This window comes from Natator depressus, chromosome 23, assembly GCF_965152275.1.
Source record: "Natator depressus isolate rNatDep1 chromosome 23, rNatDep2.hap1, whole genome shotgun sequence".
NCBI lineage: Eukaryota > Metazoa > Chordata > Testudines > Cheloniidae > Natator > Natator depressus.
The window spans coordinates 5,144,403-5,212,807 of NC_134256.1; the positions used below are offsets into that span (position 1 = coordinate 5,144,403).

At 59.7% G+C, this 68,405-nt stretch overlaps 3 protein-coding genes across 3 annotated transcripts in view; 1 reads left to right on the forward strand and 2 right to left on the reverse strand.

Annotated features, from left to right (window-relative positions):
- Nucleotides 1-10,519: 10,519 nt before the first annotated feature.
- PTGIR (prostaglandin I2 receptor) lies at nucleotides 10,520-22,609 on the forward strand. The gene is made up of 2 exons (XM_074937469.1): nucleotides 10,520-11,371; nucleotides 22,154-22,609. Exons 1-2 carry the CDS (start codon nucleotides 10,520-10,522, stop codon nucleotides 22,382-22,384), a joined length of 1,083 nt encoding a protein of 360 aa, XP_074793570.1. The 3' UTR covers nucleotides 22,385-22,609.
- An 18,681-nt stretch (nucleotides 22,610-41,290) lies between these two features.
- CALM3 (calmodulin 3) lies at nucleotides 41,291-51,124 on the reverse strand. Its single transcript, XM_074937874.1, has 6 exons — nucleotides 50,996-51,124; nucleotides 45,253-45,283; nucleotides 43,427-43,570; nucleotides 42,875-42,981; nucleotides 42,590-42,725; nucleotides 41,291-41,891 (listed from the first exon to the last, which is right to left on the reverse strand). The coding sequence occupies exons 1-6, from the start codon at nucleotides 50,996-50,998 to the stop codon at nucleotides 41,863-41,865; spliced, it is 450 nt and encodes a 149-aa protein (XP_074793975.1). The 5' UTR covers nucleotides 50,999-51,124; the 3' UTR covers nucleotides 41,291-41,862.
- A 5,814-nt stretch (nucleotides 51,125-56,938) lies between these two features.
- LOC141976357 (protein jagged-2-like) overlaps nucleotides 56,939-68,405 on the reverse strand; it is a 17,827-nt gene continuing 6,360 nt past the window's right edge. Inside the window, exons 3-13 of the mRNA XM_074937307.1 lie at nucleotides 65,719-65,782; nucleotides 64,929-65,183; nucleotides 64,635-64,695; nucleotides 63,197-63,327; nucleotides 62,597-62,716; nucleotides 61,505-61,618; nucleotides 60,587-60,700; nucleotides 59,771-59,817; nucleotides 58,641-58,817; nucleotides 58,113-58,215; nucleotides 56,939-57,715 (exon numbers count right to left, since the gene is read on the reverse strand). Of these exons, the coding sequence (XP_074793408.1) occupies nucleotides 57,402-57,715; nucleotides 58,113-58,215; nucleotides 58,641-58,817; nucleotides 59,771-59,817; nucleotides 60,587-60,700; nucleotides 61,505-61,618; nucleotides 62,597-62,716; nucleotides 63,197-63,327; nucleotides 64,635-64,695; nucleotides 64,929-65,183; nucleotides 65,719-65,782 (1,500 nt within the window). The 3' untranslated portion in view covers nucleotides 56,939-57,401. The remainder of the gene's footprint in view (nucleotides 57,716-58,112; nucleotides 58,216-58,640; nucleotides 58,818-59,770; nucleotides 59,818-60,586; nucleotides 60,701-61,504; nucleotides 61,619-62,596; nucleotides 62,717-63,196; nucleotides 63,328-64,634; nucleotides 64,696-64,928; nucleotides 65,184-65,718; nucleotides 65,783-68,405) is intronic.

The following is a 68,405-nucleotide window of genomic DNA, read 5'->3' on the forward strand; positions in this document are numbered from 1 at the left end:
GCCCGTGTGCCAGCCTGTGTACATGACATGCAAACATGCAAAATGCCTACCAAAATGCAGGCAGGCATATAGGCAGCTCTGTGTAAACATATGCATGGATGTATGTGTTTGGAGAATGTGCGCATTCACACACATAGTTACATGCATACGTAGCACATGTAAACACATGTATGCGCACTAATATAAGCCCTTAGCATGCAGTGTCTTGGACTGGAGCATCCACCCATTCAGCCAAGCCAATACCTGCTGCTTCGATACAAGGCAGCATTTGAATCTCTAGCCTTCCTGCAGCAGGGAGTTCCACAGATTGCCCACATGCCAGTTTTGCATGTTCTGTCTTCCAGCTCCAGTAGCTCTCTCGTTGCAGGCAATGGTGCCGGTGAGACCCCGCCAGCCTCTTGGGAGAGCATCCAGGATGCTCACCAGCACCAGCGCAGCAGGGACAATGGCGGCCCAGCACAAGGGCTAGCAAAGGATGGTCTCCCCTCCCACCCCCATAGCCTGAAGCCATCTGTCTCCGTCCGGGTGCCTGCCTTCCCCAGACCTTGCCATTGGAATGCCAGGCCATGTGTGTTTGGAGTGGGCTCCATGGAGACCTGTCTAAGCATTGTAACGTGGAGGAAGTGCAGGGGCCCAGCCGTCACCTCCAGAGCAGGGAACGAGATGCCCGTCAGCCGCCCCGGGCAGCCGTTTCCTAATAAGTAGGGACCTACTAAATTCACCTCCATTTGGGTCAATTTCACGGCCACAGGAGTTTTAAAGTCGTAAATTTCATTATTTCAGCTGTTTCAATCTGAAATGTCAGGGTGCTGGAATTGTGGGGGCCCTGACCCACAAAGGAGTTGTGAGGGGGGGTGCGGTGCTGCTCCCCTTACTTCTGCGCTGCGGCTGGTGGCTCCCTGCCTTCAGAGCTGGGCACCTGGAGAGCGGCGGCTGCTGGCTGGGAGCGCCCAGCTCTGAAGGCAGAGCCCTCGCCAGCAGCAGTGCAGAGATAAGGGTGGCCTGGTCTGGTATTGCCACCCTTCCCTCTGGGCTTCCGCTGGTGGGGCGCTGCCTTCAGAGCTGGGCCTCTGGCCAACAGCCGCCGCTCTCCGGCCACTCAGCTCTGCAGGCAGCGCAGAAGGAAGGGTGGCAATACCATGACCCCCTCCCTAAAATAACCTTGAGAGCCCCCCTGCAACTCCCTTTTGGGTCAGGACCCTCAATTTGAGAAACACCCATGACATCTGTATCATATTCGGTGAAACCACACCCAAAAACAGATTTCATGGGGGGAGAACAGATTTCATGGTCCGTGATATGGTTTTCATGGCCATGAATTTGGTAGGCCCGTATAGATAGCCAGAGGGGGTGTATGGGGATAGATAGACAGACAGACAGACAGATAGATAGATAGATGGGGGGGGGTGTATGGGAATAGATAGATAGATAGAGGGGGTGTATGGGAATAGATAGATAGATAGATAGATAGATAGATCGGGGGGTGTATAGGGTTGGGCGATTGATGGAGGGATGGGTAACAGGGTACGTATGAGAATAGATAGAGGGGGCGTACGGGGATCGTCCCACTGAAGGGCAGATGACACGGGGCTAGCGGCTGGATGCTCAGCCCAGCTCTCCGGGAAGGCCCCCCCAGATCGAGCCAGGGCAGCTGGTTAATAACACGTGCCCATTTCCCAGCTGTGCTGAGACACTCCTGTGGGCGGCGGGAGCTAATACCTTTAAAGGGCAAGCGGTGCCAAGTACACTGCTGTTTAGCTCACGTCCTGAGGCCTCGGAAATGACTCCACTGCTGGCTGGGGCCGGGGGGGGGCCGGGGGGGGGGAGGGGAGGGAGAGGCTCCCTGCAGGGCAGGGCAGGATGGTGAGGCGGCAGAGCTGGGAGTGAAAGTACAATGGTGTGTGGAGCGGGTGCGTGTGCACGTACGTCTGTGTGTGCGCATGTCTGTGTGTGTACGTGTGCATGTGTGTGTCTGGACGTGTGCATGTATGGGTGTGTCTGTGCATGTGCGTACCTGTGGGTATGCATGTCTGTCTGTGCGTGCATCTGTAAGTGTGTGCGTGTGTGTCTGTGAGTGTGTGTCTGTGTGTGTGCATGTATCTGTAAGTGGGTGTGTCTGTGTCTGTGTCCGTGTCTGTGTGTGTGTCTGTAAGTGTGTGCGTGTGTCTGTGTGTGTGTGCGTGCATCTGTGTGTGTGCGTGTCTGTGTGTGTGTCTGTGTGTCTGTGTGTTTCTGTAAGTGTGTGCGTGTGTGTCTGTGAGTGTGTGTGCATGTATCTGTAAGTGGGTGTGTCTGTGTCTGTGTGTGTGTCTGTAAGTGTGTGAGTGTGTCTGTCTGTGTGTCTGTGCGTGCGTCTGTGTGTGTGTGTGTCTGTGTGTGTGCATGTATCTGTAAGTGGGTGTGTCTGTCTGTGTCTGTGTCCGTGTCTGTGTGTGTGTCTGTAAGTGTGTGCGTGTGTGTCTGTGTGTCTGTGCGTGCGTCTGTGTGTGTGCGTGTCTGCGTGTCTGTGTGTTTCTGTAAGTGTGTGCGTGTGTGTCTGTGAGTGTGTGTCTGTGTGTGTGCATGTATCTGTAAGTGGGTGTGTCTGTGTCTGTGTCCGTGTCTGTGTGTGTGTCTGTAAGTGTGTGCGTGTGTGTCTGTGTGTCTGTGCGTGCGTCTGTGTGTGTGTGTGTGTCTGCGTGTGTGCATGTATCTGTAAGTGTGTGCGTGTCTGTGTGTGCGTCTGTGTGTCTGTGCATGGAGGGCTGACCACGACTGGGCTGTCAGGGAAGTGGTGACAGTCACTAGCTAAGGAATACAAGGGACAGGCTCCCCATTGACTGTGGGAGGTGGGGGCTCAGAGCGGGCGGTGGAGGCATCTAGCAGTGGCGGCAGGGCCTGGGGGGCTCAGATCTAGAGCTCAGCCCTGGCATCCTCTGGCTGAGGTGCCCAGTGTGTGGGGGGAGAACCCAGCCCCACTGGGGGATGCGTCCGATGGCGGGACCCGGAGCGCGGATGGCCAGGGCCGGGTGGATCCGCAGAACTCCGGAACGGGTGGAATCCAGCCCCTCTGTTAACCGGGGCAGGGCAGCTCCGGGTTTATTCGCTCCCTGTCTCAGGCCTATTTGCCTTGTTATTCCATATGGACTCACCCGGCCCCAGCACCCTGGGTCAGAGCCCTGGCTACCGCTCTGGAGAAGCTAACGGCTTTGCTGCATCAGCAGCTTGCAGCCGGGAGCTGGCCTGGGTCATCAGCAACTGGAAACGGGGTGTCCCCCCACCCCCAAGGCCTCTGATCCAGGACCCCCTTTGTTCTCCAGGCTTGGGCCTCTCTGCTCCAGATCCCATCCCAGCCCCAAGCCTTCCCAGGCCACTTTCTCTGCTCCAGATGCCCCCCTCCCCGCATAGTTCTCCCTCCCCCCAAGATTCCCACTCGTTATCTCTAATTGCCATTTGGCTCTCTGCCCACACCTCCCACCCCACTATTGAGAGCCCTCCCCACAGAATCCCAGCTCTGCCCCTCATGCTCTGGCTGCTCTAAACCCAGCAGCGCCCTCCCCTGTCCTCCGGGAGCCTCGTTGTCTGCCCAATTCAGCACTTCTAAGCGATCCACAGGGACCTAGGGCTTCCTGCGATGCCGCTATGCCATGCACACTCAGGGGCTAAGATAAACCGCCACCTGATTCAAAGACCTGGCCCCCCGAGCTTGAGAAGAATCCCCATTAGCTGATGGCAGTATAGGGTCTCTGACCCAAGGATGAGTGTATCTGATCCCAGGTGGTAGAGGGCAGTGATGTGCTTGGGCCATGCGTGTTGGCTGAAGGCTGGCTCGCCCCGGGCTGTAGCCCGAAAGGAGTGCTGCCATGGGGTTGGGCTACTGGCCGAGCTTACTATTGTACCAGTGCAACGGAGGTGATCATTTTTAGGCAAATAAAGAGACATTAACACCAGTGGGGGCAGGAGACGGGGCGGGAGGAGGGAGGGTGCAGAAGGGGGAGGTGTCGGGATCTCATCGCTGGGCGGGTGTGGTGGGAAAGAAGTCAGGAGAGACAAGGGGGCTGTTTACATGGCCCTGAATGGCCCTATTCTGGTACATTGTGCAGCCTGCAGCAGGCAGATTCAACCACTGGAAGGATCCTGTGCCCGCCAGCTAATGTGGGGGGATGGGGGAGGGATGGAGGGTGCAGCTCTGCACCCTGGGGGATTGTCAGCTGCCGTGACAGCTCCAGGGTGTTGCATGTGGGAAGCCAGGAGGGGAAAAGAAAGGGGCTTTTTTTGCTCTTTGTTTTTTAAAACATTACAGATTCAGGCCTCGGCTGTTGCTCTGGGCAGATAAAGACCAGGTAGGAAATACCAGAGAAGTGAAATCAGAGCAGCAGGGGATTTTCCTCCCCACTGTTGAAATTGGTTCCTTTTTGTTAATGCTGATTTCACTCAAATGCTCAAAGAGCAATTGGGAGAAAAGCTCTCATTGTTAAAGATAGGTGGAGTTGCCATGAAGTCATGCCCGGTTTACACTGGGGCTGAGTTTCCATGAAGTGACTCCTTGTTGACACTGGGTTGAGTTTCAGTGGAGCTACTCCTGGTTTACACTGGGGTTGAGTTTCCATGAAGTGACTCCTAGTTGACACTGGGTTTGAGTTTCCATGAAGCTACTCCTGGTTCACACTGGGGTGAGTTTCCCCCCGCCCCCAGCAATTGGGCTATTGCCGTTAAACAGCTGCTGGGCTCCACCCCAGAGGAGCTGTAGCTCAGTAGTGAGCGAAGCTCTGTGGGGCTGCATTGGGGCCAGATCCCCAGCTGGATTAAATCGGCCATTGCTCCATTGGGGCTAAAGGGGTCGGATCCCCGGCTGGTGTGAAAGGGCATCCTTCCGTTGGACACACTGAGTATGAGCGGGCGACTGAGATCCAGGACTCCTGGGTTGTGCTCCCTGCTCTGGGAGGGGAGTGGTGTCTAGTGGTTAGAGCAGGGGGGCTGGGAGCCAGGACTCCTGGATTCTCTTCCCCCACGCTGGGAGAGGAGTGGGGTCTAGTGGTTAGAGCTGAAAGCCAGGACTCCCAGGTTCGCACCTCGGCTCTGCCATGAGATCATGGGCTAGCCTGTTTCTCCCACTGTAAATGAAATTATTGTTATATCTCGGGGGGGGGGAGGAACTTGCTGCTTAATTATTTAGTGCCCATAAACATCTCGCTTCAAGCCATATGACGTGGGGCCAGATTCCACCTCCCCCCCGCCCAGCCCCCGCGAGTGTAAATCGTGCTGCCCCACGGAGCTGGGTGGGTTTGCACCAGGGCGGGATTTGGCCCCCTCGCTGGCGGCGAGAGTGGCTGGGTGGCTGCAGTCCAGCTCGGCGGTTCTGGCTCCAGCGACTGGCTCCAGGAGATAGGCCCTGGGGGCTCGTGTGCCGGGCTCAGCCGCCCACGCCATGGGCAGAAGGAGGCTTTGGTTTTTATCCGGGCTTTTGCGGGGAGCGGGAGGGGAAGAGTGGTGTGCTGATGGCCCCCACCCGCTACAGGCAGAGGGAGTTTCTGCCCCCACACCACAGTACAGCCCCATCTGGGTCTGCTGCATCCAGGGCTTCCCCCTCTGCACCTCGGCACCGATCAGGTGCTGAGTGCCTGCTTGTCCCCCATCAGGTTAGGGAGGGGCTGGGAGGCAGGCTTTCTGGGATCTATCCCCAGCTCGGGGAGGGGTGTGGGGTCTAGTGGTTTGAGTGTAGAGTGACCTGACAGCAAGTGTGAAAAATCGGGACAGAGGGTGGGGGGTAATATGAGCCTATCTAAGAAAAAGACCCCAAAATCGGAACTGTCCCTATAAAATCGGGACATCTGATCACCCTATTCAAGTGGGTGGGGGAACTGGGAGTCAGGAGTCCTGGGATCTATATCCAGCCCTGGGAGGAGAGTGGGGTGCAGCGGTTAGAACACACCGACTGGGAGTCAGGACTCCTGGGTTCTTTTCCTGACTCTGCCAGTGACCTCTCGTGTGTCATTCCCCGAGTTGGGCCTCAGTGTCCCCAGGTGTATGGATGATCTTCGGCATACTCGTGGGGAGCAGGTCTTCAGCTGGTGTAGAGTTCACACTGGCTGAGGGTCTGGCTCTGGGGTGCTATATTCCAGTGCTGCGAGCAGGCACGCACTGGACCCATAAATCAGCTGGACAACCTGTATGTGGCGCTCCCTTTCTGCTGAGCTGGGTCAACGCACTTCTGCTTCACTACTGGGGTTGGCTCTGCTGAGCTGGTAGTTTCCACCCCACCCCTGCGGGCCCTGATCCCCCCTCTTGCCATCAGGATGTTTTTTCTGCTGCTCAGCCAGAACTTTCCCCGGGCTTCAGAGGGAATGACCAGAAGAGGGCAAATATCGAGTGATCCATCCCCTGTTGTCCAGTCCCAGCTTCTGGCAGTCAGAGGTTTAGGGACACCCAGAGCATGGGGTTGCATCCCTGACCATCTTGGCTAATAGCTGCTGATGGACCTGTCCTCCAGGAGCCTAGCTCATTCTTGTTTTGAGCCCAGTGATACTTCCTTCACAACATCCCCTGGCAAGGAGTTCCACAGGTTGACAGTGCTTTGGGTGAAGAAGCAGTTCCTTCTCTTTGTTTTAAATCTGCTGCCTATTATTTTGTGGGGGTGACCCCTTGTTTGTGTAATATGAAGAGGTAAATAACTCTTCCCACTTCATTTTCTCCACACCAGTCATAGTTTTACAGACCTTGCTCATATCCCCCGTCGATTGTCGCTTTTCCAAGCTAAACAGTTCCTGTTTTTTAATCTCTCCTCATATGGAAGTTGCTCCAGAGCCTTAAATCATTTTTGTTGCCCACCTCTGTACTTTTCTCTGTACTTTGCTGAGATGGGGGTGACCCGAATGGTACACAGTATCCCAGGTGTGGGTGCACCCTGAATAGCAAAGTGATGGATCCAGGACCTGATCACGCCCGAAGTCTCCAGACCAGGACAAAAGCGGTGTGTAGACCAGGCTCTGGCCCTGTAAAGGGGTTGTAAATTATGCTCAATTTAAGGCCTCTTCATGCAGCCCAGGAGTCCTGAGACTGAATGAGAATCAGACCCCAAATTCTTTTCATGTCTCCCCATCTGTCAATCCAGCCCTTGGAGCACTTTGACTGCCCATCGGCTCGCTCCCTTCTGGTCACAAAATGCCCCAGAGTACATGACAGCCGTCAACGCTGTAGAGTGAGGGACTCTGGGATCGAAGGGGCTCAGAGCTGGGCACCAGACCCCAACGGGAGGGTCTGCTCAACGCCAGATAGGGCAGGAGGGACGCTGCTCTCTGCTCCAGCCTGGGAGGGCTCTAGGCAGCTCCCAAAACGGCATCAATGTTTTCTGTCACTGTATCGCGTCCAAACGGCCGCCCACTCCCCGCACTGGGGCTTTTTCTGGGCAAGTGCTCCTGGGGGATGTCCCCTCCCACAGAGCAGGCTATGTCTAAGACTATTCTCCCTTTGACTGTAGTTTACTAAGAGGAAACTCATTAACGTTTCTTGAAATTTTTCATTCATCCAACCAAAGTTAGTGCCTCGGTTTTCCCAGTTGGCTGGCTCTGACACTGACCTTGGCAAGTCTGCCCTAACTCCGGGCCTGTTTACACTCCCACCCTTTGGCGATGTTGATTGTGAAATCTTTGGAGCTGTCTCACTATGTGTGTGCAGCACCTGGAGAAGTAGGGTCCCAGATCTGAGAGTGTGTACGCGTGTGTGTACACACCCGTGTGTGCAGCGCCCAGCACAACGGGCCCCCAATCTTGGTCATTGTGTGTCTGGGCAGCGCCCGGCCTGATGGGGTCCCGATCTCGGTCACGGTGTGTCTGGGCAGCGCCTGGCGTGACGGGTCCCCGATCTTGGTCATTGTGTGTCTGGGCAGCGCCCGGCCTGATGGGGTCCCGATCTCGGTCACGGTGTGTCTGGGCAGCGCCTGGCGTGACGGGTCCCCGATCTCGGTCACTGTGTCTGGGCAGCGCCCAGCACAACGGGTCCCCAATCTTGGTCATTGTGTGTCTGGGCAGCGCCCGGCGCGACGGGCCCCCAATCTCGGTCACTGTGTGTCTGGGCAGCGCCCGGCCCGACGGGGCCCTGATCTCGGTCACTGTGTGTCTGGGCAGCGCCCGGCCCGATGGGGCCCCGATCTCGGTCACTGTGTGTCTGGGCAGCGCCCGGCCCGACGGGGCCCCGATCTCGGTCACTGTGTATCTGGGCAGCACCCAGCAGGATGGTGCCCCAATCTTAGGTGGGGGCTTTCGGTGTTACCATAATCCACTTAATAAATAAGACTCGTATCTCTGGATCTCTCTGTGTTGCTGGATATGTCAGATGGCCCAAACAATCTGACTCTAAACATTGTCCAGAGCGCATGGAAGCTCTACCCCACAGCTGCTGGTGCTGCTGAGACTGGGAATCTGTCTCCAGACCAGGGCAGGTGTTTTCTGACTCACCCTCCTCTCCCGTGGCTGAGCGGGGAGATGCTCTCTGGGTCCCTGGGTCCCACAGAACCCCCCCTACCTGTGATTAGACACAGCTGAGCCTGGCACAAAGAGTGCTTGGTCTGGATGTCCAGGCACCTTCCTCCCCCCACCCCCCATCAAAGAGCGGGGTGCTGGGTGCCTGCTCTGTGACTTCGTAGGGCATGATGGAAAGTTGCCCGAGGTGGGCTCTGGAGAATGGGCCCTCTAGAGGGTGCTGGCTCTGATCCAGCCCCTGGGTGGTGGGGCGAGGGCTGTGAGGAGAGAACCGGCTGGCTCTGTTAGTTGTGGGGAAAGGGTGGAGAATTGGATCTGGCGCATTTGATGTTTCCTGTAATCTGCTGATAAAAACCAGGCTCTGGAATATTGGCAGGACGTGAGCGCAGAAGGGGGTCCTGGGCCAAATCCTCAGCTGGTGTAAATAGGGTTAGTCTATTCAAGGGACTGCAGAGGGGCTGGGGATCTGGCTCGTTGATTGCAACGGGGGTGCCACCCCTTTGCACCAGCTGGAGATCTGGCCCCACGGGTTCCAAGGGAGCCGGATTGATCTACGCCAGCTGGGGTTCGGCTGGGACGTACTCCAGGGTCGAATTACTATGACACCGACACAGAAAAGGGGGAGTCTGGAGGGCCGCGACCTCCCCTCGCCCGCAGTCGTCTGGAGTCAGAGGGGATCTGATGGTGAATGCCTCTCCCTTTCCACACTCTCCGCTCTCCATCCGCCCCTCTCCAGCGTTACCCACCTATCCTCCCTCTAGGGCGTTAGCGGGGCGTTCTAATCACTTGTCCTGCTTCTGCGTCAGGCTGCGAGAGCCACTCTGGGCCGCAGCTTCGGGCCCACGCTCCCTTCCAAGTCGCCCATGTCGCCTCCCCTCCGGCTGGCTGGTGGCGGCCCTGCGACCCTGCGGCACCCCGCTGCGGGAACGTGGCTGGGCTGCCGGAGACTGGCCTGCGGGGTGACCTCGGACAGGTCCCCGTGCCTCAGTTTCCCCATCTATCAAATGGGGACAATGATACCTCCTTTCTAAAGTGCTTTGAGGCCCAGTGAAAAGAGCCAGGGATTGTTATTAGCTATTTCTTCATCCACATACCTCCCCCACGTCTCTCCCTCCCCATATACACCCATCCATCTAGCTCTCCCCCCACACACCCCTCTGTCTCTCTCCCACATAAATCCCCTCCACCCTGGCACACACCCCTCTCTCCTCCCATACACCCCCTCTATCTGTCTCCCCCATACACCGCCTCTAGCCCCCCATACACCCCTCTCGATCCCTCTCTCCCCCCCATGCACCCCCTCCACCCCGCTCTGGGTGCCCCCTCCCTGGCTGCGCGGCAGTTCGAGCCCCCTGCGCCCGGCCCAGGACGGGCGGGGGGCCAAGGGCTGCTGTCCCGGGGCTGATGTTGGCAGCTGGTCCCCGCCCCCCAGTTCAAATAAAGGAAACAAGTGGGCGGTGGCTGCCCCGCCCTGGGCCGGCTCCTCCCCGCCTCGCAGCCGGGTGAGGAGCAGAAGCCGCTTCGCAGACGCTGCCGGAGAGTCGTGGGCTGAGCCGAGCCAGCGGCGTCTGCAGGACGCGGGTCTCCGGGGGTCCCACGCGGGCGCGTCTCGTCTCGTCTCGTCTCGTCTACAGGTGCCCTTGAGCCCGGGATAGAACCCAGGAGTCCTGGTTCCCAGCCCCCCACCCTGCTCAAACCACTAGACTCTGCTCCCTTCCCAGAGCAGGGGATAGAACCCAGGAGTCCTGGCTCCCAGCCCCCCACCCTGCTCAAACCACTAGACTCTGCTCCCTTCCCAGAGCAGGGGATAGAACCCAGGAGTCCTGGCTGCCAGCCCCCCACCCTGCTCAAACCACTGGACCCTGCTCCCTTCCCAAAGCCAGGGGTAGACCCCAGGAGTCCTGGCTCTCATTGCCCCCTGCTCTAACTACTCCATCCCACTCCCCTCCCACACTTGGGACAGAACCCAGGAGTCCTGAATCCCAGCACCCCCACCCCCTGCTCTCACCCATTAGACCCCACTCCCCTCCCTGAGCTAGGAACCGAACCCGGGAGTCCTGCCGATGCTCCTCCTGCAGAAGAGCGCGGGTCCCTTGGCGTCGCCCTCCCTGGGGCCCCTGTCCGACCTGTGCGCCAACACCACCCAGCTGCGGGAAGACGGCAGCCCGGTGCTGAGCTCCTTGATGTTCTCGGCCGGCGTGGCCGGCAACGTGGTGGCGCTGGCCATCCTGGGCGTGCACCGCAAGGAGCTGCGCACCAAGTCCTCGGCCTTCTGCATCCTGGTGACCGGCCTGGCCACCACCGACCTCCTGGGCACCTGCTTCCTCAGCCCCGTGGTCTTCGTCAGCTACGCCCACAATGCCTCCCTGCTGGGCCTGGCGGAGGGCGGCCGGAGCCTGTGCCAGCTCTTCGCCTTTGCCATGACCTTCTTCGGCCTGGCCTCCATGCTTATCCTCTGCGCCATGGCGGTGGAGCGGTGCCTGGCCATCAGCCACCCCTACTTCTACTCCCAGCACAACGGGCGCGGCTGGGCCAAGCTGGCCCTGCCGGCCGTCTACGCCTTCAGCGCCCTCTTCTGCTGCTTGCCCTTGCTGGGCGTGGGGCGGCACAAACAATACTGCCCCGGCACCTGGTGCTTCGTGGAGATGGCATCCGGCCAGCCGGGCAGCGCCGCCTTCTCGCTCACCTACGCCACCCTCATGGCCTTCCTCATCCTCGCCATCTTCCTCTGCAACGGCTCTGTCATCGTCAGCCTCTGCCAGATGTACCGCAAGCAGCGGGCCCGGCGCGGGTCCCTGGGGCCGGCCCAGCGCCGCGGGAAAAGCTGGCTCAGCCAAGGCGAGGAAGAGGTGGATCACCTGGTCCTGTTGGCCCTCATGACCATCATCTTCGTCATCTGCTCCCTGCCCCTCACGGTAAGTGCTTGCTCTGGGAGTGGTGAGAGCAGTGGTGGGGGGCTGGGAGCCAGGACTCCTGGGTTCTATCCCTGGCTCTGGGAAGGGAGTGGGGTCTAGTGGTTAGAGCAGGGTGGAAGGGGACCGTGAATCCTTGGGATCCTGGAGGGCACTGGGGAGTCCGACACCCTGGGTTGGGGAGGCTGTGTGTCATTAGGCTGAGAATGCCCCTAGGGGAGGTTGGGGAGTTGGGGAGAGCTCCTGGGCTGGGGTCCGGGGAGTGGGCTTGGGGAGGCCATGAGTGGCTGGCCAGCGACTCCTGGCCAGGGCAGAGGATCCTGGCTGGCTGTCCCAGTGTTTGCCGAGGCAGTCGCCGGGATCGGAGAAGCTGAGGCCCCTCATTGCACCAGCGCTGTTCAAGACTCGATCCCTTCCAGCCGGGCTGGCTGGGCCAGGCTCCAAGCTACTCTGGGCGCCCCACGGGAGCCGGGCTCAGGGATTGGACACAGGGCCAAGACAAACACAGCTGGGCCCAGTTCCCAGGCTCTGTTTGTCCATGGGCCCAAGGTGCTGCTCGCCCCATCTCTTCTCTGCCCTCCTCCTGGCTTTTTCACATCACACTCCCTAGATAGGAACACTACCCCCCACTCCACCCCCGGCTGACCTGGGTGGTGGGGGGGGGTGAGTCAGGGAGGCTCCTGCGGGGGTGGATCCATCGGGGAAGGGGGTTGTGAATCTTTTGAGGTATTCCGTAGGCTCCTGGGAGTGTGTGTGGATCCATTGGAGGGGGGGTGGGGGGCATTGTCAGGTTGTGTGTGTGTGTGTGTGCATGTGTGACAGGGATATCCTGTAGGCTCCTGGGCGGGAAGGGGGGTCTGTCAAGAGTGGGGTTGTCAGGAATTCGATAGGCGCCAGGAGGGGTAGGTCTGTCGGGGAGGGGTTGTCAGGGAAGTTCTAGATGCAGGGGGGAAGGGGTGTCTGTCTGTCAGGGGGTGTCAGGGAGGCTGTGGGCTCCCAGCTGCAGGGCCCCAGGGCTCTGGAGAGATGAATGAGGGGAACACCCTTGGGCTGACGGGAAAACTGAGCGGATGACCAGGGGAGTCCTCTCAAGCCCATGGCCATCCCTCCCCGCAGCGTCTCGGGGTGCTGATGAATTCTGAGGGGCTGGGAGCTGAGCCCAGACTCGGGCCCTAGAGAAGAAACAGCAGGTGCTGTAGACAGCAGGAAACTGGGGAGGGACCCTCATGGGCTCTTCATAAACCCAGGAATCCACCACCCCAGCACTGCAATGCAGCCACTTCTGGGGCGGGGCACGGTAGCTGATTAACACTGTCATCTGTCCTTCTGCACGCCCATCCATCCCTCTGTGTGTCACTACATTCATTTATCTAACTGCCTAGATATATCCTCCCCCATATACACCTCTCTGTCTGTCTGTCTCTTGCTAAGTGTATTTGTCCACAAAGGTACAAACAGAGGGGATATGATGGATGGTTGATTGATAATACTGTGGATGGATGGATGCCTTGAATTAAGATTTTTTTGCATGTGTCTGCAGTTGAGGAGCTGTGTGAGAAGGCAGACCCATAAATAGAGACAGCCCAGGTTGCTTGAAGCAGGGAGCGTCAGACCCATTGGAGTGTCCTCATTAGACTCCAGGGTTAACACCCAGTGAGCAAATTGATACTAGAGATGTTCACCCCTCTTGGAGCCAGCGGCTCAGGCTGCCTGCAGACTCAGGCAGACCTCGCAGCCGCAAGTCACGCTATGGGAAGTTTTCTTTGTCACCCTGCAGGTGAAGGGTGGCTGGGCTGTGATCCTTCTAAGTGGCATGGGGCAGATGCCGTGGTTCTCTCCCACGTGAGGCCCTTAAGATGCAGCCACCTGCGCTGACCACTTTACTCCTGCTCCTTCTCTTTCCTGGGAATACAGGGCGGGGGCAGATTCCAGGCAGCTGAGACTCCCTGCTGCGTATCAGCAAAATGGCCGGAGATCAGGATTTACATCTTGGCATGAGCCTTTCTGGGGTGGTGGGGGTGATTCTGTGATCCGCAAGGGGAAAGGATCGGAGATTTCAGGTGCAAAAGAGGGGGGGGGTGTTTAAAATCCAGCAGGGGGAAGGGGAGTATTTTCCTGATCTGTTCTATTGAAATGTTACCGCAAACAGCTGTGGGCTTGGGGAGGAAAGTCCCATCTCCACTAAGAACCAAGCGGTTGCAAGAAGAAGTTTCCAGGGACGCTGGGATCTTGTGACACCAGCACAGCCGTCCCTGTGGGGCAGGTGTCCCAGGTGTTGGGGACCAGGCCTTTAGCTCGGGCCCCGCCGAGCTCATGCCACCTGCCAGGGTTTCCCAGGTGTGGCTGGGCTTAAATTCAGCTCCACTAGCCCCTCCCACAATGCAGTGCGTCTCTCTGGGGCTACGACCCCCAAATCCCTTGGGCCTGGGTGCAGCTGGGATCCCAGAATGCCCCAGTACAGCCCCTCGGGTGAAGGCCTGTGTGCTGGTTTGGGGGATGAGAGTCAGGGTCGGGAAAGTGTGTGTGTGTGGTGGGGAGGGTTGCTGTCCCCCTCCCAGCTCTTGAGGGGTGGAGGATACGGGCCTGATCCCCTCCTTAACGCCACCAATTTCAGTGGCCGCTCCCCGTGGGGTGCTGAGGGGGCCCATATCAGGGTCACGCTCATGGGGGAGGCTGCAGGCCACCGTTGCACACTGGATCCAGGAGTGAGTGCTGGGGCCAGTGCCCTGGCATAGGCTCTCCTTGCCCACCGGATCTAGGGCTTCGAATCCTGCTGTGCTCCTCGTTTAACAATCAGAAAAGCAAATCCTGTGTGTGATTACGGGGCCAACAAGCTGCTTATTGTTCCCTGATTGTTAAACCAACATTGAGGCGGGAAGGCGAGGAGCCTGGTTGGCAGAGAGCTCCAAGATGTGCGGGAGCAGCGTGCGGGTTAGAACAGCAGTTCCCAGCCTCGCCGGCCTGTCGCGACCCCGTACATCGCTTTCGTGCAGAAATCACCTGGCAAAATGTTTCTTACATATACACGCAGTGCACTGGGCAGACCACAGCTGCAGCTCCCGTCCCATGGAGCTGGCTGGGCTCGGCTGCCCGCTCTGGGCGTTGCAATCTCTGCGCTGCTCAGGTTTGGCCCAGCGGGCCCCCCTCCGATGGGGCCAGGTGGGTCAAATTTGTGTGAGTGGCATTGTGAGCTTGCATATGGGGCCACGGTACCGCTTGCTGCCCCCTGCCGTCATGACGGAGGGGTGGCTGGGCCATACTTCTGTGGCACTGTGCCCCTGTGCACCAGGCCGGAGCAAGGAGCTGAACCTAGCCAGCCTGCGGGTGGGGTGAGCTCCGCAAACAGCCCCACGGAGCCTTGTGACCCTTTTGATGTGTTCTGGGTCACGACCCATGGGTTGAGAAACTCTGGTCTAGTACATGCAGCACAGGTCTGGGTTCTGTCCCTAGCTCTGGGAGGGGAGTGGGGTCTAGGGGTTAGAGCAGGGAGGGCCAGGAGCCAGGACTCCTGGGTTCTATCCGTAGCTCAAGGAGACAGTGAGGACTAGAGGTTAGAGCAGGGGGGCTGGGAGTCAGGACTCCTGGGTTCTGTTCCCGGCTCTGCTGGGTGGTTTTCGGCAGGTCACTTCCCCATGCCATGCCATGGCTCCCCCTATTTATGAAACGGAGATGGCAAGAGGAGTGGGGCCCCCGACCTTTACAAAGTGAGTGAGGGCTCTGGGCTGAGAGATGGCACGTTAGTACAAAGTACTAACCCATCCATGTTAGTTACAAAGTCCAACCCCATCCATGTGAGTGTGTGTGATATCACTGTTGCCTCCTAGTGGAGGAAATCAGAACTGTTCGTCCATGTGTCATAGCCCCAGTACTGCACCCAGCTGATGGTGATTTCCCCGTAACTCAGGTACCGGACATTTGGGCTTTAGAAGCTGGTCTGATCGGCTGCAGTGGCTCTGTAGCCAGGAAGGGCTGTGCGCTCGTTACAGGGTTTGCTGTGGTCCCGGCGGCTCATGGGACTCCAAGCCGCCTTGAGCAAACGCTGCCGTGGGGCGTCTCACTGAATGTGGCTCCCAACACGCTGACCGTCCTTCCAAACCCGCCCTGCTGTATTGTGCCTATGGCCCGCCCGGCGCTGACAGTGGCCCCACGCCATGTTTCCTTCACCTGTTTCAATATTGCCTTTCCTTCCTATCGCTTCTCCCGGCTGGCTCCTGGAGCTCTGCCAACACCAACAAGCCCACGGCGGGCCTGATCCCCAGCCTTAGCGCCTCTGGAGTTCTCTGAGCTATGTAGATTGACCCCGCTCTGGCCCAATAACTAATGGGATTGGGGCCTCTGCTCTGCCCGCCTTGGCATGTCGGGAACCCACAACGTGCAAGCATCTGCCTGTCTCTCCCATCTCTCCCAGCATGATTCATCCTTTCCTCCTTGGGTTCACTTTTCCTCCCGGGGCTATAAATTACAGCCTCTCAACCATTCGTTTTCTTGCCTTTCCAGGCTGAGCCTTTGAATAGAGAGGGCGAGGACCAGAGGGCCTGAGGCTGGTCGCATCGAGGCCACCAGGGCCCTCCTTCCACACCCGCGGGGTGAGCAATGGGGGAGCTGCGCCCCTATTCTCCTTTTGCTCACACTGGGTGCAAATGAGGGGGTCATCCGCCGACCCCCGTGCAGTGATGCCCAACTAAAATCAGCCCCTCTGGTTTCTCTGGCCAGAGAATCCACTGAATGGCAGTCGGCAGCCAACTACACGGTTTTAAAAAACCCCCTTTCAGGTGTTTTTAACCAGACCTGAGTTTGCTAGGGGTGACTCTCCCCTGCCATCCACACCTGGGCAAGGTGAGGGTCAAGAGCGAACCCCAGATTGGCTGGGCAGCATTTCACACTCGTTTTGCACTGGTTTGCAAGGTGCAGGGCGGAGAAGAAATACGCCCCCTGCGTGAGTGAGCGGGGGCATGCGTGTGCATGTGCGGGTGTGTTCGTGCAGTCTTGTGTGTGCGCGTGCATCTGGATGGGTGGGGGTGTACGTGTGTGCATGCATGCACGTGTGTGTTTGTGCATCCCCGTGTGTGTGCATGCATCTGGACGGGTGGGGGTGTACGTGTGCACATGCGTGCATCTGTGTACGAGCAACTTAATTTGATTCCCTCCTTTCTGGTTGTTGTCCTTGCTTCGCTTCCGCCCCCCAGCGTGCATGTTGCATTCCCCTTGCACACTCGCGTTGGTGCAAGTGATGCTTCCTGGCCACATGCACTGGCTTCTTCTCCCGTTCTGCAGCCTCTGGGCCTGATTCTGGTCTTACTCCCCGTTCTTCTGTATCACTCGAGTGTCACTGATTTCATTGGGTTTTACCTTGGGGTGACTGAGAGCAGCAGCTGACGGAGGGAGGCTGAGATACCATTTCCTTTGCAGCCACATTCTGCTCTGTTTCTCTTTCACCATCGATCACGTGGGGGTGTCCATCTGCGCTCTCCCTGGGGCATGAATCACCCTCTTCCTTACAAAGGACACGAGCAGGCATCAAGAGACCTGAACCTGCAACTCCGCTGGTTTCAGCGGAGTCACTCCTGAGCTGTGCTGCCGGGAGAAGAGAATTAGGCCTGCTGGTTTCAGTGCCTTGATTTCTGATTTACACTGGTCTATGTCCTTCGCCTTCAGTGGGCCGTTCTGGATTGACATGGGGCCTGTCCTGATTCCCGTTCACACCCTGTTGTGAGAGATCCGGGTTGTGGCCCTGTCCTTAAAAGAAAGAAACAAACAAAATCGCATGATCAAAAGTCATGAAACTTTCACAGACAGTCCAGTTAGAACCAACCCCCCCCCCCCAAACCCCCGAACCAACAGCCCTTTTCTCACCACTTCTGTTCTTTCATTGTTGGATTTTCTTCTCGTTTTTCCTCAGCCAGCGCCATGAGAATCGGTCAGTTTCAGGTCTCTCGAGAGTCCATTTCTGGCCAGTTTCTTCTCTGATGGCAAAGAAAGGGATGTTTATTTACAATCCGCCGCTTCTTAAGAAGGGAACTTGGCTGGGGACGGGTGGGAGCTGTCCGCCCATTGAATTTAACGAGGGGCCTGGCATTAAATTTAACAGGGATGTGTTAAGTAGGAGGAGGAGGGAGACAATGGGATATATGTTGGGGCATCTGGAGTCCTAGAGGGACTGCGACTGGAAGATCTAGGGTCTCTTCTGGACTTAAATGCTATGGAAGTCCTGTCCAGGCGCCCATCTCCTGCGAGTCCCGCTCAGCCCATATCTGGTGGTCAAGCTAGAGAGGAGCTTTTAGACAGAGTCAGCTGATCTTGGTGGCAAGACTCCACCTGATGGAGTCTCTGCCCATTGTTGCCTTCTGCTCCCTCCTCTGTCTGTCTCCCCCGTTATTCGTAGATTGTGGCGTAAATCTGGAACCAATGGGCCAGATCCCCAGCTGGGGTAAAGCAAGGCACCCTGGTGGTGAACGCCCCCAGAAGCCTTCCTGTCTCTCTCCCCACGGGCGAGCGGGGGAAGCTGCTGCCGTGCTGGGAGCCTGTGTGGAAGGGGCCTGCAGATAAGGGCTGAGTTCTCCATTCAGTCCCTTTCCCCGGTTAGGGTTTATGGTTCCAGGGCAGTAATCTCCTTCCTCCCATGCCCTGGCCCCTCTCGCCCCTGTGATGAGGCTGTTTCCTCTCCTAGGATGTTGCCCTGAGTGATACGGATGCTTGCGTCTGCTCGCCTCTGCGAGCTGTTTAGCACTCAGTGTTCCCAGCAGGCCGGGATCTGGGACTCCCCCACCCCCTCCCACACACTCAACCCCCTGCCCCCTTTCAGTTGAGTGGCATTTTTTGAAGACTAGTCAGTTACCTCCCCAGGGAACACCCTCCGGCCTGCCTGGGATCGAATTTATCCTGTGTCCGCCCCCATGCCGCTCCATGGAGCGACTCTGGATTCACCCCAGGGTGGGCGAGGGGGTCTCCCTGCAGCCGGGTTGGCCTTCCCGGGCAGCCTGACACAAACAATAACCAGGTTTCAGAGTAACAGCCGTGTTAGTCTGTATTCGCAAAAAGAAAAGGAGGACTTGTGGCACCTTAGAGACTAACCAATTTATTTGAGCATGAGCTTTCGTGAGCTACAGCTCACTTCCAGTATGCATCCGATGAAGTGAGCTGTAGCTCACGAAAGCTCATGCTCAAATAAATTGCTGTGGGGGACCCCGCTCGATAGGAGAAGAGGGTAGAATCTTTGGGGCACCCCCTGGATGGGCCTGGGGGGGAGCGTGGTGCAGCCGGGCAGGCGCTGGGGAACCACGGCATGGCCCAGCCCCAGTTTGCATGAGTGGTCTCGGTGGAAACCGAGGGGGCTGGGCCTGGGGACGAGTCCTCGGGCCCAGCCGGGGTGCTCCCCACAGGGCAGGAAGCGCTGACGGTGCAGGGAGGGGGTGGAGGGGCCCGGCAGGGGGTGATCCTGCCAGGGCTGGGGGGGGCACTGACAGCACAGAGGTGCAGAGGGTCCCCAGCAAGTGCCTCCCCTCCGTGCTGGGTGCTGGCTGCCCAGCGGGGGGGAGCAGCCCTGGGCACTGTCATGTGGGCTCTCGCCCAGCGCCGGGGCATGGCTGCCAGCACACCTGGGGGATGCTCCTGGCTCTGGGGAGGAGTGGGGGGATGCTTCTTTCCGTCCTTCCCTTCCCCACGGACTTTAAGAGTCCAGCTTGATTAATACGCACCTGGGAGAGGCCATGAATAAAGAGGGGGGAGGGAAAAGTGCAAGGGGCCGAGGAGTAACTTCCCCTGGGCTTAGGTTACCCCATCATTGTCTGCTAGGGGGCTGTCTGCTTGGGGGCTAGCTGGTGTCGGGGACGGGATACTGGGCTCCGTGGCCTCTGGCCTGATCCAGCAAGGGTGGAGCACAGAAGTGTTTAGCCTTGGGAGGCAGCCTCACCACTGGCCTTGCGGTGTGGGGGGGGTTGTTACAGCTCCCCGTGCCTCAGTTTCCCTGCCTGCTTCTCACCTGGTGCTTTGTGGACAGATGCTGCCCACGTTTGTCCACTCATTGACCCTATCTGCTTCTGCTCCTGGGTGCCCCAGGGCTTCAGCCCCCCCCTTTTCAGCTGACCCTGTTGCCATTAATCCTGGCTAACCCAGAGTGTTCATCACCATTATCCGCTAACAGCTGTCCAAGGCCCCCCCCCCCGCCCGGGTTACAAGTGAGGATCTATCCACCACCAGCGAGGGCAGCTGTTGCCCAATGTGTGTGCGAGGGGGTTATGCAGACAAAGCCCAGGTCTCTTGGCCCCCCTCCAAGTGCAGAGCCTGACATGTCCCGTCCCCCCCTTCACCCCACATCTGCTGGAAGGAGGATAATGTCGGGAGCTGGGCTGAGGTGTGAATGGGCCCCCTGAGGCTGGACCCTGCTCTGGGGGGGCCCCGTGGGTGAGGAGCGGGGAGCCTGCGTGTACTCCAGCACCGAGAGGCTAGGATGGGCCAGAAATAGCCTCCAGTGAAGGGGTGGGGTATCACGGCCCGGCAAGCCCGCTCCACGGGTTGGAAACAGCAGCCAGGCACAAGGGTCAGGAGCAGGATAGTCGGCTCATTGGACCCGGGCTCTGATCATTGACAGACCCAAACCAGTGGGCGGCCTCCCCTGCCCCATCTGTGACTTGGGGCCACACGACAAACGGGCCCACGTTAAACGGATTCAAAGCCTGCAGAGGGGTCACCAAATGGAACTGTCCGTGGGACGTTTCCAGTGGGGTCCCGCAGGGATCAGTTCCTGGCCCCTCGCTGCTTAACTTGGTTATCAATGGCCTGAAATAAACCATGAAATTCTCCCTGATAAAGTTTGCAGAGGGCACCCAAATGGGGGTCACAGGCACAGAGCGATCTGGGTCACTGGGCGCAGGCTGACAATACGGGTTTTAACCTGGATAAATGTGACTGTATCGATCTGGGAACAGAGAATGTCAGCCGCACTTATGGGGGGATGAGGGGACGACCACTCTCTCCTGGGAAGCAGCGACTCTTAAAAACATTTGGGGGTCATGGTGGAGAATCAGCAGCACGGGAATCCTAGTGTGGTGCCGGGGCCGAAAGAGTTAATGTGATCCTGGGGTGTATGAACAGGGGAGTAGCGGGTAGGAGCAGAGAGGTGATTTTTTCCTCCATGTTTGGCCCTGGCGTGACCGCTGCTGGGATCCTGTGTCCAGTTCTGGGGCCCACAATTCAAGGAGGACGTTGATAAATTGGAGAGGGATCAGAGAAGAGCCACGAGAATGATCAGAGGGTTAGAAAACCTGCCTCGTAGTGAGAGACGCAAGGAGCTTGATGTATTTAGTTTAACAAAGAGAAAGTGAAGTGGGGACTTGATCCCAGGCTATCCGTACCGACGTAGGGAACAAATATTGAATAACGGGCTCTTCAGTCTAGCAGAGGAAGGTCAAACACGATCCCATGGCTGATAGTTGAGGAGGGACAAATTCAGACCAGAAATACGGGGTCAGTTTTTAACGGTGAGAGTCATTAACCCTGGGAACAGGGTCGTGGTGGATTCCCTGGCACTGACAAGGATTAAATCAAGGTGGGCTGGGTGTCGAAGAGATCTGCTCTAGGGATTATTGTGCGGCCATTCCCTGGTCTGTGTCATACAGGGGGTCGTTCTAGATGATCACAATGGACCCTTCTGGCCTTGAAATCTGTGAATCCCTCCTTCAGATTGATCAGTGAGCTGGCTTGGGTCTCTGGGGGGTTTGAAGCCAGGGCCAGATAAGGCCACGCCCAGGGCCCCAGCTCCTGGATTCTCCTGATCCCAGTGCCAATAAAAATATTTAAACAGGTGTTTCCAGCCCGTGGGGTTGGCGAGAAAAGCTCTGCAATGCGACACAGGTGTAAACGGTGCAGCGATGCTGCTGGGGTTTGCAGAGAGCCTGAGCCGATTGCTCCGAGGGGGAGCTGCCCTGTGCATCCCTGGTGCTAATTCCCAGCCCCAGTGCTCTGTGTGGGGAAGGAGGAGAGGAGCGCATTGGGCCTAGCCCCCTCTCCCTGCAAGGAGAGACACTCCAGCTGCTGGGGTGAGCACTGGGAGGAGAGGGGAGCCCCTGCCTCTGGCAGGAGGAGGAGGAGCCAGAGCAAGAGGGCGGAGCCTTGGGGTAGGGGGTAAATCCAGTCTTGTTTGAGCCTGGGGCTTTCAGCAGATGCTCTGCTGCTTGAGATAAAGGAACAGCTCCCCCAGCAAGCGGCTGTAGCAGACTCTGTTCCTCGGGCAGACCAGTCACTGGAGGGAAATATGGCCCCAGTTTTTTTGGAGAGGGGTTGTAACCCCCACCCCCACCCCATCACATGCAGCTAGAGAGCAGAGAGCCTAAGCACATAGGCACCCACGGGGGGCAGCAGCTGGGGACACTCCTGGCACTGCCCCCTGGTGGCTCTGGGAAAAGTGGGGGCTACTGGTTAGAGATGGGGGGCTGGGAGCCAGGATTCCTGGGTTCTATCCCCACCTCCAGGGAGGGGAGTGAGGTCCACTGGTTAGAGCTGAGGGGCTGGGAGCCAGGACTCCTGGGTTCTATCCCTGGCTCAGGGAGGGGAGCGGGGTCTAGTGGTTAGAACAGGGGGGCTGGGAGCCAGGACTCCTGGGTTTTATCCCCAGCTCCAGGGGGCTTAAAAGGTCCCAGAGCTGAATACCCCCCCACAGGACCCCGAAAGGCCCCTGGCCCCTCCTGCTTTGCATCCCCTCCCCAGCTCCATCCCACCTTGTAGCCTCTTCTAACATCATCCTCCCCACACCCCCACGGGGAGTGGCTGTAACCTCCCCTCTCCCCCCAGATCCGTGCCTACATCGGCGGCCTGGCCCCGGACGGCTACGAGAAGGGCGACATGGTAGCCTTTCGCTTCAGCGCCCTCAACCCCATCCTGGACCCCTGGATCTTCATCCTGTTCCGTAAGGCCGTCTTCCGGAGCCTGCGCACGCTGCTGTGCTGGCCCTGGGCCGGGCGCCGGAGCCCGGAATCCTGCAGGCTGGACAGCGTCCCCTTCCAGGCCAACTTCTCCTGCTGAGACGTGGGCCCGGGCACCATGCGGGCACCGAGCACCAGCCACGGGCCCCGCCGTGGGCACCACAACATCGCCGGGCAAGGGGGCCCAGTGGGCACCTGGGACTCTCCGTCCCCAACCCTACCCACCTGCTACAGAGGATGAAGAGGAGACCCAGGGCACCCGGCTGGGTGGGGCCGTGACTGGAGGAGTGGTGGCGGTGCGAGACAGGACAGAGCATGAGCTAAGGGGGCCAAGTGGGGGAGACGCCCCTCCCAGTGTGGGGCAGAGGGACCTGGGGGGAGAGGCGTGGATGCCCCCCAGATAGGGTATAAAGGACGTTTCATACCCCCCCAGGGGCTAGAAGATGGAAGCTGGTGCTGGAGGCCAAGCACCCTGGTGGGGGGGATACCAGGTCATGGGGAAAAGGGGGGATTTTGATCCCGACTCTGATTCCCCCCCATACCCTGGGCATGATCGAAATGGGAGGTGGAGAGGGGCATAGGGATTACATGGCTGGGTGTGGCTGGGCTATATGCGCCCCCCCTTGTGGGAATGGCACAGTCTGGCCTTTGGCTCGTTAATGGCACTCGCAATTAAATGCCTCCATCCTCCTTATTAAAGATAATTTAACAGAAGCGCTTCCCAGTCGTCAATTTGTATTAGAGTGTGTGGGAGTGGGGAGCATTGGCAGAGCTGTGGGGGAAGCCCAGGGCTGGGATAACATGGGGGGCTGGGGTTGGGATTAAGGGGCATCAGCAGAGCTGTCGGGGGGAGGAGCCCAGGGCTGAGATAACATGGGGGGGCTGTGGGTCGGGAGTGAGGGCGGTCGGCAGAGTTCTGTGTGGGGGGGAGCCCAGGGCTGGGATAACGTTGGGGGGCTGGGGTTGGGATTAAGGGGCGTCGGCAGAGCTGTGGGGGGGAGGAGCCCAGGGCTGGGATAACATGGGGGGGCTGTGGGTTGGGATTGAGGAGCATCATCAGAGCTACATGCCTGGATGCCATGGGGTGGCCTGGGGGTTGTTCGTGCCCCTAATTGCCTCAGTTTCCCTGCCCCATTCCTCCCCTTCCTCTGGCTGGTGCCCCAACGCCCCAGCTTATCCCTGTCCTGTCTGGCTCTGCTCCCCGCTGGGATCTGGGTGCCGGAGCTGACGCCACAGCCCACTGAGCCCAATATAAATAGTTCCTTTGCTGAATTAATCCCCCTCTAGCCTCCACCACGCAGCTGCCGGCTAATCCCCCCCGTCTAAATATTTGCAGCGCTGTCCCACGGCGGGCAGAGTCCCAAAACCTACTGGCCCATGGCCCCCTCCCACTCCCAGTGGTGGAGGCAGCCCCCCTTCCCCCCCCCCCCCAGGGCTGGTGGATCTGCAACAGGGGGGCTGATCCTTGGGCTGGGGGTCTGGCTTAGCGAGTGTGGTCACTGGGAGCTGCCCCGTAGCACCTGTGGCCTTTGGGGGTTGGGGGGGGGCAGAGAATGCAGAGCCCATCAGCCGCTCCCTCTTCCCTGGGCGGTGGGCTCATGCTGGTGCAAAGATCTGCCACGCCCATGCACGGCCCGCCTCGCCCTCTCCTGGGCTGCTCAGCCCCACACAGCAGCTGTTCCCCGCCCCCACCCCCGGCCTGTGGTTTGTCTCGTCTCACTGAGAACTCAAGCCACTTGTTCAGGGGTGGGATGGAGGGGGCCGTGCTTTGATCTGTGCTTGAACAAGTGCCATGCAAATGTGAGGTCACCGGACGGAGCAAATCACTGCCTAGGAATTTGGGTGGGTCGCAGCATCACTCAGCATGGACAGAACCCAGCCTCTGCACTGCTTCCCCCCCCGGCCAGGAGGCAAAGGGGAATCTCCGTTAGCAGAAAGCTGTAGAAGGGTCTGTGACACACAGGAGCAGTTCTGATTGTACCCAGGAGAGGGCAGAAACACACATGCAACCACCCCCAATACACTGTAGTAATCAATAAAGGAAATGATAACACATGGCCCATTAACACCTTCCCTCCCCACCTCCCACTTGCTCTGCCTCAGTTACCATGCAGCGCCCGGTGCGACGGAGCCCTGATCTCGGTCACTGTGTGTCTGGGCAGCGCCTGGCCCGACGGGGCCCCGATCTCGGTCACGGTGTGTCTGGGCAGCGCCCGGCACCACGGGGCCCTGATCTCGGTCACGGTGTGTCTGGGCAGCGCCCGGCACCACGGGGCCATGATCTCGGTCACTGAGTCTCTGGGCAGCGCCTGGCCCGACGGGGCCCCGATCTCAGTCACGGTGTGTCTGGGCAGCGCCCGGCCCCACGGGGCCCTGATCTCGGTCACTGCGTCTCTGGGCAGCGCCCGGCCCGACGGGGTCCCGATCTCGGTCACGGTGTGTCTGGGCAGCGCCCGGCCCCACGGGGCCCTGATCTCGGTCACTGCGTCTCTGGGCAGCGCCCGGCGTGATGGGGCCCCAATCTCAGCCGATTTGTGGTTCTGCAGAGCCTGGCACAAATCAGGGCCTTTAGTTGTGACTGTAATAAATAAATAAATAAAATTAATTAAAGGCACCCGGTGTCAGATGCTTCAAACATCCAGTCTATAAAGAACTTTTATGAGGACTTTGGTATTTCGGCATGTGTTGTGTTTGGAAAAATGAATGAAAACTATAAATAATAAGAATAAAAACGTCTCTAAAGCCTGGGACAGCCGGAGTGCATGTCCCAAGGCTGGAAGGTCTCATTGCATCCCTGACACTGAAGTAGCTACACCCAACTGACCTTCCCCCCGCACTCGTAGCGTTAAAACCCCTCACTCTTGGCGGTAGAACTTCCTGCTGCTTCGGGACGGTCCGATCATGGCGGAGTCGAGGGTCAGAGCACCGCAGGCCAGAAGTGACCCCCCTGATCGTTGGGTGCGTCCCCGGGCATGAAACGCCACCCAAATATCAAACCCAAGGACTTTAGCTAGCGCAAAACCTTTCAGTTCTCAGAACTGCAAAAGAAGTTTGGCTCCTAAGTGCCATAGAAAGCAGTTGCCTCTGAATACCTCCGCAGATCTGGGCCGCAGACAGAGACCGGGCGAGGCCGAGGTGCGGGGTGGACGCTGGGCTTTGTGAGCAGGTGAAGGCTGGTTAAAAGGAGACCCGGACCCGTGATAACGTGAGATTAATCGCCGCTCCCACTAGATTCCTCTTGGAGAGCTGCAGAAAAGAGACAGGCCTGGGGGGGGGCGGGCACTGCATTCACCCCCTCACCCCAGTGCATGGGGGCACCAAGGGAAATTATGCAGCTGAGATGCCTTTAATAATTGGATACGATAGACCCGTATTAATGCCAGGGGTTCCTTATCTCCCCCTGCCGGTTGGGCTGTGAACAGGTTTCCAGTTTAATGGAGTTAGATCTAATTGCCAAATGCCATGTATAGCAGAGTGGGTGCACAGAAATCAGGTGGGATCCTTTTTAACTAGTTTATGAGTCCTCTGGGGCGCTCACCGGCTTGCAGAAGCCGCCAGAAGCTAGCGAGAGCGGCCATGTGTGTGTGGACGGCTGTGGGTGTGCCCGGCAGGTTGTTAGATTATTCCGTAGACATTCTGGCTCATTTCTCCCCCCAGCTAAACACCTGCAGATGTGGGTCGGCTGAAAGATTTCATTCTTTCTTTCTTTCTTGCAACGTTGCGTCGTTTGGCTGAATTGCTCTCGTTGAAAAAAACTCTTGAACCAAAGCGAATAACATTCCGAAAAAAATCAAAATGTTTTGAGGTCTTTTGAGCATTTAGCTTTAAAAAAAAATTTTTTTTTTTTGCTTCTAAATGACTTTTTGGTTCCAAATGGCCGTTAGTTTTAGTTAGAAAATGTAACAAAAAATGTTTTAAAAAAATGCTCAAAATCTAACGGTGCCCGTTCATTTGACCCCAAAGCTGACCACCGATGAAGTTTGAGGATGACACAAAAATCGGGGACGTGGTAAACAGTGAGGAGGACGAGTCACTGATACAGAGTGATCCGGATCGCTAGCAAAGCTGGGTGCACGCAAACAACCTGCGTTTAATATCGCTAAATGTAGACATCTAGGAACAACAAACACAGGCTGTACTTAGTGGATGGGGGACTGTCTCCTGGGAAGCAGCGAGTCTGAAAAACATCAGGGGGTCCTGGTGGATAATCAGCTGAACAGGAGCTCCCAGTGTGATGCTGGGGCCGAAAGAGCCTACACGATCCTGGGCTGTATAAACAGGGGAATCTCGAGGAGGAATGGAGAGGTTATTTTACCTCTGTGTTTGTCGCTGGAGCGACCGCTGCTGGGGTCCTGTGTCCAGTTCCGGTGGCCACAATTCAGGAAGGATTTTGATCAATAGGAGAGGGGTCAGAGAAGAGCCACAAAGAGTCAAGTCAGGGGTGACTGGCTCCCCGTCTAGCCGTACCTATGTAGGGAACAAATATTTAGTAGTGGGCTCTTCAGCCTAGCACAGGAAGGTCTAACATGATCCAGTGGCTGGAAGTGGAAGCCAGACAAATTTAGACTGGAAATAAGGTGTCAATATTTAATGATGAGAGTAATTAACTGTTGGAACAATTGACCAAGGGTCATGGTGGATTCTCCAGCATGGACAGTTTTTAAGTCCCGGTTGGCTGTGTTTCATAGAATCATAGAAGATCAGGGTTGGAAGAGACCTCAGGAGGTATCTAGTCCAACCCCCTGCTCAAAGCAGGACCAACCCCAACTAAACCATCCCAGCCAGGGCTTTGTCAAGCCAGGCCTTAAAAACCTCTAAGGAAGGAGATTCCACCACCTCCCTAGGGAACCCATTCCAGTGCTTCACCACCCTCCTAGTGAAATAGTGTTTCCTAATATCCAACCTAGCCCTCCCCCCCTGCAACTTGAGACCATTGCTCCTTGTTCTGTCATCTACCACCACTGAGAACAGCCGAGCTCCATCCTCTTTGGACCCCCCCCCCTTTCAGGTAGTTGAAGGCTGCTATCAAATCCCCCCTCACTCTTCTCTTCTGCAGACTTCCCAGTTCCCTCAGCCTCTCCTCGTAAATCATGTGCTCCAGCCCCCTGATCATTTTCGTGGCCCTCTGCTGGACTCTCTCCAATTTGTCCACATCCCTTCTGTAGTGGGGGGAACAAAACTGGACGCAATACTCCAATAATCTTTCTAAAAGATCTGCTCTGGGAATGACTGGGGGCTGTTCTCTGGGGGGCAGACAATGGTCCCTTCTGGCCGTGGACTCGATGAATCTATTAAATAATATTTTTAAACACTTCCAATTCCCTGACATTTTTTGGGGAAAAAAATCATTTTCATTTTGCCCGGAAATGCTTTCTTTCCCCCCCGATTTTTCAGAATGGCTGGGAAGGCAGCTTTTCTACCGGTGCACCTGCTCCTACACGAGTGCTTATCCCAGAATTATGTTATCGGTAAAAGCATCACACCCCTAACCCACATAGCGACACCGGGACAAAAACCGGGTGTAGAGCAGGGCTCACGCTAAGCAGATGTAAGAGCCTCGGGAGCGCATTGCGCTACACACAGGATTGCTTCTGATTAACTAAACCTGTTGAAAATTGCACCCTTAGTTTCCTAGATCCATAGAGTCTAAGGCCAGGAAGAAGAAGTAAATCATCTAGCATTAGATCGTCAGTGCCTTGGCCAGTGGTTTTCAATTAGTGGTCGGTGGACTGGACCCTTGGGGGTCCGCAGACTGTGTCCAAGATTTCCAAAGGGTCCGTACCGCCATTCGAAAATTTGTCGGGCCCCTCCTGATCTCGGCTGACCTCCTGTCTAACCCAAGCGCTGTCCCTATGTTGAACCTGGTGACTTCAGTTAGACTAAAGCATTTCGGTTTGCAGGAGGCTGAACTCGTGTGTCCCCCGGGCAGAGAACAGCCGAGGCTGAGCTGTCACGGATGCCCACGGACCGTGCACCAGCAGGGAACGGGTGTGGCGAGCCAGCCCGCCTTGCGCCAGCACCATCCGAGCGGGCAGCAGGCCCTGGGCCACCATTTTCACAAATGGCTAGTGATTGGATTCCGCTCCCTTAAAGGCAAGCTGATCGGAGAGAGACAGTGAAATTGGCCAGGGCCGCTCAGCTGCCGGAGCCAAGCGCAGACACAAAGCCAGTCCAAGGGGATGCGGGGCGAGAACGCACACGGGACCTGACATTCTTTCCGAGTTAATAATCAAAGGAGCTATTATTAGGAAGGCAGATAAAGGCGTCGGCCACGTGTCTTTAACATCGATCGGAGCCCCTGGAAAGGGACTGACCGGGACTGACCGGGGTTCGGGAACTGCTCCCCAGCATCCTAAACCGGGGCTTCTCCCCGGGAAGAGTTTAACCCTTTCCATGTCGCTGGGCCGAGACGGGGGTAGTGCTGCTTCCCAGCCCCGCTCATCCCAACAGCCCTGGGCTGTTCAGACCTCACTCCCGAGAGGGATGAGCCAAACTTCCAGGGAGGGAGAAGAGGCATCAGACATGGTGACCCAGGAGCGGATGCTGTGTCCCAGGGGAGCAGAGAATATATATATATATATATATATATATATATATATATATATATATATATATATACACCATTGCCCTCTACTAGATAGACTCAGAACTGTGTGTCATATGCCCTATAATGCTAACAGCAGATGGGGATTTTCCTTTAGCTCAGGTGCTGGTGGATTTTTGGACCAGGGGGAGGAGGTCTGAGCTCTACCCACTGACAAAAGCAGCTGATCAGAGCTCTGCTCCTGGCTCAGCGACTGTAGGACAATGCCCCCGCGCTGCTCTCGGACCGGGCTTAGCCCCTCAGGGCCACTGGAGTCTGCCCAAGGGAGGGTCCTGTGTCATTAAACCCAGCTGGGCTCTCCCAGGGAGAATATGGCCTGTGTGTGTGTCAGGGAGCAAGAGACCAGAAGGCAGCATGGGGGGAACAGACTGTGGGCATCAGCAGTGTCTGGGTGCTGGGACAGACAGGAAGGGTTTGCTCTGGAGAATAATCCTGCCCCCCCCCCCCGCCCAGCACACCTGCGCTGTGCACGACATCAAGTCTGGTGGGAGGAGGGGAAAAACCCAGTGCCCTGCGCCTGGCACCTTCTGTCTCTCAGCTGGGCCCAAGGGGGTGTCAAGCCCTGATCTAAGGGGCCCTATGCTGGGGTGTTCCTGCCTCGCCTGGAGTGAGCTGCTGCTCCCTAGAAGGCAGATGAGTTCCCCAAAGTGCAGGGGCGCTGCGATCCTGGGCGTGCCCCCAGTGATGCCTGCTTTGGGGACAGGCCAGGTGGGAATGATGGGGAGGGGTTGCTGGCCCTCCCCCTTCACCCACAGAGCAGGTACCCGAGTGGGTGGGAAGGACGGACTGATACAGATCCCAGCTCTGGGGGGGCTCCCTGGGGGCCTGGAGAGGGAGAGAGAGAGCTGGGGGGGGTTACTGACGAGAGCGAGGCGGGCACTGTGCGTCCTGCATTGTGTGCACACACACGCACATGCATGCGCGCACACACACACACCAGTGCACACATGTGCGTGTGTGCGCACATGCGTGTACACACACATGCTCGTGCACACGCACACGTGTGTACACACCCATGCACACACACCCCCACACACATGCACCCACACATGTACATGCGCACACACACGCACACACACACACACACACACACACGGACACCCCCCAGCAGTAAGAGCCCTGTGCCAGGCGCCTCCCAAGGACAGACACCCTTCCCCAGCTGCCGTGTGGTGCGTTCCCACCGGCCCCCTCCAGCCGCGGGGGCTGCGCCGCAGGGACCAGATGCGGGCAGTGCAGGGAGCATCCGAGCGGCAAGCCCAGCCCCAAGGGATGCCAGCGAGAAAATGCTTCCTGGGGTCTCCTTTGTCTTTTGCAGCCAGGAGCCTCGAATCCAGCTGGGGAAAACCTTTCTGACAGAGCGTGGGGGCAGAATCGGTGCCGCACTCTTAGCTCCAGTGGGGCGGCACCCATTGACCCCAGCTGGGATCTGGCCCATTGACCCCAGCTGGGGATTTGGCCCCATTGACTTCAATGGAGTGGCCCTGATCCAGCTGTTGGGGAATTTGCCCCATTGACTCTCATGGAGCTACGGCCCCTTGACACCAGCTGGGGCCCTCGGGTTCCCCCCCCCGGGCTTTGTTATTTTCTGCAGGAAGCAGCAGCCCAAACCACACGTGCGCTATCCCCAGGCCGGGAAGCCCTGGGGGAAATGATGATGCAGTAACTGGGCTGTGACGGGCCCGGATGTTGCTTCCACAGCAGCTCGGAGCTGAAAACTCCTTTCATAACCGGTTGCATCACCCCTTCCTGTTTACGTTTCCTTTGTTACTATTACGGCAGAGTCTAGGGGTCCCGGCTGAGACTGGGTATTTTGCTGGGCGCTGCAGAGACCCCAGCCAAAATCAGGGCCTCCATTGTGCCAGGCATGGCACAGACCCCACCCCGGCTGAGATCAGGGCTCCTGTTGGGCTGGGCACCGCACAGACACACAGTCACTAAGACCGGGGCCCCGTTGCGCCCAGCGCTGCACAGACATGGAAGGAGAGATGGCCCCTGCCCCAAAACACGTCCACGCCAAATAGCCAGCGGGACCGTGCCCCGAAGAGCCTTTCATGCCAACTGGCAGAGGGCACGCTGCCCTCTAACCCCTGTCAGGCCTGACACACTCATCACCCCTAACATGCTGGTGTCATAATATTTATCCAAAAAGTAGCTTGCAAGATCTCAGCAGAAAACTGGTGGCCGTCTGGGCCCTGATGCTGGTGCGGGCTGTGTGTCCGGCAGCGTGTGATGAGTTACGTGTGTGTGTGTGTGCTGGAAATAGGGTCAGACCAAGTAACCTTAGAACGGCTTTACCAGCCTGCCTAATGCCAGAGACAGTGGCCATCACAGCTAGGGAATGTGGCCTGCGAGAAGCACCCGTGGCGTGACAAGCAGCAGGAGAAGGGACCGATCTCTGGGGCTATGCTTCACTCTAGACTACATGGCACAGGGTGCCTGGACCTGGGGAGAAAACCCCTTGGCGATCCAGCTCTTAAAAGACAAGAGGCCAGTGTGCTTGGAAAGGTGGCACCCCCCAGCCACGTGGGAGGAATTGTCTGAGCCCTGAGGTAGAAGCTGTTAAAGTGTTGGTCATCAGACAGCCTGCTTCATTGGGAGCCATGTTCTGTTGCTCGTTTCCTTGCCGATTGTCCCAGACAGCTCTGGACTTTATTAATCAACTCAGTTGTCAGCTTCACCATAAAACCATCTCCCTGCTGTGTGTTACGGTGGGGGTCCAAGGCGAGACCGACGAATGGGCTGGCATGTGCGCCGGGGGTCCTTTCTGTGGGTGGCTGGTGCTAGCGGCCGGATCCAGCGGAGGACCACTCTGGAATGGGTTGTTAGCTGCAGGGCAAGGCAGAGGCCAGGAGTTTGCCGGCGGGGTGGCCAGGCCGGCGTGGCAGGGAGCTGAGACAGAGTTTAAGTGCCAGCAAAGTTCTCACTTGCTGTGGCAGAGGGTCTCACGCAAGGGGGGCTGGGCGGGGCTGGGAACTGAACCGCGAGCTCCAGACCACCAGCCGTCCTCGCTCAAGACGCCGGCCACTGGCCCTGGCTGCCTTTCATCTTAGACATCTTGAGACACTCTAGGGCAGAAAGAAGGGGCAAACGTTTGATGGCACGGGCGGTGAAGCGTGGGAGCAACGTCCCGGGGACAGGGCGGATCCTCCATCCCTTGGAACCGTTACATCGAGCTTGGGTGTCGCTTTCTAGCTCAACCATCAGATCTGGGCTCGATGCCGGGATCCGGGGGGAGGGTCAGCATGATCCTGTCTATGAAATCTACCAATCCAGGGAAAGGGATGTCTGCTGGGCTAAGCTGGCTCTTTCCAGAGTCGAGGGCATGCCAACGTAACGGTAAATCAGGGGCATGTTCTTAGCAGAATGGGGCAAGGGGTGATGGAGCAGGAATTTGGCTGCATTTGGACCATGCAATACAGTGTCAGAATCTCACTCCCCCCGATCCATTGTCACCGGCTCGGCTATCAAAGGGGAGACGTCAGAGCTGGCTAGGGGGCCATCGGCAAAGGGGGGCAGGCTGCTACGAGGGGAGAGGGGCCATGGGAAGTGTGTGTGGAGGGAGCAGAGGGGTACAAGGTTAGAGCCCCCAGATCTTCTAGCCGCCTGATCAAGCCCCCCCCACCCCCCCAGGAGCCACTTGCTGCAGCCTGTGACAAAGTGGTGGGGGGTTATTGTTTTTTTCTTGTTTTTTTCAATGGTTTGCATGCAGAGGGGGTGGGAGGCAGTTTCCCTGGGTGTTACCGGTTTAAGGAGGTGATGGGAGAGGGAGTTGTTGGTACAGAGGCCCGGCAACAGAACTTGGGACCCTGGCCAATGGGCCGGAGAATGGAGACCCCAGCGACTGGTGACCTGGTGACCGGGAGGCCCAGCTTGGGAGTCACAGACAGTGGGAGGACAATGGGCTGCGAAGAGAGGACCCCGGTGTCCTGACCAGCCGGATCCAGCCGGAGGGGGACAGAGGACAGGAGAGGAGGCCCAGGCCAGCTATCCCTGGAGAGAAGACAGTGGACAGAGGCGGGATGTGGGGGACTGGAGGGAGAGAGCAGGCAGAGCCCACCTGGATGCAGGGGAGACTGGGAGGTGCTGTGCTGAGGGAGGCCAGGCCTGAGGCCCGGAGAGTTTCCTGTGCTTGGTTCAGATGCTCAATAAACCCTCCTGTGTTAGGCTGAGCCTGGGGGCTGGATCCACGAGGAGAGGCCGGGGGAAAGGAGCCTGGCCTAGCCAGGCACCTGCAGGAGAAGCAAAAGGATGACGTGGGGGGAAGGGGGCAGCCCGAGGAGCGACCAGGCTGGGCCTTGGGGGAACGTTGCTGTGGGGGAGATCTCAGCAAGGAGGGAACCAGCTCACATTTCATGCTAGACGCATCTTGGGGCCTAATTCCCAGCTCCCCCATCCGAGGGTTTTAAACCCCCTTAGTCCTCCCGGTATTCTGGGCTCTGCCTGGCCCCCCAGGGCAAACTCACATGTTGCCCCCTATGGGCCCTGGGGGGCAGAGAAAAGCCATAGCACAGTGCTCTCTGGCTATGCCCCCGATCCGCCCCCTGTACCTGGGGCTGGGGGCAGGACCTTTAAGCCAGCTCCGCACTGGCTGGGCAGACCCCTGCGTGGGGTGAGGGTTGCCAGGTGTCCGGGGGTTGCCAGGTGTCCGGTGTTTGGCTGGGCCATTAGAAGTCCGGTTGGCGTGGGGCTGGCAGGCTCCCTACCCAGCTCGCACAGCTTCCGGGAAGCAGCCAGCAGGTCTCTCTGCCTCTTAGGCGGAGGGACACCCAGGGCGGGGCTCCCCATGCTGCCCTCGCCCAAAGCGCTGGCTCTTCAGCTCCCACTGGCCAGGAACCAAGGCTAATGGGAGCTACAGGGGCAGTGCCTGCGGACGGAGGCAGCACGCAGAGCCACCTGGCCGCGCCTCCACCTAGGAGCCAGTGGGACATGTCGTCAATTGTGGGGAGCTGCCTGAGGTAAGCGCTGCCCAGAGCCCACGCCCCAAAACCTCTCCCATGCCCCAACCCCCTGCCCCAGCCCTAAGCCCCCTCCTGCTCCCAAACTCCCTCCAGGAGCCTGCACCCCAACCCCCCTCTTGCACCTCAGCCCCCTTCCCCAGATCGGAACCCCCTCCCATTCCCCAAACCCCTCATCCCCAGCCCTCAATCCCCAGCCTGCACCCCTCAACCCTAGGTGAGGCTGATTCTCTGGGGTGGGGGGGGGGCGGGGGGTGAGGTTTTTGTCCCCATCCATGCTGCACCGAGGGGCCCAAGCGTGACTGAGACTCAAGATCCCCCCCCGGCCCCCTGTCGAGTCAAGCTCCCCCTCAGCCGTGGAGCCGCATCAAATGTTGGCTCCGGGGAAAGTCTTCGAGGACGTTCCCAGTGTCCCCATTCCCAGGGGCAGGCAGGGCTGCTGGGCAGGAACGGGGAGCCCATCTCCCGAGAGGGGCAGTGCAGGGGGGCAAACACCCCGACTTGTTGGGGATGGGTGCAGCTTGATGGGTTTGGGATCTGGGCCGGCTGGTGGGGCGGAAGGAAACGGGCCAGTGTCTCTTTAAGCCCCAGGGCCTGGCGGGTGCCCAGACACCTGGCACAATGAAAAATGTGCCGGCGGCAACCTGGCTCCGGCTGCATAAACACGGTCAGGGGAGCGCTCTGCACCTCGCCGATCCGGGGGGACCCTGTCAGGGAGTCCCTGGGCGATGCTCTGGAACTGCTCCCCATGAAGCCCGTCAGGACTCTGGGGAAATCTTCTTTCTGTGAGCAGCCTGTCTGCAGGACACACAGCTCACACGGCTTCCACCTTCCTGGGTCTGACCTCGGAGCATTCCCTCTAGGGCTCTGCAATGATCATACACCCTTACCCCACCACCTAGAGACTTAAGAACTGCCTAGGGGAAACTGAGGCACCCCCACACTATTCAGAGGAAACATTAAGAACAGTCCCACTTCGTCACAGACCCATCCGTGCACCCGTGGATCAGGCGCCTCTTCTCGGCCGTTTCCGGCCAGTGGCCAGCCCCTTCCGGCGAGGGAGCATGGCCCCCCAGGCGGGAGCCCAGGGCTGGGATCGCAGGGGGCTGCCGGTCAGGATTGAGGGGATCTGGCAGGGATCGGGGGAGGGAGATTCCAGGGCCGGGATTGCAGGGGGTTGTGCGTTGGGATTGAGGGGATCTGGCAAGGGGAGAGTCCAGGGCCGGGATCGCAGGGGGCTGTGGGTTGGGATTGAGGGGATCTGGCAGGGATCGGGAGAGGGAGAGCCCAGGGCCGGGATAGCAGGGGGCTGTGGGTTGGGATTGAGGGGATCTGGCAGGGATCGGGAGAGGGAGAGCCCAGGGCCGGGATTGCAGGGGGCTGTGAGTTGGGATTGAGGGGATCTGGCAAGGGGGGAGTCCAGGGCCGGGATAGCAGGGGGCCGCGGGTCGGGATTGAGGGGATCTGGCAGGGATCGGGGGAGGGAGATTCCAGGGCCGGGATCGCAGGGGGCTGTGGGTTGGGATTGAGGGGATCTGGCAGGGATCGGGAGAGGGAGAGCCCAGGGCCGGGATTGCAGGGGGCTGTGAGTTGGGATTGAGGGGATCTGGCAAGGGGGGAGTCCAGGGCCGGGATAGCAGGGGGCCGCGGGTCGGGATTGAGGGGATCTGGCAGGGATCGGAGGAGGGGGAGTCCAGGGCTGGGATCGCAGGGGGCTGTGGGTCGGGATTGAGGGGCACTGGCAGGGATCGGGGGAGGGGGAGCCCAGGGCTGGGATCGCAGGGGGCTGTGGGTTGGGATTGAGGGGCACTGCAAGGGATCGAGGGAGGGGGAGCCCAGGGCTGGGATCGCAGGGGGCTGTGGGTCAGGACTGAGGGGGACTGGCAGGGATCGGGAGAGGGGGCAGCCCAGGGCTGGGATCGCAAGGGGGCTGCGGGTCAGGATTGAGGGGATCTGGCAAGGGGGGAGTCCAGAGCTGGGAGCCCAGGGGGCTGCGGGTCGGGATTGAGGGGCATCAGCAGAGCCGCGTACGTGAAGCTTCCAGTCACTACCTGCCCTGTGCCTGGCTCTCGTCTGCCGGCTCGTACATTTCTGCCATACCGGGCTCGACGGCTGTTTATGTTTTCTGGCACAGCAATGTGCATACCATGGTATGGGGCAGGCGCTCCCCTCCCCCTCGCCCCAGGCAGGGCGACCCTGAGCCACCCTGCCCCTTAATAGAAAACACCCCGGTTGATCCAGCCATAGTGCTGACTGCGTGGGACAAACATCTACAATCACATGGGGAAACTGAGGCACAGGGCAGCAAGGGGATTTGACAGTGGCAGAGTGGGAACAGCCAGGCGTCCTGACTCCCCCCCCCCCACTCTAACCACTAGACCCCACTCCCCTCCGAGCCAGGAATAGAACCCAGGACTCCTGGTGCCGCATGCTCTAACTGCTGACCCCTAACCTCTTGTCCAGCCAAACATTTGGAGGAGACAAACCCAGCTGGTGGAGTAGTGGGGCTGGCTGGAGACAAGGCAAACCTGCTAGGGCCAGCCTGCCTCTTTACTTAGGTGTCCTGTCAACTGCAGGCATGTTCCACCCCTGCAACAGCTGCTCTCCGCTGGGCCTACTAGGAGCACAGGGAAGGGCCCATAGCGCCAGCCCCACTGCACAGCCTGGGCTTAGGCCAGGGGCTGCGAGTAGGGGCGTGTGAGGGCTAGTTCTCTGCTGTGCATCGAAATAGGGGGAGGAGGGGCTGGAATCCTGTGTCTTTGCTTGATGGATTCCTGGGGTGGGGTGAGGAGTCAGGACTCCTGGGTTCTATCCACAGTCCCGGGAGGTGAGTTGGATCTAGTGGATAACGGGGGCTGGGAGCCAGGACTCCTAGGTTCCATTCCCAGCTTTGCCACAAACTCGCTGTGGGATGCTGAGGCTCACTCAGGTCCCCAGTCCATGCCTCAGTTTCCCCATCTCCGTGCTAGGGTGTTCAGGCAGGCTCCTCCCCTTCCCACACAGCTCTGGGAATCATTTTGTTTGAAACATCAGGTTTCTCTTCCCCCCCACCCACAGACTGGCTGCTCTCCACTGTGCTGGGGGGGGGGGGGGGATTCTGCTCAGTGGATGGGCAGGCTGCTGTCCACCTGCAAAGGGGCTGGGGAGCTAATCACTGGCCCCCCGCCCACCCCCCCAGCTCAGTGTGAACTGCTGCTAGAATCGCAGTGGTTCGTACAGGCAGCGACAGCTGGAGAGGGACAGCCACAGAGAAGGGTGTGTGTGTGTGAGACCTGGCTGAACTCACGCAAGGAGTCAGAAATAGAACCCAGGAGTCCTGGCTCCCAACCCCTCCCCCATCCCTTTGGTTTCATATCAGCTAATGCGCGGGCACACCTGCGATCAACAGGAGGTCAGACTCGATGTGCCGGGGGGGGTCCTTCCTGCCTTAGACTTTGGAACCACTGGACCCCACTCCCTCCCCACTCTCGCTCCAGGGCTTGAACCCAGGAGTCCTGGCTCTCATTCCCCCCTTTCACCAAACCATTGGACCCCATGCCCCTCCCAGACCTGGGGATAGAACCCAGGAGTCCTGGCTCCCAGCCCCTTCCCCCGCTCTCACTACTAGACTCCACTCCCCAACCCAGGACTCCTGAGGCCCAGCCCCACTTCCAGTTTTCAATGGCTGCAGTGACCCTATGTGGGGGGCTCATACTGACTGTAATGGACCTTGCAACTCTGTGGGCTGAGGCGCACCCTCTGCCCACAGCTTGCGTCCCCTTCTGGTGGCCCGCCGCGGTGAGCAGCCCCTGCTGGCTGGGCAGCATTTAACTGCCCCCCCTCATCTAACCCCCCTCCCTGCACGTGGCTGCCAGGGCCCTGCCTATCTCCCTCAGCCGCCCCAAATGCTCCCCAGGACCCAGCCCCTGTATCTCCCCCCAGGTGCCTCTTCTCCAAACTCCCCTGCTGCTGGGGACACCTGGAGCCAATTGGGGTCCACAGGGCATCTGCCCCCCCTCCCCCAGCTGGAGGAGTCACGCTGTGACCCACAACACAAGATATTGGCTTTCCCTGGCGAGATGACGCAGAGTGATGCCCTCCCCCACGCCCCAGCAAAGAGCCAGGGCTACAGAGTCACATCTTCGCCCCCCCCCACCCACCCCCCCAGGCCCGCTGGCCTTTGGACCTGCCTCGCCCCCTGTGACCCACCAGCCAGGGTGAAAACCATAGGCCAGCACTGGCCTGCAATCACCACAGGATAAATCAGGAGCAACAGGAGGCAGGGGGACTGATCCCAGCGTCACACCCCCCAGCGCAGGTCGGGGGAAGAGGGGAACACAGGGCCTTTCCTCTGCCGGGGTCACTGGCTCTGATCCGGCCCCCGAGCAGGGGGACATGCTAGCTCAGGGGGGTGGGGACTGGGCCCCGGAGCCTTTCCCCAGCCAGGGTCACTGACTCTGATCCGGCCCAAGCAGGGGGACCTGCTGGCTCAGGGGGGTGGGGACTGGGACCCAGGGCCTTTCACCTCTCAAGTGCCCAACCCTGGCACGGTCACACGGTCCCAGCCTGTTGCACCCTCAGCTGCTACGCTACCCTGGTGGCCCCCGACTCCCCCATACCCACTCCAGCGGCAGAGAGCACCTGCCTTCCCACGCACCTTGTCTGTCTCCCTTAGCCAGCTGGCCCTTTCTGGGGTGACTGCCTCCCTCCAGCGTCCTCCCCGTGTAACTGCAGCCCCGGGTGCCTCTTTCCCAGCATCAGAGCAACGAGCTGCTAGATCCAAACCTTCCCCGGCGCAGGGGAGATTTTCTTAGTCCCCAAACTCAGGCCAGCTCCCAGGGGCTAGCGGAGCCCACGAACAGGCTAGTTCCCCTGCTCCCTGTGCTAGGGCCTTTCCCTCCCCCTGCAGCCCCCCAAGACCTGAGGCTGCTCAACAAGTCAGGCTCATGGGCAATGGCCCTGCCCGCAGCTTCTCAGGCTGGGGCCTAGGAATTGGGATGCAGTTTTGGGGTTTTTTCCAAACGTAAGCCCAGCCCTACTGCTTGCCGATCCCAACCCCGCAGGCCCAAGCAGCCTGGAGGCCAGATCCGTGAGCAAGGCAGCGCTGTGGCCACCAGGGGAGACTAGGCCCCAAAACTGCAGCTTTGCTCCTACCGGCAGGAGGGAACAAAGCCGGCTCTTAGCCGCCGGCAAGGTCACTGCCCGACACCAGCACTCGGAGACTTCCAGGCCAGAAGGTGACGATCTAGTCTCACCTCGTGCACGTTGCAGGCCACAGAACCTCACCGACAAACTCCTGGAATAGACCCCTAACCTCTGGCTGAGTTACCGGGGCCCTCAGCTCAGGGTTTAAAGCCAGTGCTCTCTTGCCATGCTAATAGGGACAGACGTGGTACAAGTCCCAGTTTTGGCCTCTCCCGCATGGCTGGAAGGTGCAGTGGGTTTTTCAAGGCAGAGGAGGCAGCTGGCATCTTCGCACACCACAAAGACAAGAGAACGAGGCCCTGCCCAGGTGCTGTTTCGGGTCAGCTGCTGGGTTGGATGCCGGGGGCACTGAGCTCATGTCAGGTTACAGGTGATTGACGCAGGGATCCCACCAAGGAATGTAGGCTGTGGCCCAGACCCTGCAGCATCACTGAGGTTAGAAAAAAAACCCTTCAATGTGACAGTAGCACCGAGAGGCCCCAGCAGTGAGCAGAGGCCATCCCAGGGCCAGGTGCAGCCCGGTCCCGCCAGCAATCATGGTGCCAGGTGCAGCAGACATGGTACAGAACAGCCCCACACGCTCAGTCTAAATTAGCAAAGGGGAGCTGGAGGGAAACAGACACAGAGGTCACCCAGGAGGTCAGCGGGAGCTGGGATTTGAGCCCCAGACCAGGGGCCCCGCTGCCTGCCTCATGTGAGGTCTTCTACACGGTGACACACAGCAGAGCAACGGTTTTCTAACTGGGAGAGTCAGAGCTGATAGCAGGGGGGTACACAAGAAAAATCCTGAGGCAGCAGACAACCCATTTCATTTACTGCACAAGTTATCAAACTGGGGGGCACGGAGGAATTCCGGTGGAGGGGAGAGAAAGCAGCAATGCCAGGTGGGCTCAGGCCATGTCCTGGCAGCTGGCCTCAGGGTGGGAGCATCAGTCCACCCCCTGACTTACGTCAGGGGGCCCCGTGGCGTGGCTGGGATGGTGAGGTGCTACCAAAAATTGTAACTCAAAGGGACATGCTTACCTCACCTGCCCAAAGATTCCTCTGTGGCCTCCTGGGAGGGGAGGGTACATCCCATAATTTGCAAACCTCTAGAAGCCATTGATAAATGGAAGACAAATCTGGGGGGGCACATGTGGGGTTCGTGCCCCCTTTCCCCCCCCACACCTCTGGTAGAATCAGAGTTGACATGGCCAGCCTAAGAGAAGAGAGGGACCTGTGGTCCAACAGCCCTGGCAGCCTCACGGAAACCTTTCACCAAGAGTTTTCCTCCCGCCTGGCTCAAAGCATGAGAGTTACAGGCATAAAGAAGGGAGCAAAGAGTCACTTCTGTTACGCCTCAGTGGTTGTATGCTTGGTATCTGCTTTCCTAGCTCTGCAGCCGGCCAGGGCGGCTGCCGGGAACCAGAGCCAGCGAGGAAGGGAATTTCTGCAAGCAGGAGAGAAACTGAATTAAATCCAGGCCTCCTTGCTGAGGCAAGATGAAGACAGGGTTGGGGGACACGGGGGAAGGAGACCCGATTCAGCAGCGTCAGGTAGTCACTGTATTTTATTGGAAAACATTGATATAGTTTTATTTTCACAGCTTGAACTGAACACAACATCGCCCGCTTTCAGACAGCCTCGCTCCCATCAGCCCCGCAGCTCTCAAAACAGGAGAGCCCCCCAGCTCTCAAAACAGGCTTCCCCCTCCCCCTGGTTCTGCTCACAGCCCAGGGGCGCTGCCGGTCCCGCCACGGGGCATGCTAAAGCACCCGCTTTCCGGGGGGGGTGGGAATTTTCGGAGCGCCTCGCCCCCTCCCCAAACTTTTACAAAATTAAAAATAAAGAGAAGCAAGTTGACGGCTCATGCTCTTCGCGGCGGGTTGGCCAGGCAAGGGGGGGCTTAGCAACAAGAGCACAGACATCAAGAAAGCAAAGGCAGGTCACTAGATAGAACAGGGGGCCGTGCCGGTGACGCCCACCCAGCCAATGGCAGCTGTTGCTCGCCTCGGGTCTTCGACAATCCCCTCCCGCCCCCCAGCTCTTGCCAGTCAGAAAGCAGCCATGCCTCACGCAGGGCGGGGACTGGATGGGTTAGCACCAGTATTTACACAGCAGCTCTGAGAGATGGACAGTGCTTAGGAATCATTGCATGGACATTTACAGTTTGTACAGGGCTACGAGCAAGGAGAAATGAGTCCTGGTTTTAGGATCACGTGTCAAGAGCCAATTGCTTTTTTTAAGCTTTTTTTTGGGGGGCTGTTAAAACCCTCCCCCCCTCTTTTCCCCCGGATGGCATGACAAGGTCTCTGGAACCCACACTCCAGTCTCTGGGATCGTTCACCGTCCCCTTTCTTTAAAAAGAAAAAAAAAAAGATGAGACAAGAGGCTTCCCTTCCTGCCGACCCCCTGTCGTTTCCAGGGGCGAGACGCTCTGAGGCCGCGGGGTGAATGCACAGACCCACAGAGCCAGATGCATGCAACACGGTTAAAGTTTGCTCTCTCCGCGGTGTGCTGGGACACCGGCCAGCTCCGTCCGCAGAAAAAAGAACCCCCCCAAAGGAACTAAAGACATCTGCAAGGCTGAGATTTCCGGGGGGGGGGAGGAGGGGAGGTTGGGTTAGGGCCAGAGGGATGGGCTGGGGGAGGAGAGAAAGGGAGGAAGGGGAAAGGGCAGGAGGGACAGGGGACAATCATGCAGTTTGGGGAAAGTAAATTTTTTGTTGCTTAGTCAGATTTCTTCCACAGCCGACTGGAGTTTGCTGAAAGAACCAGATTACTTAAGTAGAGAGAGTGTGTTGGAGAAAAGTAGTGAAGGAGAATGGGCATCGCCAGCCGCCCGTCCCGGAGCCTTCACTTTGCGGTCATCATCTGCACAAACTCTGTGAGAGAGAGAGAGAGAGAGAGAGAGAGAGAGGGGCGAAGGTACAGGATCAGCGAGCCAGGATCGCATCCCCACTCCGCCCTTCTACGGGAACAGCCCATTAGCCTTGTTTCCCCAAAGGGCTCAGGATCAGTGAGACCCCGTGCACAGAGCTGTCTGAAAGTGGGGGCGGAGAGCTAAGCACCCCTTGGGTATAAGGGGGATGGGGTACCCCTCTCAGCCAGATCTCACAGCTCTTACACAGAACTCAAAGCACTTCAAAAAGATCAACCTTGCCCCCATCATGGGGGGGGAGGGGGGGAGAGAGAGGAGAACAAACATAAGGAGAAGCGACATGCCCCAAGGTCACCCAGCAGGCCAGTGGCTGAGCCAGCGCTCTCAAGTTCCAGTTCAGCACTCAGGTTCTGGCACCTTCACCCAATGCAGAAATGCAGCCACTTCTGGGGTGGAACTCAGCAGCTGGAACAGTTGTACAGAAGTGCCATCAGCTGAAAGCTACAAGCGTCCTCCCATTCTGGACATGCATTTGCACGATAAGTTTGGGATTGCAGACCTCTTGGGGCATTTTTCAAGCAGCAGGACCTGGGCCTGATCAGGTCAATGGTGCTCAGCTGCAGGGGACCGTTGGGTTGCCGGACCCTTGAGGACAATAGCCTGGTGGCTGGCGAGTCATCTCAGCATCCCTCTCCGACTCACCTTCATAATTGACCTGCCCGTCTCCATCGATGTCAGCCTCTCGGATCATCTCGTCTACCTCCTCATCGGTCAGCTTCTCTCCCAGGTTCGTCATCACGTGGCGCAGCTCCGCCGCGCTAATGTAGCCGTTCCCGTCCTGTAAGGCAGGGGGCGACAGAGCGAGGGTTTAGCTCAGTACAGCCACTCCCCTTCCACACACCCCGCCCCTGCACACCACAGACGTGGCAGCTCAGTGACCCCGGCACCCACAACACCCTGCCCTCCACCTCCCAGATGGGTGCTCACCTTATCAAAGACCCGGAATGCCTCCCTGATCTCTTCCTCGCTGTCCGTATCCTTCATCTTCCTCGCCATCATGGTCAGGAATTCTGGGAAGTCGATGGTGCCGTTCCCTGGAAAGGAAGTGCTGCCTTTGAGTGAAGGGGACTAGCGGGGCGCCGGGCCGGGGAAAAGCACCAGGGGATAAGGGCTCTTCAATCCGGGGCCCCTCAGCTGAGGCGACCAGCGTGGTGGCATCATTCTCTGTGGAACCAGACTGAGGTCCCAAGGAACGGCTGCGGGCAGCCGGCAGCAGCCTCAGCTGGCTTTGAACCACCGGCCTCAGGACAAGCTGCCTCTGGAAGCCTGCCAGACCAGGGCAACGGGCACCCGAGAACAGCTGCCCACGGAGCCCCACTGGGATAAGCCAGGATGCATGAGCCAGGTAGAGTGCCCAGGACGCCTCCTCCAGCATCTTACGTGTGGGGGGGAATGGGTTTGCTGCTGAACACCGTCCCCTCCCATTCTGCTCCCTGCCAGGCAGGCTGCCCTCGGCCACTCAACGCCCTTCCAGCTCACCATCCGCATCCACCTCGTTGATCATGTCCTGCAGCTCTGCTTCGGTGGGGTTCTGGCCCAGGGACCTCATCACCGTCCCCAGCTCCTTGGTGGTGATGGTGCCGTCCCCATCCTTGTCGAACAGGGAGAAGGCCTCCTTGAACTCTGAGGGAGGGAGAGACCCGCCGCCCTTCAGTGCTTCGGTTAATGAGGCTCCTCTACCGCAGAGCTGCTGAGCACGCTTCGGTGGCTAGCAAGGAGCAGCCGAGCGGCTCATGAGACAGGCCGCTCAGAGGCAAAATACCCAGGGCACCTTAATCCTGAATTCCCCACCCCCATCCCCTCAACACTGCTTCCAATGTCAAGTCTGACCCTAGGGTGAGTCTGCGTCGTCCCGCTGACCGAATGGTCGTAAGGGGTCCAGCTTGAGCACTGGCCACTGCCAGAGACGGGATGAGAGGGCGCCATGGCTGGCGATTCCTATGCTGGTCAAATTAGGCCATTTGAAGGGAGGTCAGCAGTACCCACTTACTTAAACAGCACCCCTCAGCCTAGGGATGGTTAGAGAGCCTAGTGCTAAAGGGCTGGCAAGAAGCTAAAATACAGCTATCAGCAGGGGCACAGGGCACCAGCCAGTGGGGTAACCCGCTCTCGAAGGTGCCACACTGGTGTTCCTGTGTCCATTCCCCAGTCATCTCCCGCAGACAGACCCTTTGCTCGGTCCCATCCTGGGGCCCACCCCTGGGGCCAGGCTTCTATTTCCAACAAAATTAGCCGGGGACTTTGACAACACTAATCAGGCTGCTGCTAAATCCCAACTGCCGGAGGCTGCGGTGGGCGAGTCCGGATGCCCCGGTCATAGGACAGCCAATCAGAAACATGGCCCATTGCAAGAGCTGAGCGGTCTCCGATCCCAGTCTGCAGGCTGACAAAAACCTTAAGACGTGCTTCTCTCCACGACCGCTACAAAGAAGGGGAACCGCAAAGCCGGCTACGCACCAAGCCCAGGGAAACAGACTGTCATTAATGAAAGACTAGAACCAACCTTCCGTGATACCCATAGCAGGGACAGTATTTGAATCAGATTTTTAAGCTGACTGTCTTTAAGCATTTAAAGAGCTTCCAGCTAGCTGGGGGCATAGTCCTCCAGGTAGCACTTGGTGGAGAATCTCATCTACTGTCTGCCTATTTGTGCCCCGGCCCCAGCAGCAGACCCCCTATATGCCTACCATCAATTACTCCTTAGCTCCATGTCACGAGGTGAGCTCCAGGAGTGGGACTCTAAACGCTGCAGCCATGAGCATGAAGACTTGGCAGAGTTTCAGAGCATCGCTACGCCTGAAAGTCCTACACACAGCGGAGAACCTAGCCTCTTCCCTGGAGCATGCTCGGTCCTGCATTGTGGGGGGCATGGCCAGTAATGGGGCCCACCCCACGCCCCAGAAAGTCATCTTCATGTCCCACTGGGCAGCATCTGCAGCAAGACCAGAGACTCCTCCCTTTCCCCTGCTCACTCGGGGCACAGGTGGAGGGGGAGGGGAAAAGGGGTCACTACCGATGCACTGAAGCGGTGTGGAGGACGCTCACCCCCCTTCAGTCTAAATACGGGGGAGCCCATGTAGAGTGAACAGCTAAACACCCTGGATCAGTTCTTCTGGCCCTACACGCCCATGTCCCCGGTGGGGATGACAGACAAGAGCTGCACCTGGGGATGCTGTGGATACTTGGTTCCCTCCCCATTCTTCCGAGCCCTGGGCTTGGGGGGCGATCACTACAACACAGAGCCTTTGCGAGCGCCACGGTTACAACAAACACTCAGCTAGGTGGAAGGCGGGTTTAGGACTCACCTGCTATCTGCTCTTCAGTCAGCTGGTCGGCCTAGAAGGAGCAGAGAGAAGTAAGTCACCAGGGCATGGAAACAGTCGGTTGTTACAACACCTAGAAGGCAGCTCTTAGCAAAGGATGCTGGGTTGACAGGCCTGATCGGTGCCCGCCTCTCCGATTCAGGCGGTGGCAGCATAATCGTCCCCTGCTTTGAGAGCACCACCTCTAGGATAAGGGCAACACTAGCTCCCCATGGCCCAGCCACTCCTTGATCTCCGTACCGGAAATGGTGATCATCAGGGCCGTTCCTGACAGGCTGCTGCCTCGACCCATCATCATAAAGACAAGGGGGCAGGTGCCACCGTAGGGCAACAGCTGAACTCCCAGCCACTGTCACAGCCAATACCGCTAGTGTTCCAGCACCTGGCACCAGGACGCTGTGGCTCTATTTCCAGTTCCACTACGGAGCACGCCTCTTGCCCCATGTGTGCGATGGAGTCAAGATCTGCCTCACCAGGGCCTTAGTTCAGTAGGGTTTATACCGAGCACTGAGTCAAGGCATCAGGGAAGGGCAGCGTATTATCAGACAGCCTAGCCAAGATTCCTGAGGTTGCAAGGATGCCACCAGTCCCAAGCACCCATGAGCTCTCTGGAGACATAATGCCGGCGGTGCAGCCCTTCGCTGATCCTCATGTGCCCGCAAGGGGATTACGGGGAACTCCAAAGCTGCTGGAGCCCCAAAGTGCAGGGTTTGTAAAAAAGCTCCTGATACAAGTCTGGGGGAAATACGATTTCAGCACACAGGCCTGTTTGGACCTCAAGCTTTGCCTGCAGTTTTGGAAACTGCAGCACCCAGAGGCAACCATATGAAAACGACGAGAAATGGTGAACTTCACGAGGCTCCATTGTGAAATGCGATCGAATCCCTGGCACCAAGGAAGGAAGAATGGTGCCGTGCCCGAGGGCTGTCAGCACCGAGGCTGGAGCAGAGCAGCGATTAAGGTTTGATACTGCAGCCCAACACCCTAGTATCTGGGTGCCTTCCGTGACAAACTAATAGCCAAAGCGAGGTCCCCAGTAGCCTTGCTCCCTTTGGGACAGCGATGCCCTGCTCCAGATAACATCTCACTGGAGAAAGCCTCATGGTAGCGTTTGGGCAGCAACACCCACTAGAAATGCAGCAGCTTCGCAGCCACCCAGGGCGGGAATCAAGACGACAGAGCAATTCTAAAATTGAGTGAAGGGAGGGTGCGAACCAGTAATTTTCCCAGCCATAGGGGGTGACGGGGGTGGGGTCAGCTCCCCACAGTGGGTCAAATGAGGGCATTCCTGCCTGAGGCAGAGATAATCAACTACAGGACCAAGCTGCTCCAATCTCTATCCAGCTACATCTGCTTCTGCCGTTGGCATGAGCACACGCCAGGGGGCTGGCAAGGGGCACTGGACAATTTTCATCTTTGCTCGTTAGCTTGGGGTCAGTCGCTCCCCAAAGCGAGACTGAATTCTGCAGCCACCCAAGCTGGGATTGAGCTGCTGTCAGATCTCGAGACAAAAGCAGGGTCAGGCCGTGGGAACCCTCCAGGGAACACACAGAGCAGTGATAGAGATTTCCGACATCAGGCGTGCATTGAGGTGGCAAAGGTATCTTCAGTGGAGGTGTGAAACCAACGTCCATACAGTCACTAAAAATCCCAAAGCACTTTCCCCAAGAGACTGCACCTTAGCCCCAACATCCTGGCCTGATTCCAATCGGGCAGATCCATTCAGCCTCCCTAAACTCCCCTGCAGTTTCAGTAGGATAGAGTTCTCATCTTTCTAGCCTGACCTACTGCGTAAGCACTGCTGAGCCATTCCAGTGACGAGAAAGGCACATCTTGTAAAACATAGCTCAGATGAAAGGTGCTCCAGAAACATAGGTTGGTAAGGAGAGAGCAGCGAGCAAAGATTAATTCGTTAGGCATGAATATCTACCGGTCAGCTGAGAAAGGGAACGGCAGTCACAGCTGATGGCAGTTTGTGGGGGAGAAAACTCCCTCCCCATGGCTTGGTGTGAATGAGGCGACTCCATCCATGGAGGTGGAAGGTCATGACACAGCCCCCCGGTACCTGAAGCAGCACGTTGTCCTGCTGCAGTCGGGAGAGGTTGGAGAATTTGGAGGGGAAAGGAAGAGATCCTGCATCGCCCCATCAGAGATAATAAAGGGCTGATCAGTCAACACTACTTCTGTAAAGGGAAATCAGGCCTCCCCAATCTATTAGAATTCTTTGAGGGGGTCAACAAACACATAGACAAGAGTGATCCGGTAGACAGAATGCACATGGATTTTCAGAAAGTCTTTGACATGGTCCCTCACCAAAGACCCTTAAGCAAAGTAAGCCGTCATGGGATAAGAGGGAAGGACCTCTCATGGATCAGTAACTTGTTCACAGACATGGAACAAAGGGTAAGAAGAAACGGCTTGTTTTCACAGTGGAGAGGGGGAATTAGTGGCATCCTCCAAAGGGGTCTGTACTAGGACCTGTGCTGTTCAACATATTCATGAATGATCTGGAAAAAGCGATGAACAGTGAGGTGGCAAAGTTTGCAGATGATACAAAATTACTCAAGACAGTTAAGTCCAAAGCAGACTGCAACGAGACAAAGGGATCTCACCAAACTGGATAACAAAATGGCAGATAAATGCAATGCTGATTAATGCAAAGTAATGCATATAAATGCACATAATTCCAACATTACATACAAAATGATGGGGTCTAAATTAGCTATCATCACTCAAGAAAGATCTTGGAGTTATTGTGGATAGTTCTCTGAAAACATCCACTCAGTGCACAGCAGCAGTCAAAAAAGCGAACAGAATGTTAGGAACCATTAGGAACGGACAGAAGACAGTAAACATCACAATATAAAGCCATGGTACGCCCACACCTTGAACACTATGTGCAGTTCTGGTTGCCCCATCTCAAAAAAGAGATAATTGGAAAAGGTACAGAGATGGGCAACAAAAATGATTAAGTGTATGGAACAGCTTCCATATGAGGAGAGATTAATAAGACTAGGACTCTTCAGCTTGGAAAAGAGATGACCAAGGCGGGATACGATACCGATATATAAAACAACTGGCATGGAGAAAGTGACAAAGGAAGTGTTATTTACCCCTTCCCATAACAAGAACTAGAGGTCACCCAATGAAATCAATAGGCAGCAGGCTTAAAACAAACAAAAGGAAGTATTTCCTCACACAACGCACAGTCAACCTGTGGAACTCCTTGTCTCGGGATGTTGTGAAGGCCAAAAGTATAACCGAGTTCAAAAAAGAATGAGATGAGTTAATGGAAGACAGGTCCATTAATGGCTGTCAGTCAGGATGCTCAGGGACACAACCACATGCTCTGGGTGTCCCTAAGCCTCTGACTGCCAGAAGCGGGGACTAGATGACAGGGGATGGATCACTCCATAATTGCTGTGTTCTGTTCATTCCCTCTGAAGCACCTGGCACTGGCCGCTGTCAGACAGGATACTGGGCTAGATGGACTATTCCTCTGAGCCAGCATGGCCATTCTTTTCACTGTTCTGATCCTGGCAAGGCCTGTAACCTCACATGGCAAAAGACCAAAGCTCAATGTGGCACCACCGCACCAGGAACTGCTGCCCAGCAGGAGCTCAAAATCCTAACCATCCTCCTCCCCAAAGAGGAGCCTTCATCCCCAGGACGGGAAGTTTATCCTCCTCCTGGCATGCCCATCTGGGTGCTTGCTCAGTGGGTTTCCCTTCCAAAACCCTGTTCAGGTAGGAATCTCTCCCCTCTGCAGCCTAGCTCCACTCCTTACTCATGCTGAATCACCCACTGCAGCTTCTTGTTCTCCACTTAGCACTCCCACAACCAACAAGTCTCCCCTCTCCTAGGAGCTGCCCACTTCGTTTCTTGTACCCTGCTCTGGCCATCGTCAGGGCCAGGATACTGGAGCCCCTGGTCTGATCCAGCCTGGCGAGCCCTAGGTTACCAAGTTCCTAAGCGCGCTTTCCAGCACACGCCAAGGTCACATTCCCTCAGGACGCACTTCAACCAAAACCCTGATCCACTGCTCCCTGTAGCTGACACACCAGCTCCCAACCTCAGTGATTCTCACCCCCCGCCCCGCTTCACAAGGCACCCTCCCCCAACCTTGAAAACCCCAGCAAGGTCCTCCTGCACCCTCATACCAGCCATCCTCAAGGCCATCTCCATCCATACCAGCCACACCCCCACACCCCCTCTCCCTAGCCATCACAGAACTCCCCAAACCCCACTCAGACTTCATTGCCTCCTCCCTTCACGATCCTCCTCCCATCAGCTCTGGGATTCCTCCACCAACCCCCTAGCGCATCTAACCCACACCAAGATGGTCCCAATCCACACACCCCGAAGTCCCGTATCCCCGGTAAACGCCCACAATCTCTAGTTCCTATATCCCTAACCCCATTTCCTCTGAGCTCCTTCCCAACCCTCACTCACCTCCAAACCCTCAGATCTCCAGTTACTCCAGGCCTTTCACATCCCCCTCGCCTTCCATAACCTCAAGCCTTCCTAGCCTCACACTGTCCAGCTAATCCCGCCCCCAACCTCCAAACCCTTCCCCCTTGAGCCAGAGAGCTTCCACCAGGTCACTGTACCCCCACTATATCCCCAAGCTGCACAGATCCAGACCCCTAAGCTTGTCACCCACACCTGCCTATCAGCACCCCAGCCACCGACCTACCCGGTTCAAACCCTGCTAACCCCCACATCTTCCCCCGCCACACCACAACCCTTCAGTCTCCTTGCGACATCCCTCCTCAAGTGCTGCCCGCCCACCAACCCTCCCACGCCCCAACTCACCTGCCAGCCTCTCCACACCCCCTGCCTAACATACCCAATCTCTCTCCATGCTTCCGGCTTTCACAACACCCCTAACACACAGCCCAGCCCGCCCACCCCCTTCCCATCCCGCTCTCCAACACCTAACCCACCCCGGCACCTCCTCCTGACAACCCCCCCCCCACTGTGCCTTCCAATGCCAGCTCAAATGGCCCCCCCAAGACACCCTCCCCCACACTGGCCTCCAGCCCCCCCGCACCTTCCAGACACAGCCTGAAACCGCCACTGTACCCTGACACCCCCAGGCCCCTCCACAAGCCATACACACCACCATAGAGCCCCACCTGTAACCCCCACGAGACACCCCCCTCACTCCCTCCACCTCCCCAGTGCCCCCCAACACCCCCACCCCCTTCCCTCCAACCCCCATGCTTCCTAACACCCCCCCCCAGCCCCCTTCCCAACACCCCCCACTCAACCCAGCTGCCAAACCCCTCCCACCCCCCCAGGACCCCCCCCACCCTGCCCGACACCTCCAGCCCCAGGACCCCCCCTGCCCCCCCCAGCCCGACACCTCCAGCCCCAGGACCCCCCCTGCCCCCCCCCCAGCCCGACACCTCCAGCCCCAGGACCCCCACCCTGCCCGACACCTCCAGCCCCAGGACCCCCCCCCAGCCCCAGGACCCCCAGGACCCCCCCCCCAGCCCGACACCTCCAGCCCCAGGACCCCCCCTGCCCCCCCCCAGCCCGACACCCCCAGCCCCAGGACCCCCCCCCCAGCCCGACACCCCCAGCCCCAGGACCCCCCCAGCCCGACACCCCCAGGACTCCCCCCAGGATCCCCCAACTCCGCCCGACACCCCCCACTCAACCCAGCTCCCAAACCCCTCCATGCCCCGTCCCTGCGCCCCCCCCGGGCCCCTCCCCTCACCATGGCGGGGTCCGGCTCGCGGCGGCAGGAGGCTCCAGGCGGCGGCGGCAGCAGCGGGTGGGGGAGGGAGGTACCACCAGCACCAGCCGGGACTCGCTAACCGCTTCACAGTCACACCCCCCACTCCGAGACCCCTCCGCCAGCCACTCGCTGCTCCGGCCCCGCCCCCGGACCCGCCGCAGCAGAACGGGGAGCGGGAGGCGCCCGCCGTCACGCCCCGTCCCGGGGACTATTTTCTCTCTCCGCGCACGAACACACGGCATGTCGCGTCACCCATGTGTCGCGCCTTTCCATTGGCCCGGAGGCGGCGGCGGGATGAGAGCGCGGCGCTGATTGGACGCTGCTCACCTGCAATGCGTAAAAATTGGACCAGGCCATGTTAGGGGGAGGGCGGGGGGACGGGGAGGGAACCAAGCGCGGGAGGGAGATCACGGGACGGACACAGCCAGACCAGGGTAGCTGGGGGTAGGAGAGGAGCATCGACACCCCTTTTCCCGGAATGGAACAGCCCGGAGCAGCCCACCCCAGCAGGCAGATGGACCAACCCAGGGGAGTGGGCGGAGCCCAGGAGATCACGTGACACAGAAGACCGTGCCCCTAATCCTTTATTCACAAAGCACAGGCCCGCCCGTTTTGCCACGCCCCTGAAGCTTTTGGCCACGCCCATTCATCCCAGTTGCATTAGACCGCGCCCCTTATGGCTCGGGCCACGAATCAATCAGCTTTGGCCACGCCTCTTCTTAGTATGGCCATAGTATTGTCGGCCACGCCCCCTGCTCTCGGGACCACGCCCCATCACTTCTGGCCACGCCCTCACGACTAATACCACGCCCATATTCTCATTGATCTAATCTCCTATTGTCAGGGCCACGCCGCATCGTGTCTGGCCACGCCCCTATGCAAATACCATGTGGGTATTATCATTGGCCTATTTTGTGGCCCCGTCCCCTGTGCTCAGGTCACAAGCCCTGGCTTTGGCCCCAGTCGCCTGGGTTCCTGGTTCTGTCCCCGTCTCCACCCCCAGGGCGGAGTGTGTGCACCATCGCCCCCTTGGGGCCCAGGGCAGGGGTGTCCCCTAGGGTCTGCTCCCCCAGGGCTTTGCTATTCATGCCCTGGTGAGTCTGGTACCTGGCGGGCAGCACCATTCACTAGGCTGGTGTGACCCACTGAGGCACAGCCCCTTCGCACCCTCCACCACCTGGCCCATCGAATGGAACGGATTCCCCTTCCCAGGAGGAGATGGGGGTTGTCAATGCATGCTCAGCCCACACCCCCTTCCCCATCGCCTTCCTTCCCTGTCTCCCTCAAGCGCTGGCGTGATCCCCATGACCCTGAGATGAGAGGTTTCACAAATTGCTCTTTGGCTCGACTGCTACCAGCCTGGTTTTGATGGGCCCCGAGGGAGTGGCCCCAAGGATGCTGTTACCCCAGAGCCCAGGAGTCATCTGCGGCTGGCAGAAATCCACTTTTAACCCTCCTGGTTTATGACCCATTGGCTCCTTCCCCGTTCTGCCTCCCTCTGAAATATCTAAGGATCCACTCCGTCCCCTTCCCTGACTCCCCCTTGTCAACATCCCCAGCGCCCCCAAACACTGCCACCTCCCCATGGTACCCTCCCAACCCAAAACCCCACTCGCGCTCCCTCCAGCCCCCCTTCCTGACAGCCCCACCCCACCATCCCCCATCGCCACCAAACACCTCCAGCCACTAGTATCCCCCACCCCACCCTCTACCCCCAAACCCCTTCCCAGCCCCTTGCTTAGACTCCCTGCTTCTCTGCATCCCCTTCTCGGACGCTAGGTGGCAGCCAAAGCCTGTGGGACCTGCATCGACTTCCCAAACCCAGCCCCGCAGGCCTCCAGCCTGAAATGGGAGTGCCCGGTGAGAGGGGAGGAATAGCTCCCCTGCCTCCCTCTCCACCCGCCTCTAATCCCCTGCCAGCTGTGCCCAACCCTTGCTCCACGGTTAGCTACCAGCTGGCCTGGGATCTGGGCTAGTTCGCCTACCGGCAGCCGGACAGATTTTCTCGCCCAGCTCTATTCTCAGTAGCTACGTACTTTCCCCCTGTCTTTCCCGTCACAGAATCTATTTCCTCTCCATCTTTCCACCCGCAATATCTGTCTGCCTCTCCCTCTCCCTCCCCCCATCCACGGGAGCGATCTACCCCTCTGCAGTCCGTATCTCATCTGTTTCATCTGTTGACTCTCTGTCTATTCTTCCTTTCCTCTGCAGTCAATCTATCCATCCTTCCCTCCCTATCTGTCTGCCATCCTTCCTTCTCTCTGCTGAATCCATCCATCCTTCCTGCCCCAGTATCTCTCTTTATCTATCCACCCATCCCTCCCTCCCTCCCCAGTATCTCTCTCTATCCATCCTTCCTTCCTTCCCCTGAAACCATCCATCCACCTACCCCCTGATCCTGCGACAACAAGGGTGGCCAACCTGAGCCTGAGAAGGAGACAGAATTTACCAATGTACATTGCTAAAGGTCCACATTCGTCAGCAGTCCCCCCATCAGCTCCCCCCTCTCCCCTATCCCAGCACCTCCCGCCCACTGGCAGCCCTGCCGATCAGCTGTTTCGTGGCGTGCAGGAGGCTCTGAGGAGGAGGGGGAGGAGCGAGGGCCCGGCAGGCTCAGGGGAGGGGCGGGAAGGGGTGGAGTGGGGGCAGAGCCGGGGTGGAGCAGTGAGCCCCCCTCGGTCTGTTGGGAAGTTGGCGCCTGTAGCTCCAGCCCCGGGGTCGGTGCCTGTACAAGGAGCCGCATCTTAACTTCGGTCTCCGGAGCCACAGGTTGCTCAACAATGTGTTTCTAACCCAGCTGTTCTCTCTCCGGCACCCCGGCATCTGCTGAAGCTGCTAAGCCGGGGAAGGGGGCCAGCTGTGCTGATGGTTTCTGGGACGTAGACACCTGGCCACGTGGGATCGGGATCAACCCCCCCCCTTCCCCCCCCCCGGCTTATTAGCCATGGGGGGGCACCAGACAGCAGTGACTTGTGACCGATCTCGGATCCCCCACCCGTTGCTTCCCTATGGATCCTGCCTCTGCTCGGACCCCCGGCACTTTCTCCCTGCTTTTGGCGCTGCAGGCAGGGCAGGTCTCATCCTGCTGGCAGCCAGGGATCCGGTCCAGGCGCCGGTGCTTCAGCTGGCTGGACACCAGCTGCAGCTGGGTAGGGACGGGGGCGTTAGAACAGGGAACGGCTGCCAAGGGCGGTGCCTCCTCCCTACGGCCTCGCGTCCATGAAACCCTGCAGGAGTTTCGCTGTGAATCAGCAGGAAACACAGCACCGCCAACCTGAATTCCTCAGGGTCTGGGATGGGTGCAAGGAGAGCACAATACGTGCGTGGCCACCGCTGCCCGCTTCTGGCGGCAATCAGTACTACCCGACTGTGTGTCATAGCCCCTATAGTGCTGGAAGCTAGTGGAGATTCTCCATCAGCCCACATAGTTACAGAGGAGGAGGCCCATAGTTCTCCCCTCCCCCTCTTACCACTAATGCTCCAGTGGGGTTTAAATGGGAACGGCACGGAGAGGCGCAAGGCCAAGATTCCTCAGCTGCCTCGCTAGCCCCGAGCGCATCCCTCTGACAAGCAGGGACATGACACAGGCTCTGCTCACCTCCTACTGCCTCCCTGCCTTTCCTCAGTGACTCTGTTCCCCTGTCCTCATCTCTGCTCCCTCCTCTCTTTACCCCGGGGGTCCCCTGACTCTCCTGCTGTACTACAGGACAGTGCTTTCCTCAGCATCGCAGGCCACCTCTGGCCACATCGGGCTTTGTGATGCTTCACGTGCTGTGGCTGCAGCTGGGCTAGAACCCAGATCCCTCAGCTCTGAAAGCCTTGAGCTTTCCAGAGAATCCCTATTTGCAGTACAGGGGTTATGACATGCAGCTCAGCAGTTCTGATGCCAACCAGCAGAGGTAAGTGGGGTACTGTGTTGGACCAAGCCATCAGCAAGACAGGCCCTTGGCTGAGGCTGCAGCTTGTGGTACAGTCGAATTTCAGCCTTCATTTAAAAAAAAAGTTTTCTAGCCATAACGGTTGGGATGAAAAGCCAGGAGTCCTGACTCCCGGGATCTAATCCTCTTCTCCCTCCCTTTCCACTGTGCTCAGCCATCTCTCAATCTTCCTCCCATTTGACTGCCCCCCTGCCTCAAGACAAAAAGTCTCACAGCCTTGGGGTGAGGCTTGGAAAATATTTATTTGTGGTTCACACTTTTGACCCTGAGCGAGCTTGTCTCACGCCGGGGGCGGGATAGAACCTGGTACAAAAAAGCAAAGAGGTCACAAAAACTCTACAAAGGAATCTGTACAGTATCATACAACAGAGATACATTCAGCACATGCACACACCTGCCACCAGGGGGTGCTGCAATACGCAGCCCCTCCCCTTCAATGCTGGGGGTTGTGCCTTGACTCTGGCACAGAATGATTTATTTTTCCTAATCACAGGCCCAGTAGGAAGGCAAGGGAGGCCCTGTGTGTGTATGTCGGGGTGGGTCTGGGGAATCTCCAAGGGGTCCCCTAGACAAAGAGCTGATTGAAAATGTTGGGGGGAGAGGGGGGCTTTCCATGGAAAATGTTGACTTCTGGCGGAAACTCAGAATACTGCCATAGTTTGATTTAGAAATGCTGCTGCGGTGCATCATGGGAGATGTAGTTCTGTTGCTACATGATTTACCTCTGTGGGCTGGGCTCCCCAACTGGACTATATCGCCCATGATGCATCATGGCCACAGATCCCCATGATACAACCACCTGGCCAAGAGGAGAGGTCATGGTGCATCATGGGAGATGTAGTCAAAGTGCCGTAAGCTCTCATTCTCTATTCTCCAGGCTCCCAAGCCAGACGCCATCTCCCACGACTCACCCATAGCTGAGGGCTCCCCAGATGCAACCGCCTCTCCACGAAGGGACTCTGTGGTGCATCATGGGAGATGTAGTTCCATTCCCTCATGCTTCCATTCTCTGTTGTCCAGGCTGCCTGGTTGCACTACCTTTCCTATGATGCACTAAGGGAGTCCCTGGCCATGGTGCATCATGGGAAATGTAGTCCAATCGCAAAGCCCAGCCCATAGAGTAGAAAAGCATGAGGCAACTGACCTACGACTCCCATGAGGCACTGGGGTGCCACGTCTAAATTGAAATATTTTGGTGTCTTGGGTGTTTGATTTTTGTGGCATATTCCCTGGGGAGCAGGTGCTTTTTGAGACAAATTTCCTTTGGTTGAAAACCCAATTTCCCCTAGAAAAAATCAGTTTTGATGGAAATTTTCCCTCCAGCCCCAACTACTCCTTCCCAGGTGAGTGGCTTCAAGAGAGAGGGGCTTAGCGAGGGACGAACGCACGTCTCAGAACAGAAGCAGATGGGGCTGGGCTGGGTGATGGGCAGGGGTGGATGGTGGGGCTTGGAGCTCCTGGGAGTGGGCAGATCTGGTCTCCATTCATGGAGCACAGACACCAGATTGACAACCGTCAGCATTCAAGGCATCTGGCTGGACAGAGTGAGAGCAGGCTAGGCAGACGTGGAGGGAGCATCGCCCCCCCACACCCTGACAGAGCGCTACCTGCCTCAGTCCCACCCTGGGACACCCTTGGCGGATGGAGTTCATTATCCACGGCCCGTCCCTCTGCAGAAGCTGCCAGCTGGGGACAATCAGTGAGGGCTGAACAGGAGGGATGTGGACACTGGTCCCGCTAGGAACTGGGCTGAGTCCTGCAACCTTGCTTCACGCTGACAATGGGAATGAATTTCAGGGGGAACGGAGCCGGCGCCTCTAGAGGGAAAAGGCCCCGCGTCCCTTTCCCCACCCCCCTGAGCCAGCCAGTCCCCCTTTGCCCGGGGACCAGGTTGGAGATGGTGCCCCCTAGAGGGGAAAGGCCCCGCGTCCCATCCCGCCACCCCTCCAAGCCCGCCAGTTGCCCACAATATAGCAGTTGCGTTTCCCTCATGCCCACTCCACTTCCACTGTGCAGCTCACTGGCCAAGGCCTTGCAGCCTGGCAGGGAATCCTCACCAGCCAGCCTGTTACCTTGTGCTGGAGCTGCAGATCGCTGGCAGGCCAGGCTCCTTCGAGGTGGTGACCCAGCTACCACGGGCATCCGGTTCCCCACCCCTGGCGAGCTTCCACCTGTGTGATGAACTGGGGCAGCCTCAGCTGGCTGCTCTGAATTACCCCCCTCCAAGGGGCGCCCCGCTGGGTTGGACCCACATTGGTGTGGTGGGGCGAGGAGAGTGAATGTGCCCCCCTGGCACAGAGGGGCGGTTAAGGTGCTTTAGCAGAGCTGGGGGGGGATCAGGGGGCATGAGGGTCCCCAGGGCAGGGACGAGCCCACCCCGATTCCCTTATACCATGGCATGGGTGGGGGGGCAACGTGGGTCCAGCCCGCTCTCCCCCCACACTGGATCAGAGCTTGGGCTCCAGGCCGGCTGGCATGTTGAGTCCATTGAGCTTGGCTCTTTCCAGGTTGGAGATGTCCATCTTGGGGAGGCCGCGGGGCAGGGGCAAGGGCAGCCCCCCCTTGTCCAGGGGCTGGCCATGGTCCCCCCGGGTGGCGTTGTGGATGAGGCGCGGGGCGTTGTTGGCTAGCAGCTCCTGTGGGGGCAGTGCCCGGCCTTTCCGGCGGGTCCACAGCACCAGGAGGGCACAGAGCAGGGCGGCCAGGAGGGGCAACAGCACCAGGGGCAGCAGGGCATAGAGCAGGGTCTGGTCAGTGGCCTCTGCAGGAAGAGAGAGTGGTGAGCAGGGAGCGCCAGGCCCACGGTGCCAGCCGCCCCCTGAACCCACAGCCCCAGGCCTTTGCCCCATGCCCAGCCTTCCCCCCAACCTGAGATAGCTCCCCGATCCACCCCTCCCTGCCACGGCACCAGCGGGGCCCTGTCGTCTCCTCCCCAACCCACCTGCGCCAGCCTGGAGCTCCCTGCCCCTCTGCCTGGCATGGTGCCCGCCCTCCTCCCCCTGCCCTGGCACCATTCTCAAAACACCTCCCTGCCCCTCCCGCACCTGTCACGAACCCAGAGCTGCCTCCTCCCGCCCCTGTACCTCCCCCATAGGGGCTGCCAATACGGAACCATCCCCAGGGCAGGTTAAACCCCCGCTTCCCACGCCCGGCCATACCTGCGCAGCCCCCCTCCGGGCAGGAGCACACGTAGCTGCCTGCCCCGCCCAGGCATGAAACCCCCCTGGGGCAGGGGTTCGGGGAGCAGAGATCCAGCCAGACCTAGGGCACAGGGAGAGCAGAGATAGCAGGGCCCAGCACATCCTGGCTGGCACCACGCTGCGGGGTGGGGGTGGGCAGGGAGATTGCCAGGCCAGGGGGCCTCTGGTCTGTGCAGCCCCAGTGAGCTGATGCAGTCCCCCCGTTCCCCCGAGGCTGGATTTGGCCCACTGAAACCGTACAGCCTCTGTGGGTCAGGATCACGGTCCCCATTTTGTAGAGGGGGGAAACTGAGGCACAAAGGCGGGTTTGGGGGTGGGAAGTGACTTGCAGAGGGTCACGGGGGGGAACCAGCGGCAGAGCCAGCAATAGAACCCAGGAGTCCTGGCTCCCAGCCCCTCCCCCCTGGCTCTAACCTCTAGCCCCCACTCCCCTCCCATCTCTGACATGGCTCCTGCCTCTCCTCACCAGATCCTGGTGGCTCTTACCTCACAGAAGGGCCCGCTGAGGCCAGGCGGACAGCTACACACCACCCCCTGCCCTGGTGTCTCCTGGCACCGGGCTCCGTGCTGGCAGGGGGTGCTGGCGCAGCCCCCCAGCTTCGTCTCGCAGGCCTCGCCCGTGTAGCCAGTGGGGCAGGAGCACACGTGCCCGGTACCCACCGCCTGGGGGGGACAGTGGACAGGGAGGAGGAGCATTGTCACTGGCATAGCAGAGACCAGCTCCCCACGGTGACAAGACCCCACAGCGACATGGAAACGGAGCCCCCCAGGGGCAACCTGATGGTCACAGTCCACTCGGGCAGGAGGGGGCTGGGGGAGGCGGAAACACCCCGTCCTCAGGGGCTGGGGTGTGGCCAGTTCAGGGCAATGCCCATTCCCATTCCCACCCCCCCAGCAGCAGGGGGACGGGGCACCATGAGTATCCACGGCCATCAGCCTTTGGAGTCCCCCCAAATCCATCCCCTCTCTCCCCAGCCTTTGGGGTCCCCATGTCCACCCCCTTCCCCATCATCATTTGGGGTCCCCCCAATATCCATCCTACCCCCCCACCAGCATTTGGGGTCCCCCCGGTGTCCATCCCCTTCCCGCCCCCAGCCTATGGGGTCCTTCATATGTCTGTGCCCTCTCTCCCCAGCCTTTGGGGTCCCCCGTGTGTCCATCCTCTCTCCACACCAGCTTCTGGGGTCCCCCCAAATCCATCACTTCTCCCCCAAGCCTTTGGGGTCCCCTGTGAGTCCATCCCCTCTCCCCACCAGCCTTTGGGGTCCCCCCAACATCTTTGCCCATCCCCCACCAGCTTTTGGGGTTGCCCCTGTGTCCGCGCCCATCCCCCACCAGCCTTTGATGGCCCCCCAGTATCCTTGCCTATCCCTCACCACTGTTTGGGGGCTCCCCATGTCTGTCCCCTCCCTGCAGGGGCTCTGCACGTTCTCTGGGGACCCTCCCTTTCCCTGGCCCAGGCTGCAGTGGGGACATCACTGAGCTGCTCTTGGGGTGGGGAGCTCAGGGGGGAGGTGCTGCCTCCAGACTGGGAGAGGAGGGGTGATTCCTGTGGCCGGCGCGGCTCCCCCCGCATCCCTTCCCAGAGCAGCAGAGTCCGAGGGGCGCACACCCACCTGGCACTGCCCCCCATTGCGGCACCGCCCCTGGCAGCCATCGTCTCCTGCAGGTGGAGAGGAGCCGGGGGTCATGGAGAGACGAGGCAGCGTGGGGGGCGTCCTGGGTGGGGAGCAAGCCGAGCACCCCATCTGCCTTGCAGCCCCAGCTCACCTTGGCAGGGGCATCAGCTGCAAGCCATCATGGGGCCCTGGGACCCACCCCCTTGGTCCCCAGGCATCTGGCAGGATGCCCTACTGGCTAGGGCAGGATTCAAACTGGCAACTCACATGCCCCATCATGGCTCGCAACCAACACCTGGGTGTGTGTGTGTGTGTGTGTGTGTGTGTGTGTTGCCCCCTACCCTCTTAGTGGAACCGATTAGCATCGGCCAGTGGCAATGGCCTGGGAACGAGTGGCCCGATTCTCGGTCAGGCTTGGGCCCCCTCCCATAGCGGAAAGCGGGGGGGGGGAGCAGCCCCTTGGGACCCCCTGAGCCGGTGGGGAGTGGGCGTAAGGGCTCTGATCCCAGCCCCCCGGTGCAGGCTGCTGTGGCTATTCTCTGCCCCCCAGGACCCATAGGGGGCAGATCGGGAACGTGGCCAGAGCGCCCTGCGTTGTGACTATTCTCACATTCCCGGCCATCCAAGCTCCCGCCTGGTCCGACTCTGCCCCCTCCCAGCCATGGCCTGGCCCTGCCCCCTCTTGGCCACGGCCGAGTCCCAGCCACCCTCTCCTGGCCAAACCTGGGCTGTGCCCCCCGCCTCACCGGCCCCAGCCCCAGCCCCAGCCCGGCCCTGCCCCCCACAGCCCTGGCCCACTGGTTGCTCTCTTACTGGTCTCGCAGTTGGGGCCGGCCCAGCCCTCCAGGCAGTCACAGAAGTAGCCCCCGATGAGGTTTTTGCAGCCCTGGGCGTGCACGCAGGGCTCCCGCTCACACTCATTGGCATCTGTGGTCGGGGGGGCTGGGGTCAGGGCAGATCGCGGTTGAGGGGGGGGAGGCTGCTGGCCCCTCGTGGGATCAGTGTGGGAAGGTGGGATCAGTGGGAAGAGCCAGACGTGTCCCCCCCGCACCCGCCCCGTCCAGCCCTTGGCTTGGGGATTGGGGATCATGGGCCCTTGTCCTGCTGGGAACTACCCCGACTCACTCGCACCACCCAGTGGGCATTGGCTTGCAATGCCCCCAAGGGTCCGGCGCCCGGCTCAGACTGGCCATCGTGAAGTGAGCAGCCCCGTTTGCCAGCCACGCGGCTCCTCTCCCACCACAGGGATGCTGCTGCTTCCCCTAACTCCCCACCGACCAGACACCCCTCCAGGCCTCTGTTGCCCTTGGCAGGGTCCGAGCTGGCTGTAGGTCCTTGGATCTGCACAGCTGGGGACGGCGGGGGGGCACATCCAGTCCTGGGTCCTGTTTGTGGGGGGAGAGTTCACTGCCCCCTGCTGCAGACTCACAGGAAGGGGAGGGGGACAGTACCCACAGCACGAGGGTGTGGGGGGCAGAGGGGAGGTGACTGGGGGGGTGCTGTGTCAGGGCATGGGGGCAGGAGGGGGGTGCCACAGGGCAGTGTCAGGGTGTGGGGAGCAGGAGAGGGTGCAATGGGGCAGGGGGCACTGTCAGGGCATGGGGAGCAGGAGGGAGGTGCCACGGGGCAGTGTCAGGGCGTGGGGAGCAGGAGGGAGGTGCCACGGGGCAGTGTCAGGGTGTGGGGAGCAGGAGGGGGTGCCCGAGCTCGGTGCCCCGGGCTTAGCCTCACCCAGCTGGCAGGTTTTACCGGTCCATTGGGGCAGGCAGGTGCAGCTGAACCCATCCGGGAGGGGGTGGCAGGTTCCACCGTGGGCGCAGGGCTCCGGCAGACACTCGTCCAGCCCTGCCAGGGGAGGGAGCGGTTAGGGAGGGCGGGACCCCGGGCATCCCCGCAGCGAGTGGGCTGGGCTCAGCCAGGCCCACAGGGCCCCCCGGGGCTGGACCGGCGCCCTCCCTCCAGCCGTGGCGTCATGCCAAGTGATGCTGCATGTCCGGCTGGGCAGGGGGGACCCTGGGAGCAAGGTCCGGTCCTGAGGCAGGAACCCCTTCCCTCCCAAGGTGGTCAGGGACAGCCTGGGTCAGGGATCCTGCACCACGGTGCTATGGGGTGTCCTGAGCCTTGGGGAGATCCATCCCCAGCGGGGTCAGCCCCGGCCGCCAGCCCCCCAACAGCCTCCTCCACCCTACCCCCACAGCTTCCTTTGCCCCACTCACGCCCAGTCCCTCTGTCTGATCCCCTGCCCCCCAACTGAGCCCATCGCATCCCCTCTCCCCAGCCACTTGACTCCCCACAGAACTCCCGGGCCCCCAACAGGACCTCAACCCTTTTCCCCCAGGGAACCCCAAATCCCTAACAGCATCCCTGGCCCCCAGGTCTTTGCCCCTGGCCCCCTGAACGCCCCATCTCCCTTCCCCCATGGCCTATAACAAGGCCCCTTTAGCCCCCAGTAGGACCCCCATACCCCCTGGTTCCCTCCTGCTGGTCTCCCTACCTTTGTAGCTCCATCCCCCCCAGGCCTCCTTTAAGCCCCCCTCTCCCTCTCTCCTGGTCCTCACCAGGGCTCCCCCAGAATTCCCCCATTCCCAAGAGAACCCCAGACCCCTAACCTTTCCCCTGCAGGCTGCCAGCCACTGCTGCTGGGCCCTAGAGCCTTCATCTCAATGGGGCCCCCAGGGACCAGCTTCCCCCCCCCCCGTGGGCACCCCAGCACTCACGAGAGCAGCCATGGGGACAGGCGGAGAAGCTGGGGTCCTCCCCAAGCCAGCCCCCTCCCCCCCCAGCCTCCTCCCACCCCCCGTACAGCGCCCGCTGCCCCCTCACCCCTCTCGCAGTCCCGGCCCCGGAAGCCCGCGGGGCACAGGCACTGGTACTCGTCCGGCTCCGCGTTGGTGCAGGTCCCGCCGTTCCGGCAGGGCCGGTGGGAGCCGCAGTAGTTCAGGTCTGGGGGGAGAAGGGTTCGGCTCAGCTCCAACCAAACTCCACTGACCCCGGGGCTGCCCTGCTGTCCTGCCAGGGAGAGGGAACCCAGCCAACCCGCCACAGGGGGCGCTGTGGGGAGCGGGGCAGGGGAGCTGGCTGTGGGGGGAGCCCCCGACCACTTCAGTCCCAGCCTTTCCCAGCAGGGGGCGCTGTGGGGAGCAGGGCAGGGGCACTGGCTGTGGCAGGAGCTCCCGGCTACTCCAGTCCCAGCCTTTCCCAGCAGGGGGCGCTGTGGGGAGCAGGGCAGGGGCACTGGCTGTGGCAGGAGCTCCCGGCTACTCCAGCCCCGGCCTCTCCCAGCAGGGGGCGCTGTGGGGAGCAGGGCAGGGGCACTGGCTGTGGCAGGAGCTCCCGGCTACTCCAGCCCCGGCCTCTCCCAGCGGGGGGCGCTGCGGGGCGGGGGCTGCGGGGCGGGACACACACAGCCACCCAGCTGCTCACCCTTGTCGCACAGCAGCCCGCCCCAGTTGGTGTCGCAGTCGCACTTCCAGGGCTCGGTGCAGGTCCCGTGCAGGCAGCCGGGGAAGGGGACGCACTCATCGCAGTTGGAGCCCGTCCAGCCGTAGTGACACCTGGGCAGACAGACCCGGCGTGGGGAGAGATGGGCGCACATCGGGGGTGGGGGCGGGGGCGGGGGGGGCAGCCTGGCATGGAGTCACCCGCAGCAACAGCCACGGGTGTCTGGTCTGGGGACCCCGGGGACGTCTGCATGGGGGCAGCGGGGGAGGAGGCTGCCTCTGCTCATGACCAACCCCCTTCCCCCCCCACCCAGGTGGGGGGGGCAGGGGGCAGCTGGAGCCCCAAGCGGGCAGCAGAGAGTCAGGCGATGCCATATGGGTGGTTGTTAGGGAGGGAGCTGGGCAGGGAGACGAGGGCAGCTCACTGAGAGGAGTCTAGTGGTTAAAGGGGGGCGGGGGGCTGGGAGCCAGGACTCCTGAGTTCTATCTCAGCTTTGGGAGGGGTGTGGGGTCTAGTGTAGAGGGGGGCAAACTACGGCCTGTGGGCCACATCTGGCCTGTGGGACCCTCCTGCCTGGCCCCTGAGCTCCTGGCCCGGGAGGCTTGCCTCCCTTGCAGCCTCAGTGCACTGTGCTCCAGGCAGCGTGGTAAGGGGGCAGGGAGCAGGAGGGGTTGGATAGAGGGCAGGGGAGTTGTGGGGGTGGTCAGGGAGCAGGGGATGGTGGATGGGGCAGGAGTCCTGGGGGAGCCGTCAGGGGGCGAGAAGGTGGGGGGGGGGTCGGATAGGGGTTGGGCCATGCCTGGCTGTTTGGGGAGACACAGCCTCCCCTAACTGGCCCTCCACACAATTTTAGAAACCTGATGTGGCCCTCAGGCCAAAACGTTTGCCTGCCCCGGTCTAGCGGTTAGAGGAGGGGGGGCTGGGAGCCAGGACTCCTGGGTTCTATCCCTGGCTCTGCATGGGGTGGGGCAGGTTTGCCTGGGCTGTTTCCCTGCCCTGCAAAGCCCCCAGGCCTTGCCAGGGAAGGAAAAACGCCCAGAGTCCCCTTCCCTGACCTGCGCTTCCCCCCTCCTGGGCCCAGCCCAGCCGACCGCTCCCTCCCCAAAGGGCAGGAGGCAGCGGGCAGCCCTGGCTGCTGGCATTTCCTCCCGTCCTGCCCAGTGGAGAGTCTGCCTGGCAGCAGGGGCAGGCCTGGGTTGGGCAGAGGCTGCAGGAGGCTGGGAGGGGATCCCAGCAGCCTGCCAGGGAAGTCACACAAACAGCACCCCACATCCATCTCTGCTCTCCCTCCAGCTCCATCCCATCCCTGGGGTCCCCCCCCACTTCCCTAGGGGGCTGAGGTAGGAAGCCGGCGGGGGAGTGGAAGGGGATTATGGAGGGGGCCTGAGGAAGGGGGCAGATGGGGGCCCCTCTCACTCACTTGCATTCTCCAGGCTCCTCGCAGAAGCCATGTAGCTCGTGGCAGCCCTGGTGGCAAACGGCTGTGAGAGAAATGGTGGGGGTGGGGGCATTAGGGGCAGGGAATGCCCCCCGTCACCTCCCCCTTCCTCCATCTGTGGGCACCATGCCCCCCTCCCATTCCCCTGGGCACCACGCCCCCCTAAGCGCCCCCTTCTGTTCCACCCCACTTCCCAGCTCCCCCCTCCCATTTTCACGTGCCTCCCATCTCCTGCCCTTCCCTGCGGGCACCGGGCCCCCCCGCCCCAGCACGTACCCCGAGTGCACGCCTCTCCCGTCCAGCCGTCCAGGCAGACCTTGCTGCCCGCGGCGTCGCAGCCGTGGTGGCCGAAGAAGTCGTCGCGGGGCCGGCACAGGCGGTTGCAGGCGGGGCCGTAGTAGTGGTGGGCGCAGCGCACCCGCAGCCGGTACTCCAGCGCCGTGCCCCGCCCGTGGTGCCGGAAATCCTGCCAGCCCTCGCCCGGGTTCAGCATCCCCGACCGCGTCACTCGCTCCACCAGGGACCCCCCGCCTGCCGGAGAGGGGAGCTCATCACTGCCCTGCCCCGGCCTAATGTGCCCTACACCAGCTGCACCCCTCCCGGGGGGCTCCAACGCTGGCTAGCTCAGGAAGGCCAGGAATGGGACATGGGGCCTTCCCCTCTAGGGGCACCGGCTCCAATCCGGCCCCAGGGTGGGGGACGGGCTGGCTCAGGGGGGTGGGCAATGGGACATGGGGCCTTCCCCTCTAGGGGCACCGGCTCCAATCCGGCCCCAGGGTGGGGGACGGGCTGGCTCAGGGGGGTGGGCAATGGGACATGGGGCCTTCCCCTCTAGGGGCACCGGCTCCAATCTGGCCCCAGGGTGGGGGACGGGCTGGCTCAGGGGGGTGGGCAATGGGACATGGGGCCTTTCCCCTCTAGGGGCACTGGCTCCAATCCGACCCCAGGGTGGGGGACTGGCTGGCTCATTGTGGTAGGGAATGGGACATGGGGCCTTTCTCCTCTAGGGGGCGCTGGCTCCAATTCAGCCCTAGGACAGGGGGCTGGCCAACTTGGGGTGCCTCACCCGGGGTGCCGGGGCCAGTGATGTTGTCAGCATCCCAGGCTTCCAGGATCAGTGAGTACGAACGCTGGGGGATCAAAGCACAAGGTTAGAGGGGCCAGGTGTCACTGACCGACCCCCACCCCCCAACTCGTGATCTGATTGCCCCAGGGCTGGGGAAGTGGGCAAGGGGTGAGCCTGAGTGGCTCTGCGACCTAACACCTCCTGTCCCAGGGTCTATGAGCTCTCATGGCTGGGTGGGGATCCTTAACCCCACCGCACAGATGGGGAAACTGAGGCACACAGAGCTGGCATCCTGCCTCCCAGCCCCCCCCCCCCGGCTCTAACCACTAGATCCCACTCAACTCCCAGACCTGGGGATACAACCCAGGAGTCCTGACTCCCAGCCCCCCTGCGCTAATCTGCTAGACCCCCCACTCTCCCACCCCCAAGCTATGGATAGCGCCCAGGAGTTCTGCCTCCCATTTGCTACGGGGAGGCCATGCCGATGAATTCCTGCCTGCTGTGGGAGGAGACTGATGATCGCTGGGCATTTTCAGAGTTGTACATACTTTGTTGTATGGCAATTGTCTCCTCTCCTCCCAAGAGGTGGCTGCACTGTTACCTAGGTGCCATGCCTGCTGCATGCGGCGTGGGAGCGCAAGGTGCTGCACGAACGGAGGACAGCATGGGAGACAGCCAATAAACCACAGCAATCCCCAGGGGATCAGCGTCATCATCCCCATTTCACAGGCGGGGAAACTGAGGCACGGGGCGGGAGGGACGTGACCGAGCTCCGCCAGCAGCAGAGCTGGGAGCAGAGCCCGGCTCTTTCCATGCCGAGGGGGGATGAGGGGGGACTAGTGATGGAGGTTGCCAAAGCAGGTCCGGTGTCAGGGAGATGTCTCAAAGGGGTGGATCCTGGAGTTCAGGGCGCTGGCAAGGTCCGTCTTGGCTCTCCTGTGCCACGCCCTGGTGCCAGCGCTTGAGACCAGAGGGGCGGCTTGAAGGTGCCTGGCTGGGGCATGGGCACTGAGGGGAGATGGGCAAAGAGGGGGGTCCCCCTTGCCACCCCGCTTTGGTCTGGAGTCACTCCGGAGGCTTCCGCTCTGAGAAATCCCCGGCTGCCTCCTGCAGCTGCCGCTGCCTGAGCCAAAACATTCCTTCTGCCCACGTAATGTTCCAGGCGTGGCCCATGCCAGGGGGCTCCCTGCCCTCGCCCCTGCCAATGCCCCCCGGGCCCCTGCGAGGGCGTCAACCAGAGATGCTGCCTCCTTTAGCCGCAGTGATGGAGCCGATTTCCCTTCTCACAGGCACCTGGGCACCGACCCGCCACCCGCTCCCATGGATACGGCCTGTTCCCAGCCCAACCCACCCTGCTGCTCCAACTCCGCTTACACTCAGAGGCTGGGGGCGGTGGGGTCCCCCCTCCCCTTGGGGTTCTGTAACACTTGGGGGAAACAACCACTCTGGGGACAGAGCTCAGCTGCTGCAAATGTCATTCCAACTAAAGGAGACTCCCTGCGAGCTGCGAGCAGTATAGGGGCCGTGACACACGGAGCAGCGGGTTCGATTGAACCCAGGAGAGGGCCGTGGCACACGCACACACACACGCGGTCTCCCTGGGGTGCCATATCAGAGCAATGGGTCCTTTCAGCCTGGTAGCCCCTCCCCTCACTCTCTGACAGGAGAAAGGTGGGGGCACCGTGCTCCCTTCCCCTCACCCATACTCCAGGGACCCCTGGACGGGTCCCCCCACTAACATCCCCTTCTAGCAGCATCCTGGCCCTGTAGCAATCCTGCCTGACTCCCTGGTCAGTGCCCGGTGAGAGGGGGGAGCCCTGTGTGTGTGTGTGTGGGGGGGCTGCAGCAGAGGACCCCCCAGGCTCTGCCCATGCCCAGCAGCCTCACCCCAGACAGAACTCCCTTATGATTCCAGCCCAGCCTCTTCCACTCTGGAAGGAAAGGGGGCTACCCCATATATGATTGCCCCTCCCCCCCCAGCTGCTGCCACCCCTCCCCCATGGGGTTCCGCCTCCCCCCACCTCCCCGTGGATGTGGGGAGACCTGGGATGTGCCTGTCCCCGCCTGGAGGCTGGCAGGGGCATGATGGGGGCGGGCGTGGACCCGGGGGAGCCGCAGGGCTGGGGTGGGGGGAGGAGGTGGCTCCCAGGCCTGAGGGCTGCCTGGGGGGAAGGCAGGGGTCAGGCAGCCCAGCAGGGATCAAGAGCCGCCTCTGCCCTCCCCTGGGTGGCAAGATGCCAGCGCAACTGGGTCTGTGCCGCCCAGCGTCGGGGAGAGCCACAGGCGGAAGGATACAAATGGGGGGTGGGGGGCAGTGAAAAGAGGAGGAAGGATATGAGCGAGGTGAGTAAAGGGGCCTCTAGAGGTGGAAGGATACAAGGGGGGGAGCAAAGGTCCCTAGAGGGGGAAGGATATGAGCGAGGGAGGGGGGCAGTGAAGGGGCCCTAGAGACAGAAGGGTATCAGTGTGGTGGGGGGGAGTGAAGGACCCATAAAGATGGAAGGATATAAGGGAGGGGGGCCAGTGAAGGGGCCCCTAGAGGTGGAAGGATATGAGGTGGGGTGGGTGATATGGTCAACATGTAGGGCCAAAGCAGACACAGTTTGTCCTGGGCCCCTCCCCCAGCTGAGCCCCAGGCATGGCTCCCCCTCTCCCCCCCCGCGTCAATTCTCCAAACACCCCTGCAG

What these genes read in the sequence shown, in the direction of transcription:
- CALM3 (XM_074937874.1), bottom strand. An exon ending in GACTGAAGAGCAGATAGCAG is followed by an intron (nt 43,571 to 45,252) that starts GTGAGTCCTAAA and finishes TCCCTCCCTCAG; the next exon opens with AGTTCAAGGAGGCCTTCTCC. An exon ending in CAACGAGGTGGATGCGGATG is followed by an intron (nt 42,982 to 43,426) that starts GTGAGCTGGAAG and finishes CTTCCTTTCCAG; the next exon opens with GGAACGGCACCATCGACTTC.
- PTGIR (XM_074937469.1), top strand. Translation starts at nt 10,520, where the DNA reads ATGCTCCTCCTGCAGAAGAGCGCGGGTCCCTTGGCGTCGCCCTCCCTG. An exon ending in TCTGCTCCCTGCCCCTCACG is followed by an intron (nt 11,372 to 22,153) that starts GTAAGTGCTTGC and finishes CTCTCCCCCCAG; the next exon opens with ATCCGTGCCTACATCGGCGG.